Below are 72,089 nucleotides of genomic sequence, written 5' to 3' on the forward strand. Positions count from 1 at the left end.
ACTCCTTTCCTTCCCTACCAGACCAGTCAGTGCAGACTGCACTTCCTAAGGCAACTTTGTATTATGAAAAGTCTGTATCTGCTATTTTTAATGCTTGATCTAATGAACACAGCAGGAAACAGTTACATTTTTAGGTTCTTCAAAAGCGGAATATTCCCAGGTCTCTGAGCTGTTCTGGGCTTCTTTCATCCCTGCCTGCACCTGCTGAAAAAAACTCTTCACACTCGTGAAGTCCACTTTCTAAATCAATACTTACTCAGCAGAAGCCAGACTTTACCTTTGTGGTTTATCTGCATTTTTTGTCTTTTAGACCAGTGCTTGCTCATATGGCAGGCCTTCAGCTTGGATAAGTAACAGCGATTCCCTACTGCTTTCCAGGATTACATTTATCTGGCTCTTCTCCCCTCACTTACTTCAAATATCTTTTTTTCAATGTGTGAAGCAAGAGGAAGGATTTGAAGGCTGGTGGAGGAGAAACAAGGAAGAAAAGGCATGGCCCAGGTGTGCAGCAAGGAGTTAGGTAGTCACTGGTGTTGATACTACCCAAGGAGTAAGTGGTGCCCCATGGAATACCTGGCCCCAGTCTGCCACACTGTTCTGCAGTCTCTCCACAACCTGAAGTGGTCATGTACTGAGACGAATGAATCTTGAGTCTGGCTCAATTTGGGACATTTCTAAGCCTCTAAGTAAAATTCTCATGGACTGTGAAGAGTCAGAACAGATGAAAAATACAATCTTCCCTTACAAAAGTCAAGGGCACAGTTGCCATGAGGATCTGTGGTGTGCATGGCTTCCCTGACGTGTAAATGTGCTGTGAAATGGAGCACTCTTCCGAGCTGCCATGCAGTAAGCAGTGCATGTTCCTCCCCAGCACCATTGCTAAGGAAGGTTTTAAAGCCTCTTCCATATATTGGTGGATGATTTTTCCTCAGTCAGAAGTGAAAAGCATGCAGCTCAAAATTAGTCACGTTTTTGTTTTGTGTGATCAGTGAAGTATTGCTGCCTGCATTGTTGTGGCGCCTTTCATTTAACTGCAGCTGCAATCATTATGTTAACAAATCAGCTCTCTGCTCTCATTGAATTTGCTCTCTACAGCCCTATAGTTCAGGGAAGGGTGTACAGAAATACGTGTAACACTTAAAAGCAAGAAGCCATTTAGAACAGAAACAACAATAGAAAAAAAAAATCTCCAAAGCCAGCAAAGCTCTGTATTAAATTATCAGTGATAGATCAAAGGACAGCTGCAAAGCTTTGAGTAATGGAGCTTTGCAACTTTCTCTGACATTCAGACCAAGATTTGATTTAAAAACTGAGGTGTCTGATCCCTGCTAATGGCACCTTTGAAAAACTCCAGCTGCATTAACTCTAGTCCAGGGGAATAAAGCCCTCTTCTTTTTCCTAAAACCAAGGGAGGTCAGCATGACCATTTACATGGAAAATTCAAAATACTCAATCTTAGCATTGCTGAGTATTGCAGAAGGAATGAAACACAATTTCTTCTCTGCTACAACAATGAAAAATAGGTAAAAAAACAGAGAAAAAATTACAATTATCTCAGATGTCTCATCTCTTTACCATCCAGTGGTGGTGGTGGTGGGGCTGTTCCCTTTCAGATACAACAGCACAAATACTCATAACAGTCAAAGAGAGTGGTGTCAAATTGGCAGTTTTCATTTTAAGAAGAAAATTCAGACCACTTACTGGATTCAAAGTGCTGGAAGGAGCCTGCTCTACCCTTTGTGACCAGAGGAAGAGTTAGGAAATCCTGATGTCAAGGACAGTATAGCAGTTGTTTCCCTCTAAGCCTGAGGGGGGGGCAATATATTGAGTAGGAGAAACTTCAAATTAAGGGTCAGTGGGCATATTCTCCACCTAGAAAAGGAATTAGGTATTACCAGGAAAAAAGGAGTCCATTTTGAACCATGCCTACAGTTCTTTCAGAAAAAGTATACAACACAAACTTGACAGAGGCCTTTAACTTGCTAATTTTAGCTCCTCATTTTCCCTGCATCAAAAACCAGAAGAGATCCTTGGGCTGATGGAATTTGGTACATTCCATTAATTTCAGCAGAGTTGTGGTAGTTCATGCCAGAGGAAGACCTGTGCTCAGGACTAATAAATGCTGTTCACATTGCTGTAGGATCTGAATGTTGAAGCTTCCTCCTGCCCCATCAGATGCTGAACACTGTAGAATTTAGAAAATTGTACCAGCATCCTTCCTGAGATCCTGGCTTCTGCTTGAGAACTGATAGATAGCCCCTGGCATCAAGTACCTTCATTGCTGTGCTCACAAGACTACCTGTCAGTGAACATTTCAGCTGGGACTTTTTAATTTATATTCTAGATGTTCTGTTTCTAGAAAAATTGCAGCCATTATGATCACAGAATCAGAGAATATTTGAGGTTGGGAAGGCTGGTATTATTAATCATTAGAAGCAGTTTCTCTCTTGCACACAGACAGGACCAGATACTGAAGTAAACTTTAAGTCACTGAACTAATTCCTTTCCTAAAAGCCTTCCCCCCCCCCCGCCCTTAGATACCTGCAAGATGTGCAGAAAGGAAACTTTAAAATAATACTATATTTTAGACCACATAGGTTTATAGAATAATCCACAGTACATTATATTCTGCAAGTATAAATTTCAATCTATTATATACATGTGACTATGGCATAGGTTTATATAAAACAAAACCCATTTTCCTCTTTTTGCATACACATACTTAAATAAGGACTATATGCATGTATATACTTACATGAAGCATGCCTGCAACATCAGTTAGCTGAGTAAATAGACTTTTTGGGGGGGGCCTCTACTTCATTACTTTAAGTAGATAATTCAGACCTATGGAGTATGCACTGAGAGAAAAAACCCCTTTTATTACTGAAGTCTCTAAATCAAAATCTGTAGTCTTTCTTTTATACTTTGTACTCTTGCTGGAGTGTGTTCCTGTCAGTTATGTGTAACTCTGCATGACAATAGGATAAAGCAGGGTAAAATATTTTCTACTGCTTGGGCAATCACCAGCTGAAATATTTGGTTTTTTTGATTACTGAGGTAGACTTTGGCTAATGTGAGATTAACAGATAAAATAAAGCTTTTCTGTATCTGAATAGTAGGGATTTTGCTACTTTTGTCACTTTCATTTCAAAAGAAATAAGGATATTTATTCTAAAACATAACCTGTTCTTACCTCATAGGCTTTAAAATCATTTTAGGAAGGGGGAAAAGGAATTTAATTTATTTAGGCAGCAAAGCATTTTTAGAGAAATATTCAGCAAAGTAGACAGACATACTATAGTATCTGAGTTCACAGTGTATTCAGGAGAAAAGTTTTGCCGTGTCAAGTTTCACAGTTTTCACAGGATCACAGATTATGCTGAGTCGGAAAGGACCCCCAAGGATCATCGAGTCCAGGTCTTAACCCTGCACAGAACCATCCCCAAGAGTCACACCAAGTGCCTCAGAGTATCATCCAAATGCCCCTTGAACTCAGTCAGGCTTGGTGCTGTGATCACTTCCCTGGGGAGTCTGTTCCAGTATCCAGCCACCCTCTGGGGAAGAACCTTTTTCTGATATCCAGCCTAAACCTCCCCTGACACAACTTCAAGCCATGCTCTTGGGTCCTGTCACCCCAGAGAAGAGATCAGTGTCTGCCCCTCCTCTTCCCCTCACGAGGAAGTTGTAGACTGCGATGAATTTTAGCGAAGTTTGGAAGGGTTTAGCTTTCAAAATATGACAGATTCATCACAGAATAAACTGATCTGTCAAGGGAAAAAAGTTAGGTAAATCTTTGAATAAAGCTAAAAGAATAAAGCTTTAGTTTTTGCTTGAAACTTAAAATAAACAATCAAAGTATTTCTCATTGCCTGGATATTTTATACTTGTTTCTCATTTAAAGAAACCTATAATCTTAAAAAGAAGCAGACAGATCAGACAGATAAACTGTTCCAAGGGAACTAAATACCAAGGGCTATTTATTAGATATGGAGTACAAGTCTCATATGGCTGTATGCATAGAGATCCAATTGTAATGAAACTCATTTCTGATATGCTCTCTTGCTGATAAACTGTAATTGGGGGGTGACTGAGTATGAGGAGACTGTCATTCTTTTCTACCCAGTCTGACCTAACAGCCCTGGTCACTTCCTGCCAGAGACTGGAATAGGCTTTCTCAATCACCAGCAAAATACATTTAGCTTGCTGAGAAAAAGCACTTGAACAGTATCTTGAAACACTTCTCATTTATTAAGCAAAATGGAATGCAGCACACGAGGGAAGCATTTGAAAAGTGGACCAGCATTTTAAACAGGATTCAGCAGCAGATCATCAGCTAATCAGTGCTGCATATTTCATTATTTTTCCAATCTCCTGTGTTAATGCTGTCGCAAAGTCCTCCGACACCATTGATGGATCCTTCACTACCACTTCTCCCACTGTCAAGGCATACCAAGCAGCTCTGCACAGGCTTCTTCTATCATGCAAATAAAGATAAATGAAATAAGCAGTAAAAGTGCAGGTTTTGTGTGGGTTTGCTCCTGGCTTTTGCTTTGGTTTAAAGGCTGATGGAGAATTTCAGCTTTGAGTCACCAACTGAGACCTGCTCTGGTTTCAGGAAGGCCTCTGCAGAAGATCCCAGTGCCTGAGGTTGGTCCTGGACACGTTACAGGCCCACTCTCCATAGGCTCTTGATCTCGAGGTGTGACTGTCAGTGCTTAACTTTCTTTTCATGTTTCATGGCTGTGCCTTCACTCCCATGTCATAACATGAGAATAATACTTTTGTCCTTTGGAAGAGAAATGTGACTGAAAATATTTTACAGTGTTTTAAACCCTTTTGGAAAGTACACGGAAATTTCCTATGACATCCAGTTCAACATGAAAAACAACATGGTGAAGACAGCAGAGACAAGTGGCATTAGGGGCTCAGGACACACAGCAGTGTGCACTGGCACTACCACAAAAGGTAATTGTGGGGACCTTTGTCTACAGCTCTGGAGAATGCACCTGACATCAAGATCTCCCATGCTATTTTTCAGTTTCCAAGACCTAATACAGCAGTTTAATTTTTGCTGTCCAAAGAATCTGTTTCTCCACATAGACATGGTTGGATTACACAAAGTCTCCTGCTTCCTCTTCACTCTCCTTTGTTTTTTTGAGCACATTCTAATACCTGGTAAACTCATGACACTATTTCTCTTTACTTCACATAGCTTTGCACCAAACCTTTCATGAGCTCTTAACTGCTTCACTCATTCCTTTCTTACGGTTGGGACTTCCTGCCCTGTAAAACACCCTGCTGTTCCATCAAAAACACTTGTGAAAATCTGTCTGTTTTGTAAAGAAACACATTATCATTAAACACTGTACTTTTTTGCTCTGCCCTATTATTAGGGAGACTGTATTATGCAAGGTTTATCCTTAAATTGAAGGGAAAAGCTTATTGAATTTACCTTCTCTACCTACAGCAAAGCCTTGTGTACTTATGATGCCCATAAATAACATAATACAGTTTTCTTTAGCAGTACTGTATAGTGACTTATTGGAAAAGTAATTACACAAACACAGTGAGAGGAGCTGTGGAAATTTATTCACATTTTTAAGCATAGCAGATAACACTTGAGCTTCCATTAGCTGCAGGAGCACAAAGAATTTAGAAATTCAGTGTTGTATGTGTTGTTCGCTTAGACTTGATGCTGAGGCATAAAAACATGAATTTTGAAGAGGGGGTATTTGATTAGAGCTGGAGGGATGATCAATATGTTTAATCAACTTGCTCAATTCTAATAAACATCAAGTCGAAGTGTACAATGATGTGTAAATTTTATTCAAAGATATAAGCAAGCTTGAAGAGATGAACCTAGATTCCCTTGTTATTGATATATGTGGAGTTAGGATTAAGAATGCATTTAGATACCTCAAAAGAAAACAGAATAAATATGTACTGACACTGAAGAGCATATCATCTGTTTACAGCTGAAGATCTATAGTATGCATGGAGGGGGGGAGTCAGAGAAGACAAAAAGGGCACTGGGAGCCTGTCTCCTAATTTGTGTTTTAGAAATTAGACAGATCAAACTATTTCCTTGAAATAGCTGATAGGGAGAACATTTACAGTTTGACAACATTGTCTTGCATTGAAGATTTGATAAGAAATTTTGTTCTCTTAAAATTGCAAGCTTGTTTTCTTATACTTGCTAAGATGTGCATGTTAAAAACAAACCATAGTTCAAACATGACCATTAAGTCAAGAATAGAAATATATATCTGTCATTCAAAGTTATTTGTGTATGCATATGACTGTTTGGCTCTTCAAGTCAGCCTGATTGTCCCTGTGCTGCTCTTCAAATAATTAACACTTGATAATGCTGTCTTCTGTGTGTGAATAATTTAGATAAGGAAACATGCAGGGGCAGCAAAATCAGAAGTAATTAAAATGCTTATTTTCACTATCAGTAGCTCCATGGGAGATCAAGCTGCAGGTTGACCTCATCACCTCTGAAGTTTTAACTAATTTCAGCAGAAAACATGTATACTTACCCACTTTGAAATATCGTTATATGAAAACACTCAAGGCTTTATCACGCACACACAAAATGCAGGACAAAAAATCCAAAACCAACAAAAAAACTCTCAAACCCCAAACAAACAAACACCCCCCCCCATCAATACTTTGTTTGGACAAAAAATACTTTCTTTGGAGCTAAAAAAAGGGATAAAAACAATGTAGCTGTCATGTAACTACACCAATATGTGAAGAAAGAAAACTGTGGAAAGAGGAATAAAGAGAAAGGCTGTGGGTACTTGGTAACTGCAGAAAGTGCTGAGAATTATGTGCATAAAACTAAGACTACCTCCCAAAGCAGCACAGCTATCGAAAACACAATACCAATTAAACAAAATTGCCTGTACAAGCAACAAAGCAAGATTAAAAGCACAGCTCCTCTCTAGACAAGAAAATGAATAAACATATATCTCGGGAGGCCAGGTGTGTGGATAAAACCTAGTCTGTCCTCAAGACACACTTCAGAACTATTCAGCTCCAACCTTAAGCCTTTTTCTGAGCAGCTCCTCTCTTGTCCTGATGATCTTTTTTTCCAAGGAAATCCTTTATATGTTCTAATCCAAGAAGTTAATCTTACTTATTGTTCTGGCAATGAATTGTGAGCATTGTGTTTTCATAAAAAGGATGTGAGGTGCCTTGCTGTTTAAGACTTTTATCTTGTTTGGCATTAAGGAATTAAGTGCTGTTCCAATCCAACTGCTTCTTGGTGGCTGACTGCCCTTTGCTGTGGTGGAACAATAGATCAAGACAGTCACACATCTACAGTTGAATTTTTTCAACCAAACAGTTTTAGTTTATGAAAAAATGATACTGCTGTTATTTAATGCCTTGTATCCCTTCATTTAAAACATATTCTACAGCTGCCAGAACTGTGGTCTAAAACAGATTACCAACAGCAAAAATATTTTGAGTTCTTCCCACTTTTCTTGCTATAGAAACCTGACTTTGAGGTGGAGCTTTTTGGTACATGGAAAATGCCAGGAAAACAAGCCATTTTTAGCCAGTGATTTTCCATTTGGTTCTATAATTTATTTTTTAGCTTTTAATTTCACACACTACTATAGAGAAAGTCACCATTAAAACTTAGGTTAACCTAAATGTTAGTTATGTTACTACTGTACTACTTAACTGAAACTAGTATTTGGCTTGTACATATTTCCTGCTGTTGAATCTTGTTATCAAAGGAGCCTCTGGCCCATCATTCATGAGTCATGCTCATGTTTCTGCATAACCAGGAATGCAGTGCAACAAACTACAGGCAGTTTCTGAGATTTATGTTGTATTTTCCTTGCTATAGCCAGCATAAGCTAGATCCACAAGCCTGTTACTCTAATATTATGTGTGATGCTTTAACCAGACTGGTGGGTTTTCTATACCACTCCTGAGAGGAAGGGAATGATAGGAAAAGTGGTGGCTCCAAAATTGATACATGTATTAGTAGAATTGTATAAAATACATATATATATATTTCTTCACAAACATGTTTCATAATATATGGGGGTTTTTGTACGTACAGCATACCTTACTGTACGTAAGAAGTTTTTTTGGTTGGAAGAGTATGATGGAAGGTTCTCTGCACATTAACTGTCATTTCAGAATGATGCTAGAAAGCAATCCCTTAAATCTCCAATGATATTTTTCTGACAGACTTATAATCTCTACAAATGGTTGGTATAAGCAGTGAACAAATCTGTCAGGAATTCTGGCTCTCACAGCTCTAAATTGAAGAAGCATGCAAAGTGCTGCAGGAAACAAGGAAACTGCAAATAGCTTGTTAATTGCAACCAAAAAAATACAGACCGTAGGAATGCACAAGTGTCTGCCAGAGCTTAACACTGCCTGTGCCTAAGAAGGTTAGACAATTTTGTCACTAGAAGTACCTCGCTGTCTTATGAAAATTGAAAGTCACTGCAGAAGGAATGGAGGACCTGTGCAAAAACCAGCAACACATGCTGCTGACCTTTGAGCCCTGATAAATTCTCTTGGTCCTACTATTTGAAGGGGCAGTGACAGCACGTTGCTGTGGGTGGAAGCTGTATTGGCTATAAGAGCTTCTCTGCACCCAAGGCTCTACAGTGTGCCATGCTCCTTGCCTCCCACATGTTAGACCCTGTCGTGATCCCTGGCAGGATGTCAGTGAAGCAAGGGAACTGCACTACACTGTATTAAAGGTCTGAGAAATGCAGATTTCCTGGCACAGGACCGAGTAATCAAGACAAAACCAAATACAGTAGGTCTGACAGGCTCACAGTAATCTGCCCAGATGTCACAAGAAATCTGTCCATTTAATACCTCTGTGTAAGGTTCAAAATTTAGAGAAACCTGGAGTATATTTTTATTCCAATATGAGGGTTCTAAGGCATTTTTAATTTTTTTTTTTTTTTTAAGTTGATAGGACAAAACTTAATGTCCTTTTGAAGCTCCATATAAGCTCAAAGAAGGAGCAGGCTCTAATGCCTGGGACCTGAGGGTTCCAGTATGTGCTAACAGCCCTGATGGAAGCCTTGCCTGAACCTCTACCATATAGCTTGCTCCATCTCCTGGGGTATGTGAGTCCCATTTGGGCTCAGCCTGGGCTCAGTCTGTGCCTGAGCTGGGTTAGGGATGTCCCATCTCCAGCTCTCTCTGGCATGGGTCTTGGATATGCTTGTGGTTAGTGTGTTTCCTGGGTGGATCCCAGGTATATACTGTAGCTCGTCTCCGGTCCTGCCTTTGGTCATGTTGGCAGGATGGACTTTGGACCCATGTTGTAGCTTTGCTTTCAGTTTTATGTGTGGTATCATCTCTTTTGCTCCTGACTGAGCTCCCTGTTGTGTCTGGGACTGTTGAAGGACCCTGTCACTAAACCTAGCTCTGCATGATGTGCACAGCCTCTGTGGGACTATGCCCCATGGATGAAGGTGCGTGTTATGCAGGGGTTGCCGTAGGCTCCTTGCTTGCCTGCAGCAGCCGTTGCTGTTCCTCAACATGCAGCTTCAAAGCTTTGTGTACAGTGTAAGTGCTGCACACACAGCAATGCTGCTGTTTCCACATACATCTAGTCTGATAGCATACACAAATTATATTTTGGCTATCCAAAAGCCAGGTAGAAATGTAAGCCAGCCATTTGAGTGCCCGTAACCAATCATTGTATACAACATTCAGTAGTTTACAGGAGATTTGCCAATGTTCTTGAGACTTGAACAGTGGAGGCCAGGACTGTTGTCTCTGCTGGACATGGAAGATGGAATACTTCCTTTCAGTAGCGATATTTTTCTCCTTGCAGTGTTTCATCCTGTTGTCAGTTCTGTGTTGGAACACTGCAAGGCCTGGTGTACTGGCTGTAGTTCCCACAATACCCAGGCTCTACCTCGATATTTGCAATTAGCAGGCATTATTATAATCAGGTGAGCTGTTTGAACTAAAAAGCTTCTTATAAACAGAGTGAGCTTGTCTGCTGCTTAAGTCAGTCATGGGCTCCAGACTGTGTCAGGATTTATTCATGCAAATTAAGAGATCATACCACAGCGGGTAGTAGAAAACATGACAATAGTCTCTTTAAATTTTGAGAACCAAAACTGAGCAAGGAAGAGCTATAGATGGAAACTCTAGAAAGACTTATAGGAATGAATTATCTTCTTTAACTTTGTAAGTGTTTTACCTAATTTCAGGCCGAAGTGACACTCCCTGCAGCTTCTTGGCACCCTCACGTGACAATGTTTGAGTGTTCGATATTTCAAGAACTGAAAGAGGCCTTCAAGAAATACACTGAATGTCTGGAACCTTCCCTGTACATGTGCTTTTGTGGCACAAAATTAAGTGTCTAATCATACTTTTTCCTTCTGTGAGCCTCCAACCTTGCAAATTTCAAGAGTTTCCTCTCTGCTGTCAAGAGTTTCATCTCTCTATTATAAATTTTTTTCTATTATAAAAGTATTGAAACAAAGCTCAGTTTTGAGAAACTTCTGGTTGAGTCAAAATAGTTTCCTGCAGAAGACCCTTATTTGGGCTTAGTCTGTAACCACCACTGATTGCAGTCTCCATCTCAGTGCAGCAGGGGTCTGGGCTGCCAAATTTACCCAGCTTCTTGTCATTGGTTCTTGTCTTCCTCTGTCCTCTTGCGAGTGGAGTTCCCCAAATCCTCACTGACTAGGTTATCTGCTGCAGCCCCATGGACTAGCTCCCAGACTGGTTTTGAAGGACAACTCCACCTTGGCTGGGCAAAGGCAAATAGTTGGGCTGCAGTGCCCTGCTCAGGGGTGATCCTTTGCAGGTGCATGAGACCAGACTTTGCTTGAGATCAAAGTTTGGCAACTTTTTCTGAACATCCTCAGAAACCTTTCATCCTGGACAAAAAAGTTAATAAATGCATGAAATCCACATGCTCTGTGTTTGCCTGTACTTCACCAATTTTCAGGGACTGAATCCAGCAAGTCTAGTTGTCTCCAACATGCCGAGGTGTAACACCATTAAGAACAATTTTACTTAGGTGTGTAATGACAGATCATTATTTTAAGCAGTTAGATCATTATTTTAAGCAGGGTTGGAAAATCTGGAGCAAGTGTTAGCTCTCTTGATCTTTTTATGCTGTCTCAACTCATCACTGACATTTGCATTGCAGGAATGAGGAGTGAACTGGGGAAATCCAATATATGAACATTCAGAGCTTGATTTCAAAGGATTCATGAAGAATCACTACTGACAAGGTATTATAACTTACACTATTACTTCATTCTTTTTTACCAGTGATTTTTTTCATCAGACAGACGTCTGTTTGTAAGATGGCTCATAATACTGAAGCAAGTCAACAGGAAGGGGCAAGTATTCTGCAGTAATCTGTTCCTTTTGTGGGGAGAAAATTGTCTTGGCATAGCACATTCCAAGATCCATTCTACACCCTTCCTTCCCACTTCCCTTTTGATATTGTTTGAAGGATTAATAAAGCTTCTTTTATAAAACTTCTCTTTTTAGAGGGGACTGGGGGAACAAGTCAAGCTAAAGATGATATTAAATTGTCCCTGTTAACTCTTGGAAAGATACTACCTGTGCCATAGATTGCAAGCCAGTTATTTAGGAACATTAGATCTTGAGTCCTGTAAAACTCCAACACTGGTGTCTGCAGAGTAATACAGCTGAGGAACTGTGACATGCTATGGAAATCACCGGAAATTTGTTTCTTATCTAGGTTGTTGTTTTGTACTGAAGAGTTATTCCACTATTACAAATGATGTTCTGAGAAGCAAAATTATTAATTAATGTCCTTAGAGCCAACATTTTCTTGTTTTCCTGGGAAATACAGGAATCCTTCTACAAGAGGATTTTTTTAGTTAGCAGTCACTTGCCTGATCTGGTGTTTGGGGTTACACTTGAGTAGCAACTGACTTTGCTGACCTTCAGAGGTCCTTCCTTAATGTTTCTATGATATTCTGCTATAGTGCAGTTTTAAAATAAGTTTACTACATCTCTTCAGTGGAACTCAGTCAGTCTTATTTCCTGCACCATCCCAACTGTCTCCCTCTCACATCTCATGTCACATGTTTTCATAGAATTATAGATTGGTTTGGTTGAAAGCAACCTTTAAAGGACATTTAGTTGAATAACCCTGCAATGAGCAGGGTCATCTTCAGAATCACAGAATGGGTAAAGTTGGAAGGCACCACAGTGGGTCATCTGGTCCAGACTTCCTGCTCAAGCAGGGTCATCCTACAGCACATTGCACAGGATTGCATCCAGATAGTTCTTGAATATCTCCAGTGAGGGATACTCTACAACCTCTCTGGGCAATCTGTTCCAGTGCTCAGTCACCCACACTGTAAAGAAGTTCTTCGTTATGTTCAGTGGAACTTTCTGTGCTCCAGTTTCTGCCTGCTGCCTCTTGCTCAATTGCTCAGCACCACCAAGGAGAACCTGGATCCATCCTCTTGGAACTCTCCCTTCAGATACTTATTGTCCTGGTTCTAGCCAGGACAGGGTTAATTTTTGCAGTAGCTAGGAGAGGGCATGACTGGGACACAGAGGTTATTCTGTACCACCTCACATCATTGCCAGAGGCAGGGGAAAGGGACTCTCGCTTCCAAGGAGAAGGTTCTTTCTGGTTGAGAAAACATCATGGGGGAAGCCATCTGGCATTGTTTGTTGCTGGGGGCTTTCCATATTAAATGTTTCTTTCTCTTATACCTTCTGTTATTAATATTTTTGCTGTTACTGTTTGTTTTCTTATCTCATTGCTGTTTCCAGTAAGTTGTTTTTACCTCAACCTGTGATCTTTGCCTTTGTGCCTCCAGTTGGAGGAGAAGCAGTGCATGGTTTTTGCAGGAGTACTAAATTGAAGAATACCATTCCTAAACCACAACACTTATATAGAGTGAAAAGGTCCCTTCTCAGCTGTCTCTTCTTGAGGCTGAACATGATCCCTCATCCTTTTCTCATAAGAGAGATGTCCAGTCCCCTAGTCATCTTTGTTGCCCTCTGCTGAACTTGCTCAAGGAGCTTCATGTCTCTCTTGTCCTGAGGAGGCCAGAATTGGACACAGCACTCCAGATGCAGCCTCACTAGAGCTGAGTAGATGGGCAGGATCACCTCCCTTGACCTACTGGCAATGCTCTTCTAATGCAGTCCAAGGTACCATTGGCCTTCACAGAATCATAGAATCACAGAATCATTTGAAAAGAATGCTAAGATAATGAAGTCCAAACTTTGATCAATCACCACCTTGTCAACTAGACCACAGCACTAAGTGCTATGTCCAGTTGTTTCAAGAACACCTCCAGAGATGGTGCCTCCAACACTTGTGCTCGGCAGCCCATTCCAATGCTTAACAGCCCATGAATAAATACTACCTGATGTCCAACCTGAACCTCACCTGACACAGCTTGAGGCCATTTCCTCTAGTCCCGTCCCTAGTTGCCTGTGAGAAGAGGTCAACCCCCACCTGGCGACAACCTCCTTTTAAGTAGTTCTAGAGAGCGATTAGGTCTCCTCTCAGCCACCTTTTCTCTAGGATAAAAACCCCAGATCCCTCAGCTGCTTCTTGTAGGATTTACCCTCTAGGTCCTTCAGCTTTGTCGCATTTCTCTGAACTTGCTCCAGCACCTCAATGTCTTTAATAAGTGAGGGGCCCAGAACTGAACACAGGAGGTGCAGCCTCACCAGTGCCAAGTACAGTGGGACAATCACTGCTCTGGTCCTGCTGACCACACTATTGTTGATCCAAACCAGGAGACCATTTGCCTTCTTGGTCACCTGGGCACACTGCTGGCTAATGTTCAGCTGCTGTCGACCATCACCCCCAGGTCCTTTTCTGACAGGCAGCTTTCCAGCCACTCTGCCCCAGCCTTTAGTGCTGCCTGGTGTTAATTGTGACTCAAGAGCAGGACCCAGTGCTTGGCCTTGTTGAACTTCATACAACTGACCTCCACCCATGGATCCTGCCCGTCCAGATCCCTCTGCAGAGCCATCCTCCACTCCAGCAGATCAGCACTCTCCTCCCCTAACTTAGCATCATCTGCAAACTTTCTGAAGGTACACTCAATCCTCTTACCCAGATCATCAGCAAATATATTAAAGAGGACTGGCCTCACTAGTTGCTGCAAGAGCACACTGCTGACTCATGGACAGCTTGCTGTACACCAGGTTATTCTCTGCAGAGCTATCAGGTTGGTCAGAGCCTGGTCCAGCCTGACCTTGAATGCTTCCAGAGATGTGGTATCTATCACCTCTCTGAGAAAACTTTTTCAGTCTTTCTCTACCCTCATAAATAAAAAATGTCTTCCTTGTATCTAGTCTGCCCCCTTTTACTTTAAAACCATTAGCCCTTGTCCTATCACAATAGGCCAAGATAAAAAGTTTATCTTCCCACATCTGTCTTATAAGCCCCCTTTAAGCAATAAGGTCTCCCTGGAGCCTTCTCTTTGCCAAGCTGAACAACTCCAACTGCCTCATTCTGTCCTCATAGGAGAGGAGTTTCATCCCTCTGATCATTTTTGTGGTTGTCCTCTGGACCCTCTTCCATAGGTCCACGTGTTTCCTATGCTGAGGAACCAAGACCTGGACACAGCACTACAGATGGGGTCTCAACAGAGCTGAAGTAAGGGGCAGAATCACCTCCCTCTACCTGCTGGCCTTCTTTTGATGCAGCTCAGGACATAGCTGGCTTTCTGGGCTGTGAACACACATTGTTGGGTCATGACCAGTACCCCAAGTCCCTCTTAGCAGGGCTGTTCTCGATCCCTTCAACCCCCAAACTATATTGTTACCAGGGGTTGCACTGACTCAGGTGCAACACCTTGCAGTTGGCCTTGTTGGACCTCCTGAGGTACACGTCCCCATTTCTCAGGCTTGTCTTGGTCCTTCTGAATGGCATCCCATCCTTCAGGTCTGTTAACCACAATGCTCAGCTTGGTGTCATCTTCAGACTTGCTGAGGGTGCACTTGATCCCACTGACTATTAAACAGTACTGGTCCCAGTATGGACCCCCTGAGGGACCCCATATGTCACTGATCTCCATCTGGACATTGAGCCATTGATGACTACTCTCTGGATGTGACCATCCAACCAATTTCTCATCCACCAAACAGTCCACTCATCAAATCCAAGTCTCCAATTTAAAGAGAAGGATGCTGTGGGGGGCTATGTCAAAGGCTTTACAGAAGTCAAGATAAGTGACATCTGTAACCCTTGCCTTGTCCACTGCAGTAGTCACTCCATTATAGAAGGCCACTAGAATGGTCAGGCAGGACTTGCCTTTGGCGAAGCTGTGCTGGCTGTCACCAGTCACTTCCCTGTCCTCCATGTATCTTAGCACGGCTTCTACGAGGATCTGTTTCATGATCTTCCCAGGCACAGGGGGGAGTGAGGCTGACAGGCTTGCAGCTCCGAGGGTCCTCCATTGTACCCTTTTTAAAGATGGGTACAGTATTTCCCCTTTTCCAGTCACTAGGAACTTCATCTGACTGCCATGACTTTTTGCTGGTATCAAGATGCTTGCTCACACATTGCACTTGGTGCGGTTTTCCAACCTCCCAGAGGTGAAATTGCATTTATCCATGATATCTTCATCTTCCCTCTCAAATAGCTCTTCTCTTTCACTTTTTTTCATCAAGCTATTGACAGACTGCTACACTCCGGATTTTAAGTCACAAGCTGCCCAGAATTTATACATTTATTTAAGACTTTTCAAAAACCTTTTGGTTCGTTTTGACCTCGAGTTTGCATCTAGAGAAAATGCTGCTATGCTTTCTCTAAGAGAATTTCTTTTAATTTGGTGAGAGAAATAAGACATTTTGGCAAAAGAGTTTTACATATAACAGGTAACATATAACCGAAGAAAGGCATTTTACTAAAATATCCAGCACAGAGACCTATTCCACAAAAAATACCCACCACAAACAATCAATATACCAGCTTTAGTAAAACACAATTCATTGGTTTTAAGTTACCCACAAGAGAAGTAAAAGAGTAAAAGAAGAAAACAGATTAAGAGAGTAAAGAAAGAAGAGAGAAAAAAGGAGAGAGAGGACAGAAAAAAAGTTACTGACAAGATTTGCTTGTTCACATGGTGCTGACTGGAAGACAGGAGAGGAAGAGACAGCTCACGTGGAGCCTCATGCATTTATATAAATTGGTTTTGCCTCCCAGGCAGGATATCTGGTCATTGACCACTCAGTGTCTTCCTGGCCAGAGTGAGGTGTGCTATAGCCAGCCAGAGTCTCCAGGGGGTGTGATGTGGGTGGGCTACCAGGCAAGTCTACCTTGACTGACAGCTCAGCTACATGGCCGTCAGCTCTGTCTTGTGCTCTGCGTGGGTGCAGCCTCTTGGCTGCAGGCCTTCTGGTCTGCCACGAGCTCCCAGGGGTCCCGGCCCTGTTTGCTGCGGGCCATGTGCTCTCCGCAGGCCTTAACCCAGCTCTTCTCCCCCCCAGCCCCCAGTTTCCCCCTTCCCCTCGCAGTGAATTGGCTCTGACCCATATCAATATATAATTCAGTGTGATTCAAATCCAGTATCTCACACAGACATCAGTTGTCTTTTTTTCTCAGCCTTTGCTCTAGCAGATCTATTGGTCCAGACTCATTTAGTCTTATCTGCATGCTGATGGCCTTTCAAAGTACCTTTCCTAGTTTGAGTTAATCTTCACATTCATGACAATACTGTTGGCAGAATTCAAGAAGTGCTGCAGCTCAATTCTTCTACAATGGCACCAATGATTCTATCATTAAATACTTCCTATTATATCCTAAAAGAGCATTTACCTTGTTTTGTGGTTGTGTTTCACTGATGGCATTAGCTAACATGCCTTGTAAATTCTAAATGATCTTCTGTGACATTATAGAAGTTGTTCTAGGCATTTCTTACATTTACATTATTTTGTACCTTGTATGAATTCATTTAATCAGCCTGAATTATCCCTGATCTTAAGGTCATGTAGTAATTTCTACATGATATTTCAATCTTCCGGCATTGATAATGATTTCTACTATTATACCATGTGTACTTTTCATCAACATATCTATACACTCAGATGAGTTCTATAATGACCTTATATTTTCTAGTTGTTTTCACTCATTTTCTACTGAGTATTTTTTGCAAACACTTTGCTGGACACTTTTTTCACCTAATTTCCAGCACGCACCTTTCTGCCTTCTATTTGCAAATAAATTATCTTTATGTTCCTCTGCTGGTTGCTACCAGCTATTCAAATATGTCCTCCAGACAATTTCCAATGAAGGAAATAGTGCTAATAAGGAGGAAAAGTTGAGAAAGCAAGAAGCAGCCTTTCCTTCCCATTCTTCCACTCAAAAAACAGCCAAGCAAGAAGTACTAAAGTGTCAGAGTCAGTTTTGTGGTCATGCACTCATTTATGCTCAGAGTCCTGTTTGGGAACCGAAACGAAAAAATGATACTAGTGAGCTGCTGTTCTGTTTTCCTGCTTGTTTGCTATGTCCTCCAACACTCATCCTAAGCTGTATGATTCACAGGCTTCTTGAGATATGAACGTCTTTACTGTTAGTGTCTGTGTTTCTGTATTTTTTTTAGCATAGTCTTGAGAACTCTCTTCTGAAGATCCCCACCTCCCAATTTTTAAAAAATATTTTCCTTAGAGCAGGTTGCAGCATTTGCAGTAGCTGCAGAGTGCTTGAAGCAGGAAATCTGATTTGATTCTGGTATGTAGCCTGAAGGTGATCTTCCAGAGTCAGCATGTCAAAACGTTGTGTAGGGAGGTCCTCTCTTCCTTGGGGCCTAACTGTGGTTAAGTGATGAAGAGATGAATGTAATTTAATATATATCTATGCATCAAAATGTATCAATTGCCTTTTACAGATGGAAATTAATTGCATGACACAAGCTAGAAACAAGAGAGTTTTTTCTCTGTTTATTGGTGGGGGACCTTCTAGCAGCATAGTAGCATTGACAAACAGTACACTAAATCAGAATCCTGGGACGTGTCATGTGGCAATCAATGTACTTACATGAAACCTTTCATTCTATATGGGAAAATTCACATTATAAATTTAAAAAAGTTTAGTCTGTCTCCCTTAAGGATAAAATATATCTTCTTTATTAGAATGGAATCTTTTGCTGCAGGGATAGTTGAGGAAACTGATGCTAACCTTCTTGATTTTGGTTATGTTGAAAGGAAATATCACTGGCTTTGGTGGAGCTGTCACTGAGCTATATAAAGGTAATGACATGAAAGTCAGTCCTTCTGTAAGTTTCAAACTTGGGCTATCATGTTAAATAGTTCGATGAAAGAACATGGGTTCTATTAGACTTCTGCAGGGAATAACTCTGTGAAACATGCCTAGTACTACTTGAAATATTGTGGGGGTCAGCTCTGCCTGCTGTCCTGGAAGGAGCAGGGAGCAGGGAGCCCTGAGTCCAGGGCAAGACAGACAAGGTTGTCCAGGAACTTTTCTGCTCCTTACAAACCTTGACCGGTCTCACTGCACCCTTGCTGAGCTTTTGTCACTTTGGAAGCAATGCTCACTGCTTCCCCATCAGCAGAATGGCACAGGGAACTTACAAGGAACTTGTAAATAGTCCAAGTGAAGCATGGCTACCATGCAGCCAAACCAGCAGCTTCTTCTTGAAGGAGAAAAGAGGGTGCTTGCTCCCACTGCACTGGCCTGTGAAAGAAATACGCTGCTTTTCGTAAAGGGACACATCAGTTCGATGCCAGCTTTCATACCTGTAGTGTATTACTCACTGATTGCTGATACAACCCAGGGTCTCTAATTGCACAACTGATTTTTCTTCTTTCCACACCCCCGCCCCCCCCAGTCTGTTATATAGACTGGAAGCTGCTGACCTTCACCATGTTGAGCAGTACTTGTTATTTATCAACAGAACTGAATTTTCTTTGAACTTCTTGCAGGATTCAACTCTTAAAAAATTGATAAATAGGGATCTGATGTGGAGGAGCTAGACCAGCCAGACGACTTGCAGGAAGATGTGGAGTACTGTGGGGAATCATAAAAGGGCATGACAGATGGGCCACTTCCCACTACTTCGTCTGAGGAGTCTAACCCTGATTTGTAAAACAGAAGGTCTGAATACTCCTGCCCAGGTACCTGCTGAATAAGATTTTCTTAAGGACTAAAGTGTGATGTTGTATTGTTAAATGTTTAGAAGCCTGAATCCTATGGAGATGTCTAAATGGTGGGCTGCTGCTATGCCACATCCACTGTTGCTGGAGAATTCTTGTGTATATTCTTCCATTTCCTTAACTCAAGACACAGAAGAGTGATGTAACTGTCATGATTTGTTTTAAAGAGTAGGATTATCCTAAGATGAGAGTAATTACAACTTTTCCCTTCAGCTACTCATGTGAAAGCAATTTGGATAAAGCTTGGAAAAAAAAGAAAGCAGTATAGAACAGAAGGAACAGAAGAAGGTTATGTACATATTCACTAAACAGTTCAAATAAAAATTTCAAAGAGGTTAATGCATCTAGTCAAAGTCAGTCTTCTATCTTCCATATTTTCTTCCGCTGCTGATGATTAGAATATAGGGTGAATTCAGAATTCGGGTGAGATGAACTTTATTATACTGTGTAACTAAACATGGCTTAATGGATAAAACTGCTTTGGGAAACCAATGTGTATTTGGATGGATAATTCATACACTATAAAACTATTCATCTGTCTAACAGAATCTACAGTTAAAAAGATTCAGGACCTCATCCTACTTGTATTAAATCAATTATAAAGCTGTCCTGAACTTCAGTGGGAGCAGAATCAGGGCATAAGTCATGTGTATTGCAGCCTAAAATGGAAGATTTTTAAAACTAGGAATGAGGCAGCACAAGGCAGGCAACTGGCAGCTCACAGTCTGTGGACTGGGCCATTAAACATGTTGCTCTGCATCATTCCCATCCAAAAGTGACTGACTTTGTGCTGGAAAGCAGAGTTTGCAATATGCTCCGTGACCAGCCTTTCTAATGGCTGAGATTTGTTCTAGGAAGTGATGAATAATGAGTTTATGCCCTTTCCTTTAAGGGGTCACTCAGCTTTTAGGTAAAATGTGAAACAGGTTAAAAGAGTGACTTTCAGACTTTAAATCTAGATGTCTATACTTTGTAAAGGAATTTTTAAAAGTATATGTCTCAGACACAGAATTACTGTGAAATTGGTTACCTATATGCAGTTAAAAGAGCTGACAGACACTTCCTGCATAAATATCCAAGCACCTCTGTCAGGGATGCAGAGAGGTGCACAGGAGTGTGTGTTTGTTAGAGATGGGAACCCTGGCATATGGCCCTTCATACTTGCTTCGAAATGCCTGCAGACTTGTCCATCTCCATGAGGCTGAAAAACAAGTCTGCAAACTGGTTGTTATTTGATTCTCTTGTTTTATCTGTGAGCCATTCCTCAGGAAAAAGACAGAAGAAGATGACTTTTATACACCTGGAATAAAAACTCCTGTGTATAGCAACTCTTCCTCTCCATTTCTCTAATTGTTTTATTTAAAACCCTCCCTGGACCAAGAATGTTTTTTAAACATCTCACATACCCTATCAAAATTAATTTCTCTGAGGTTCAGGGCACTGTCTGTGTAGGACAATGGAAAAAGTGCCAGCAGAAATAAATGTACAATCTTGACTTTCAGACAGCTGAAGGCAAAAAAATCCCAATGGATTTTGTTTAAAAAATATTTTCAAAAAATAATGAGAAATAGGAAAAGTGCACCAAAAGACACAGAGTGCCAAGTAATTTAATAGGTTTTTGCAAGCTTAGTTTACAGTAAATATCACTTGCATGCTAAAAACTGCTCAGAGGGATTGGTTACTTTAATCTTGATGTACGAGAGAAAGCCTCTGTGTTTTAAAAGAGTAAATGGTCCAAGAGTTTACATCTCTCACCAAAGTGAACAGAGAAGGCAAAGTAAGGTGGTTTTCCTTATAAACAATTTAGAACTAGAGGGGCAGTTAAAAGAATAAATAGGAGCCGTTGAAAATGTAATCTAAAACTTAAGCAGCCCTTCCACGAAAGGGTTTTTAAAAACCTTTTCACTAAGCTAGTGCTAAGAGGAAAAGTCAATTACAGTAATGGTGTAAAAGAGCAGATTGTCAAAGAATAAGTTTCTAGCAAAGAAATGATCAAAATTTGTAAATTTTTCAGGCAGATCCCAAGGACACATCATAATGGCTTGAAGCAAATGAATCATCTCTCAGCTGTAGTATTGGGTGGTATTTGAAAGCTCCATCTCTGAAATCCAGGAAAAAACCCCACAGTGAAATAGACTCCTGCAGAACACTTCTTCTGGAAAAGTCCCTGCAAAGCAAGCACAGAAGTTCAATGTAATACATTAGGAAAATAAGACAACTTTTTGGCCAGTTTTGGAGGATTTTCTGGGAGAAAGAAAAAGCTTTCGAGAAAGCTCAGTACTACACTGTGCAAAAGACCCAGCTTATTTTGTTCCATGAGAATCTCGGGAGATGGAAACAATTCAGATCTTACCATCTGTGTTTTGTTTTGTGACAGGGATTCCTTATGACAGGAGGACAAGATTTGACAAAAAATCCTGGGTCCAAGACCTCTCTCCTCCTTGGCCTGGGCCCAGGGGAGGAGTTCTAGACCGAATGTAGGGGAGGGGGCACTGTGGATCCTGCTTCCTCACATGAAGCTTTTGTCTGTCCTTAAATCCCTTGTTCTATTGTTAATGCTGTAAAATGAGAACAAAATCTGAGCTTCAATGCTTACTGCAATGGAAATGGGTAGGCAATAGCATTTACAAATATAGATGAACAATGTCAACATGCATGATTTTGAATTGGCCTCAATTTGTCTTAATATTTGACTGTCCCACAGTACTACTGAGAAATAGCAACATGTATCCACTTTAAAAATACTTTCTGTATTATGTAACTATCCCGTTTTTTCAGTGTGAATAAGTGTCTTAAATTTCTTCTGTAAATTCTGTGTCTTGTTGCAGTTGCAGGTCAAGAAGAATTAATCTCCTACATACAGATCACAGCTCTCAATTCAGGTCTATAATAGAAATGTTTATAGGTATAATGTATAGCATGTTTTCCTTAGCAACCTGAAAAATTTAAATCCACATACTAAATACTTCTATGTCTCTCCAAATGCTTATTAGTTTTGTGTTGTTTACTAGGTCAGCTTCCATAATTCCTGTCATTTTCTTGGTAGGATTGCAGGTTATTAAAATTTCTTCCTGCTTAGTGATGTTTGGAATCTTTTCTTTATTGCAAAAGCAGTTTTAACACTTGTTATTTCACTTAGAAGGGACTTAAAAGTCCAACAGTGATTTTACATTTTATTACATATTTTAATAGAATATGTCATGTAAATGTAAGATAATCAACAGAGACCAATGAAGTACAACAGAGCCTAAAGGCACAGATCACAGTGCATATTAACCAAGAAAGAAAACAAAGCCCTTATGACAAGTGTGCTTTACAGAAAGATGGAAAACCTGATTACAGTCTTTCTTCTTTCTGTAGAATAATAATATCCCTGAATCTGAAAAAGATGTGAAACTAATGCAAGACCACAATCACATCAAAAGGACAGTTCAATATGCACCGATAATAAAACCAAAAACAAGTCAGAGAAAGTCATATAAAGTGATTATCACATCTAGCAGATTATTTCATTTCTGTTCATTATCTACTTTCCTGTGCAAAAAGCATCAACTCAAACATTTTAATAATAATAAAAAGAGATGCTGTAATTCTGCAGAACACTTCCAGTGAAGATGGACAATAGTTTAAGCTTATGTCTGCTGAAACTATTATGTTCCCCAGTAAATAAATACATAATTTTACCTCAAGAGAATATTTTCTTTTGCAGGCTGTTATTTTGGAGATCAGAAGAAGAAAAACATACATATCTAAAATTATATGAATGGGCTAGAAAGTACTGCTGTTAAATCCCATGCAGAGCCTCATTCATTGCCATGTCCCATAGCACCCTCTTGTTGAGAAAGGAGATGGCAGATGAGGGCTTGGAGGTATTTTGCTTTAAGTCACATATGCTGTGTTCTATGTGAATGGTCACTGTGGGCATCCAGTTCCTTTCCCTGGGCTTAGAAAAACCACTCCAAAATGATACCATAGAGCCCCAAATTTTCCAAAATGTGCTCCATAGGCTCAGGATAGGGAGGGGTGAGTGAAAACATTTTGGAATGAAGGGAAAACTGGCCAGGAGGAAGAGAAATTTTAGTCCCTCATTGTAAATTAGCTGTTGGTGTTAAAGATTTCAGGACATACTTTTCAGGTCTAAAAGACAATAAAAAATATTTCTACTTACATTTGCTCAGGCAAAGTCGTGGTCCTTTATGTTACAATATAAGGTTCTTTTGGTAGGCTCCTAATTACTGTGAGGCTTGGCCTATCTTTGGTTTTATGACTGCATGACCCATTTGTATTGTCATAATCATGCAAAGAATTTTGAAATGAACAATTGTCACTTGCTTTCTTTTCTATTTCTGGACTACGAATCTAGGGCCAAGACAGTAAATTTACATATAATGTTGTGATGGTTTCACTCTAGGCCTTCCTGGAGACCAGCTTGTAACCAGGAAGGAACTAGGAAAGTGATCACAGAAGTATTCCATGCTATTCCTTTACGTAACTTGAGGTATAAATAAAGCCAGCAGGAGGGACCTCGCTCTCTGGTTTGAGAACATGGGTCCCTGTCTCGGTCTGAGAACTGGTGGGTCCCTGTCTCGGTCTGGCTTATCTGGAGTTGAGGCCTACAGTGACTGCTGTTATCTGCCATGCGTGAGGGGAGAGCGCTGGGCCGTGTCCAGCCATCCTGCTTGTTCAAAGGGAAGTGGTGAGATTTTGCTAATTTACCTTCAGTTGGCTGGTTGACTTGCTCGGTCTTTTTCCCTTTTTGTTTTTCCCTTCTCCCTCCCCCTCTTCCCTTTTGGGGAGCTGTTTGGGATTTCTGGAGTTGTGGTGTATAGTATTCTCATTGTATATATCTGTCTCATATGTAAAATATATATATATTTTTGCTATAGCTTTGGCTGCTTAAGTCATTTTTTTTTTCTCTTCCCTCTCTGGGAAGCAGGTCCTTGTTGTCGAGTTTCGGGGACTTGGCAGGAAGCCAGCTTGAAACTTGAACAAATGTACAATGCAAGGGAATGTAATGAAATTTATGCAAGGAGAATGCCAATCAGCTCAACAGTCACCAACTTTCCACCCATCAATGAACCTTAGATGTAATAGAGAAGCTGTAATGTCCTCTTTTGGAATGAGAAAACCTGCTTATTTGTGGGAGGAAGATTCAGCACACTAATATCACCCTTCTGCATTTTCAGACTTGTGTAGTCTTTAGAGAAATCTTTGCTCCACAACTTGCCTCGATTTCCTGCTAAAATATTGTACTGTAGGATGTGCTAATTATGTGTTTCTACAGGCTAGTTGGAAGTTAGTTATCGTACTCAAATGGCAAGATACTACTGAAAATATTTTCAAGAGTTTGCACAGGCCAGGCTGGCAGGATGCTGCTCTGTGATGCCTGACTATGCTCTCTGTAGGCCAACATCCACGTGAGGTAACAAGCTGCATAACACTGCACACAGTTCTGAAGGAGTGTGCCTTTAAATACATTCCCTGAAAGGGCCAAACAAGCACCTTTTGAATAGCAATTGCAAATGAGAAAATTTTTCGGAGGAGAAAGAACCCCTTCTGTCATGGAAAGCTTCCATTTGCCTCCTAATAAGAAATCCAGTTTATGGTCGGTGTGCCCCCTCACTCAGTATCCTTTTCTTTGTACTGTCTTAACGACTTACCATGGGTTTCCTGGTCAATCAGTCAGTTCCCGTGCCCCCTTCCCCCCTCCCCCCCCCCAAATTCCCCTGAGCTACTTGTTAAACTGTGGCCTTACAGTAAGGAATTCCAAACTGAAGGACTTTATTTTCTCTGCAGGATGTGACCCTGTGCGTGAATAGGCACTATTTCTACTGCTGGAAGAGCCTACAGTATTTCAGCTCATGACAGCAAGTACTTAGTGAGCCTGGTCCTTTGGAGTTCTAAATGTGGTTCCTTGAATTGCCCTACAAATTAGAGGTCTCTAGTTTTCTCCTGCAGCGTAGCAGATGTTAAGTGAGCTCACAGAGCTGCTCTTTGTGACATGAACCAAGGAGAAGAAGGGATATTACTGGGGAGTACCAGGCAGATAAACCAGAAGGCAGAAGTCAACTCCCACTGAGTGCTCTTCTAAGCCAGGATAACATGAAGTTTTCCAGCACTTAAGGGAAGGTACGGACTCTGTTACTTGCTTGCCTTTTTTTGGTAATGGCTACAGGTGGAGGGGCTGCTGCCATGCTACACAGTTCTCATCAATGTAGGCAGACTGAGATTGCTTTCTGTCATCTTTTTTCAAGGCAAGTTGTTAATACTTTTTACTCTTATTAAGCTCTAATACCATAGTGCTGAACAAGATAGCAGGAGACTTTTTTCACAAAATGCTTGTTTCCTGTCAGTTATTAGGTCCTTTGCAGGCAAATGTTGCCATTACTTATAGAAATCCCTCACACAACCCAAAATTTGATCTAAATTGTAAATGAAGAAAAAAAAAAGGTGAGGGGGAGGGAAGTACCCTCATACATAAATCATTCTCGTTAACAAAGTTTTATTCCTGTGAATATTGGTCATTCTTTTGTTATGGATGTGAATGTTTTTCTCTCTTGTGGAGAAGCCAAACTGCTGAAGCTATACAGAGTCCTGACTGTAAAATATAGTCTTTCTGGTTTGCTTTATTTTCTCTGTCTGTGAATCAATATACCTGCATTGATTAATAATGTTCTTATATGTCTCACACAACTCTCTCTGTAAAGAGTAGTTCCACTGAATTATGTCTTATAGTGTATATTAATTTGCTTATCTCTGTATACTATCTTATAGTTAGCTCCTTTGTAGCTTGTCTTACAAATGTTAAATGGATGATTTTTCAAGCAGTTGCTTTTACCTCTCCTCTCTCCACTACCACACTCATATTTACAATGTAATAAAGTAATGGCATAAATATTGAGGAATTATTTTTACTGAGGGTTTTTTCTGTTTACTTAGCATTTTAAAATGGCTTGCCCACCTGCCTTCAGTTTATACATAGTCATTTTGGCTGATTATTTCATATACTGTACTACATTTAGAAAAAAAACTTGCCTGTAACCATAGTAACTGTTTGATTAGGCACAGTTGAGCACATGGGTTCATTTTAATATAGCTGGAAAAAATAGACAAATGATCTTGAAAGCTCCTGAAATCATTTGGGTTATTATTGGCTTTTATTTTAGGTTCAACAGAGAAAGAATTGCTCATAGCCTCTCTTTCTTGCTTTCAATGTGGTTTTTTTCTCCTTCTTATTTCAACTTAGTAGATGTGGGCTGTAAAGCATTTATGTAAAAGTATTTGGCAGCTTGTCTTCCTGAAGATAAAAAGCTACGTATGATAAGATTTGCCAAACCAGGAGCAACAGTGCAACATTCTTGTCTTCTCTATTATACCAGAGAGAATGTGGCCCCCTCTAACCCAATTTCCCTTATACCGTGTTATAGCTTGGCCCAAAATCTTTGCAAGCCAGGTGGAATTGGGCTGTAATAACTTGAAGAAGGGCAAAGAGGGCCAGAGGAAGAAGTATTGATCCCACTCAGCTGTCGCTTTACCTTCATGGAGACTTTGAAGGGTATTTCCTCATGTCCAGATGTGAAAAGTATTTTCTGGGACAGGTATATCCAGAAAGCAGTCCTGAAAGGATTTCCTTTGCAGATGTTTCTGTGTTGTTGATGCTGTGGTAACTCAGCCATCATAATGATCAGAGAGAGAACAGAAAGTACCTACTTCCTTCTGAGATGATTGATTCAGCATGCAACCATTAACTGATGTAATCTCATTCTGATCTGAAGTCCATAAAAAACTGTGGAAGAGAGAGGAAACTGAATTGCAAAGATAATTTTTGTTGCAGAAGAATAAGAGGCATCTCCTGGTAACATCCTCAGTAGTGTGCATGACCAGCACTCTAGCACTCAACCAGGACAAAGTTCAGGAATTCATGGTACAGCTCACAGCCACTTTTTTTTTTCTGTGTGTCAGAGGCCACAGTGCGAGCTAATCCACATCCAACTAACCATAGCCTGCCAGCTGGGCAACAAAGAAATCTGAAGTGCACCTGGCTGGTGGTGAGCCCATAGCGTGAGACTGGATATCATCAGAGAAATAAGGCTTGAGTTCCCATGGGTTTCTCCTCAGTAATTATGTGATAAAATGTTGGTATCATTACCCTAATTAGCTGCAAAACATTTTGAACATTTGTGAATATTTCTTGCTCACAAATTGACAAAGCATGTATAGTGATGTGACTGCTTCTGCAGATGATTTTATAGCACGTTTTACAAATGTCCTGGTTTGTTGAGATTTTTGTCTGTCAGAGCATTATTTATTAAACAGTCTTTTCAGTATTCAGATGAATCCAGTTATTACTCCAAGAGTTAATAACAATATCTGTGCCTTGCCATTTATTGCAAAGGACAGTGCTCCATATCAACCTCTGTAATGCCTAATATTGAGCTTTTCATATCAGTAGAGAAAAATGCACTTCCCTGCAGAAAGATGGTGTCTCGAGACAGCCCAAGGCTACTTTGCCTCATGTTCTGATTATCAGTGACCAGCTGCAGCCTCTAATCAGTAGTTCAGAATTTCTACTGTCCCATTATCTGTGCTGCCTGTAAGGGCCTGGCTGCCTGAGAAGTCCTTCCTCTGCCTCTTGCCTTTGGAATACTTCAAATAGTTGTTGTCTTGAAAAGGGTTGGGAAGAAATCAACAACCCTTAACTCAGTTGTGCCTGTGTTATAGGTTAGAAATCCGAGGGGGGGAATTTTTCTTCCCCCTGCCCCCACTGTAGAAAAGACGGAGTTTGAATGGAAAGGGAGGGCAATTAGCTTTACAAAAGAACCTAGCTGGCTGGACTGCCTTCCTAATGGATGGCCCATCAGAGGCTGGGGGGAGAGGGGAGGAGTTTTGGAGGTGTTGCTGGCTTTCCTCACAAGGGAATTTGTGAGGAACCCAGATTGCTGGGTTCTCTCTCTGGAATGGGGACAGGGTTTGCGTGTGGGCTTTTGGAGAAAAAGCCTGGATGACAGGTTTTCTGGCTTTCGTCCTGGTGAGGCCTGACCACTGGCCTTGGCTGGCTTTGCATGCTGCCTCGTGACTGCAGCTGGAACCTACTGTGTTTTCATCGGAGAGCTCTGTGCTCACGGGGAGAAAAAAGGAGGAGCCTTGAGACACCGTCATCTGAGAACAACAGTGAGTCCTGTGGGGGTGGACTGCTTTTTCTTCTGCCCTTCTTCCATTGGGGGAAGGGTCCCCGTTTTTCTTTTCAGCTTCTCCTGCGATCCAAGACCACCCCCCAGATCTGCTCCCGGTGTAGTGACCGCCAGAGCCCGACAGCGCCCCCTGCAGGTCACCACAGAGAACTGCAGGCTCTGCACCTCCAGTGACCCAACAGCGCCCCCGCCAACCGTGATTAGAACTGCACTAAAGGACAGAGAAGTATTCAGACTTTTTTTCTTTTTCCTTTGTTTGAAGGGGACTTTTGGGTGCAGGACTATGGTCTCTTTGGTTTTTTTTTTTTTCTGTTACTGTTCTTGCCAACATGCATACATCTTTTAATAAAGGGTTGTTATTTCTTCTTTTTTTCCACACTTCCTTGATTAGAGCCCTCTTAATTTTGGATTTACAATTGCTGAGAGAGAGGAGTTTGGTTTGTCTCATAACTCATCCTCTTTAGCAAACATTCCAGTCTCATCAAACTGAGACAGACTGCTTTTCTTCTGCTGAGTGAAAAGTGATTGATTTGCTTCATCTTCCACTCAAAGGCAGCCACAACTTTTTTTATTCATACTGTACAAAAGTAAAAGCAGAATGAAAAATATATAAGAGGAAAATCTGAGGGTAGATGTTAATCTGCATAGTTCATTGCTCAAATTGGCTACTGCTTTAATGAGGTGTGGGGTCCTCCATGGGCTGCAGGGAGACAGCCTGCCTCACCATGGTCTTCACCATGGGCTGCAAAGGTGCTCTGGCACCTGGAGCACCTCTTTCCCCTCCTTCTTCACTGGCCTTGGTGTGTGCAGTTCTCACTCTCACACATTTCTTACTCCTCTCCTCTCGTCTGCAATTGCTTCTGCACAATAACATTTTCCCCTTCTTAAATATGTTATCCCAGAGGTGCTACCACTGTTGTTGATGGGGTTGGCCTTGGCCAGCAGCAGGTCTGTCTTCGAGCCAGCTGGCACGGGCTCTGCTGGTGCGGTGGTGCATCCTCTGCCCCTCAGGCCGCACTGTGATCTGAGAAATGCTCATTAGGCCTCTACGCTGATGGACAGCACCTGGCTAAGCCCCTTTTGAACTTCTCAGAAACAGTGTCTGTTACTGGGAACTAGTGCTGTCTAATGAGCTCCTGTTTTTTAATGAACAGCCCTGTAAAGTTATTTTTCTTGCCTGAATAACAACCCAAGAGGAATTATACTTTTTTCATCAAACTTACAAAGAAAGTTATTGACCTGAATTGCAGCCAGGATGGAAAATTACCATGACTAAAGCTCACTCTCTTGTGACCCTATAAACAGCAGTCCAAAGTGAGACCCTTTGAGCTCTCCTGGACTGCAGCAGGCTGTGACCAGCAATCTGCTTCTCAGAGCTAGAGAACTCAGAGGATCACTGAGTGATGATGACGGATCCTGGAGTGATACCCCCAACTCCTCAAGGCTCAACCCTTCCCCTGTTGCAGAATTTGAGCTTATTTTAATGCTGCGTGAAGGGTTTTTTATTATCCTTTAATTGAACGGTTGAGTAGAACATTATTATTAGAAATATACAGAAGAACAACTAGAGATAATTTTTGTCTGGATCTAAAAAGACAGGAAAATGTCTTTACTGGTTGGAGTATGGCTTAATCAGTTTATTATTATAGTTTATCAGAGACTGACATTGTCCATAAAACTAACAGCAACTTGTTGTACTTGTTTTTAATATTCTAGCACTGTCTGTCTCTATAATGGTACGTATTTTAAAAAAAGGGAGGTTAAATCTGTTAATATGGTTCTAGGTATTAGGGCAGAAAATAATAAAAAAATAAAACTTATTAGCAGAGCTAAAGAAAAGCGTATTTTTTTATTCTAAAAACAACCAAAAGGGACTGTAAAAAATCAGATGCAAGTATTGTGAGATTATATTAGTTTTCATAGGACTCTAAAGAGTCAATATATAATTTTGTAGGAAGTGAAACTTTCCAAAACAAGACAGTGTAATTTTGTTAGAGATGATTGGACTATTCATAATTATGTATAGTGAATCAGTTACTGGAATATTTTTGGAATTGTCTTAAATTGTTTGTAAATAGAGTGCAACCGGAGAAAGTTTCAAGCATACTAATTTTAGGCTAAGATTTTTCTTGTGTGGTGTTCCTATGACTTTCAGCGCTATATTTTTATGGCCATAGCTGTTGATGGCTAGTGTTTTAAGCAGGCTGTGCTCCTGCTGCGGGACAACAGGCCATGTACTAGGGAGCTCAGATCATAAACATGTAGTGAGACCAGAGGTGCAAACTGTTCATTGTTTTCATGATGTCTGTGATGCTTCCATTTTCTGCTGGCACAGTGGTGACTGAACCAGAGAAATACTCTTCAACATAGTGACCCTTCCTTTTTGCATACACCTAAGTGCACTGTAGTCTTCTGTCATTCTCTTGCACTTTCTGTTCAATAAGCAGAGATACGTGTGTTGTTTCTGTCCCTTCTTACCTTCATCTCTTCTAAACTGGTTAGGTTAGGTTGTCCATGCTCTCCTGAACAGGGTCTGAGGATGCTGCTAGTAATGACCTAGGGGTATATCAGAGGCCATCCACTGCTCAGAGACTAATTATCAGCATGGCCTTTCTCATTTCAGAAAGGCTGGGTTAAGGCCTTACTGCATAGGATACATAGGGCAAGTGACGCCCAGGTCCATCTCCCTGTTTTTGCCACGGGGTGAGAGACTGGCCACGACAACCATCCTTGCATCAGCCTGATTGCTCTGTGGGGCCCCATGTAGCTTTGAGTGGTGCAGAACTTTCTTTAACTGCAACAGAAAACATTCCTTTTGCCTCCTTGCTTTTAGCAGCCTGATGTATTCTGTGGATTGGGCTGAGACAAGGATGTATTAGCACAGTTCTTAGTATGCTCCAAAGAAACTGTTCCAATCCCACTCCCAGCAAAGAGCAGCAGTTAAGTGAAAGCATACATTTTATGTGTCGGTCTTAGTGTCTAGTTTCTTGTGTTATTCAGCCATCTCTGCAGGTTGTAAAATACAAGCGGTACAGACAGAGGGTAAAAATGCATCTGCAAGACAGTTTCGTTTCCTTGTTTACCCACAGTCTTCATAACTCCATTTTAATACCTTCAGTTCTCATTGGTTTTAGTCTTTGGAAAGATATTGTGAGAATAAATACTGTGGAATATTTGGAAACTAAAATTCATGGTGAAAATATTAATGCCTGAAAGACATTATTATTTACTTCTGATTTTTTTTTTAATAGTCATCATATTGATATGAGTGATGCTGTGATTTTTAAGAGGGGGGAAAGAATCCCATAGGAATTCAACAATAATTTATTAGTCATTACTAATATGCTTTTCATTACATCACTGCTTTTCAAAAGTTACCACTTAGGGGTTTGGGTAGGCTTCTTGGGATTTGTCTTGTTTAATTGCAGTGGAAACCACTCTTTCAACACCCTACTGAAAAATTTGTTTATTCAACATGACTAATTCTTTTGTTTACAGGGGTCACTGAAAGAGGCCTTTGGGAAGAGATATCAGATATTAATAAATGTTTATATTGAAAACTTATTTACCAGGCATGAGTTTTATGAATGCGTAAGATCAATATAGATAGCTGGTTGTCTCAGTCTATACTAATAAACCTTGGTGGCCAAAATGCTGCCTCCAACTTCTCCTGCTCACCTCAGGTGGGCTGACAGCAGCCCACAGAGGATGGTACAGCATGGGTAACAAATATCTGCTGGCAGTCCTGACTCCTCCACCTGCAGGATCATCTGCTGAGCCTCAAGAGAAATGAAATTAAACTTGGCTGGAATCAGCTGCTAATACTTACTGCCTTTGGCTCTTCTCTTGTTTCTCTTGAAAATTCAGTAGTTTTTAATCCTGTGACCTATGGAGCCCATCAGAGGAAGCATCCCTGGAGCAGAGCTAATGAGACAGGGAAAAGCAATTAAAGAATGTGTCTGTTGGCATTGCCTATGTGAGCTGCTGGCACTTGCTAAGTGGCGGCTTCCAGTTGACAGGAAAACTTTAAGGTGTCACCAATAGATGTTGGAAACATGCTGTAAATCACTGGCAAAGCCCTCCCAGGTCACAGTGTGCTGTGTCACGTTCTCTTTCTGATGAGCCAGAACATTATTTTTTTTGTATTCTACAAAGTTTTTTCTGCTCTAAGAGAAAACTCCTGACAGTGCTTGGAGTCACAATGTGGAGCCAGCTACCAGCTTGCTGTGAGCTTAGGGTGTTTCCAGACTTGGAACTGGTTTCCTCTTTTGCTTCTCCTCTATATGGGCATACCTTTATGGTCAAGGTGACACCAAAAACTGTCTATTTAGACACTCTGTATGAGTGGATTGGATCCCATTTAATTCAGTGTATAGGTCTTCATTCCACTTTATGCTGTAACAGCTGGTAACATAAAACTATGTTTCTGGTGCTATATGTATTTTATGAATATTTAATAATGAAAGTAATCCCTTTTCATTAGCAAGAATAAGGGAAATAGTGTGTGAACACATAAAAAATGATCTTCTTTTTGAGAAGTAGCTTTTCTAAGTGCCAATTTAAATTTCATCTACTTTGTAAAGTACTGCTCAAAGGCAGCAGATTCAACAGTTTAATATTACATGTATAATAAAGTGGAGAGTATCTTCTTGTTGAACTGGGATAGCTATGCATCTAATAACTTTAAAAAATCATGGTTTGATATGATTACAGACTGGATCACAAGGAATGCAGGATTTAAGATCATGAGACTGTGAGTATTTGCTTGGATCATGACAGTGCATATTTGTTTCAGAAGTCTTATATTCAAAACATGGAGAAACAGTCCTTGGCAATTCCCATCAGTGTCAGGTTTGAGGCTGCCTCTGTAATAAAATTCTGCTGTTTGACCTTCTTTGTGTTTGACCTTCTTTCCCTAGAAAGAAGGGAACTTTCTCTTTCAGATAACTTCCTCTGAAACATGTCTCTTTTTCCTGCAAATGCATATCTCCAGAAAAGAACTGACCAAGCTTTTGTATTTTGTCATCAGAAAAGATATTACCCTGCCTCAGAAATTCCTACTTGGTTGAATTGTAGTTAGGATAAGCTGTGAATGCTCCATTTTAGCAGGAACTGACTAGGTTAGGGCCTATGAGACAGCAGTGCAGCTGAACTGGGGCAGAGTAAAATGTCTGTTTGTAGTTCTTAAACTTTCCTAAAGAAATCTGACAATGTGAAAAGGCTGGCTTTCTCTGTCTCATAAAATTATTTTTTTTTTACAATCAAAGGGTGGCACAGACACTTTAAGATGAAACATGTCTCCTTTCCAACAATGTCTCATGCTGTCTCTTAAGGAAGAAAAACCATCACCCTTATTGCATATTTATAATGCAATATTTCCAATGGTGCGACTAGGAAAAGTTATTTTCTTCTCATCGAAACACATACATTAGCAGCATGTATATTATAAATTGGTACCTTTTATACACTTCAATTAAGTATGCTAAATAACAAGTGATGAACACTTAAATTTTATGTAAAAAGTTTTAAGAGAATGACATGAGTTCTAGTACACAGACTTTGGCCAGGGACTCCATGTGTGCTGGTGCAGATCTGATTTATTATGCTTGACCTTTCAACTAATTATGTTCAGATGAATGAGTGTAATGGTTTAGGAATGGTATTCCCAAATTTAATGTTCCCATTGAAACACTCCAAATCATGTGCTGCTTTCTTACTCCCTCTCCCATGGCAGCAGGATGGAGAGGAGAATTGGAGGGTCAAAAGATAATGAAGACAAGTTGAGATAAGAACAATTTACTAAAAAGAGCAATGGCGTAAGAAATGAAGGGTAACAGCAACAATATTAATAAAAGAGTGTACAAGAGAGGCAAATCACTCACACGTGAAGGCTCACCATGCAGAGCCTGGCACTACCCCAACTGTTTATCCAACATTAGCCCGACTGGAAGGGACCCCTTCTCTTCCCACCCCCTGTGTATGGTGTGTGGTGGTATAGAACAACCTCAGGGTCCTGACCGTGTGCATCCTGGCTACTGCAAAAATTATCTCTGTCATGCCTGGAACCAGGACAATTGAATATCACAAGCATCTTGCTCATAAGTACTTTAGGAATCTAGGAACTGGTAAACATTATGTTATATTTAGTGGAGTACCTTCATTTATGGAAGTAGAGCTCTTCAGTCTTTGCTAATTCAATCAAGAATCACGCTCAGTTATACACTTCCTCACAAATAAGTTTGGTTCTTTCTAAACTCTTCATATCTTATTCTTCCCTATAACAATTCTGATCAGAGAAAAAAAAATGTGACAGCCAGGATGAAGCAAGTGCTTCTAGAACCTTCACAAACTTCTTTAGGTTCTTAAGTCTAGGTTTTTTTCAGTTCTGTGACTGTTCTTAAATTTTAGTTTTGGGTCCAAGGCCCCACATGAAGGACAGGTAATTTTTTTCTTCTGTGTATTGAGATACATTTTTATTGTATCTCGACCTAGGTTTTAGTTAAAGTACTATCTTGTACAAAGTTTGCTGAGATTTTTGCACAGACAATATATAGGAAGAGAACATGCTCTGTTACGTAAATGTGCACACACTCAAAAGAGGCAGACTAGCTTCAACAAAGATATGTTTGCAGGAGCACTGTCCAAAGCTTTTGCTTAATAAGAGATTTATTAGCAAAAAATACTGATTCCAAGGAGTAAAGAAAGATCAGATTTTAAATGGCAGAAATTTTAGGCATTATGTAAGAATTTCAGTTTAATTTATACAGGGAAGTTAAAATTGTTAAGGATTTTTGTCAGGTGTGATCACCTAGCTCGTGACTTGTTGAGCCAATTTTTCTCTGATTAACTGTGAGATCAGGAATTTGTGGGGGGCTTTTAAACTCTGCTCTGAACAGAATCTGCTAAGCAATGAGGAAGATTGCCTTTCTGCTACTGCAAGTGTTGAAAAGAGATGATGCTGGTGTGTCAATTAATAGGACAAATTGAATAGTGAAGAAAAGAAATCCTTCCCACCAAGTACTTAGCTTAGTTTCAGGTATCCTGAGTTCCTTCATATGGGACTTCGCTTTTACTCAAAGCTGCAAGCAAAACTATCTCATTGCAACTTCTGGATTGAGCCACAGCTAACTCCCAGACAGATTCAGAATTCAGCTGAGATGTCTCTCAACACAAAGAATCTGGATGCATCTGAGGAGCCAAGACTACCTTGGCTGGATTTGGATCTCAATGTGCTCTGCACAACTTTTCCAACAGCAGTTCTGGCACCTGTGCCACATTTGGAAACAGCAGGCCAACAGTGGGTCTTAAAGCATCTGCAAGTCTTTGCATTTCTCAGACATCCTGTGTTGAGTCTTTTGAGGCGGTAGGGGAAGAAGCATTACTTTTCTGAAATATGTTCCAGCAGATGTATTGGCGAATAATGCTAGTTGTACAGCTGGCATTTTGGAGCTACAGGGAGAACGCATAAAGCCTCTTTGCTTTCCAACCACCTGCCTAAAAGCACTTTTACAAGATTTTTTTTTTTCACCCTGGTCTTATTATGTGCATTATGCAGACCCCAGCCTGCGTTTGATGCATTCTGACAGAACAAAAATTATCAATGCCAAAAATAAATAATGGAAAGTTCTTCTGTGGAGTTGACTCACAATAGTGTCATACCCTTTTCTGTGAGCCTGCCCCTTTTGAACGCAAATCCTGGTGGTTGTTTTTTTTTTTGGTGCTGTTGTTGTGGTTCATGTACGTGCATACATACAGACACATTGCAAAGAATGGTTCTGGAGTAACCTTCAAATACTAGCAGCCATGTTTCATATTAACACCCTTGCAGTGGGAGGCAGAAGTGACTTATATGTTAAGACAAACAAAATGCTGTGAACTAAGAGAACTTTTTCCAGAAAGCTTAAAAGGGAATAATGTGATTCTTGCTCCTCCCCACCCCAGTGTGGGATGTTCCTCCAAAACATTCCTCTCAGAATGGTCTGTGTGCTTTTGGACGGAGGAGAGTGTTGACTGACTCAGTGGTGAGTGTGTTGTCCCTTTCTCCCCAAGCTGACATCTGGGGCTCTTTTCTTACACTTCAGGAAAGTGAAAGGCAAGGGACAAATGGAGAAGCAGCAGTAGCATCCAGCTCAGATGAGCACATTGCTAAAATCTGGACAGTTTTGGTCCGGTAGTGCCAAAACTGAAGGCATCTGTTCTGAAGGGAATCCCACAGAGGAGATGCAGACCAAAGAGGAGGGGTAATGATGTGGAAGGAAGAAAATTGATTGAACTAGAGGGAAGACAGAGCATGAGCAGCAGAATTCACATCTTGTAGGAGAATCAGTGAAGGGGAACAACAGGAAGGAGTATGAATGTGTCAGCAAAAGAGAGAGGTGTATACTTCCATTTTAACTTGTTCCAATCTCCAATCTCGATCACTGGTGATTTTCTGCGCCTAGACGCCAAAAGTTGATTGTTTTGTCATATTATAATTATCTATTTTATCTCATTCATGCCTGAAGTAATTTGTTTGTATTTGCCAAAACATTTGCTGCAGCCCCAACTCTAGGATGTTCACACAAGATAGGCTTTAAAGTTATTATTTAAGTCCTTAGTCAAATAATAGTACAATACTCTGAGAACTTTAGCCATGGATGGTGCTGAGGAAATATTTCACAATGAATAATTTATCTGTCAGACAAATGTAATGTTCCCAGCAAGTTCATGAACAGATCATGACATTATTTTTTATTTAAAATTATTCATTATTATGTTTTCCAGCAAGTGGTCCTCTGCATCTGGTACATTACCAGTTTCTGCCAGTAATTCTGATATTTGTTTTTTGGCTCCGTTGTGAGTTTCATAAAGTACTTACTGCTTTTTCTACTCTCAGTCAGTTGGGTGCTTTAGTTACTTCCTTGAAAAACACTGTATTGCAAACCTGTCTACATGATATGGCCAGCTGAAAGGAATCTTAGATAGGTATGTCTGCAAAGAGGAAATGAAAGAAAAACCCACAATAGAAGTGCTGAGAGTACTTCCTAAAATACTAGGTAAGCATGATTTTTAAAATAGATCCTGTTTCAATAATGCTCCGTGTAAGAAATATCTGTAGCTCCTGGTCTTTTCAAAATGAGGAGCATTTTTGAAGCAGATCATTATTTATTAAGACAGATAACCTCTGTTTCCAGAAACTGACTTGATAGGCTCTAAGTAATGCTATGCAAGTCTGTCTTTCTTAAGGGAAATATATTCAGAGTTAAAGATTTATTTCAAGGAGTTTACCCAGGAGGATGGTTTGTATTCTAAGAATAATATTCTATTTCACTGACTACAATAGTAGTAATCTGTTAACCTCTGAGGCAGCACAGCAGTGGGGCCTCATAAATAAAGCTGCAAAAATTGATGAAAACATAAAAAAAAAAAAAATAAAACCCTACAGACATTACTGAATAACTTGTTCAGGAAATGGAAAGCTCTTTTCAAGGTATGTGAAGAGGCTGATAATGAAGTTTGAGGTTTTTATATAAATACAGAATAAACCCATGCATTGAAAATGAATTGGTGAAAGCTATAAACCAACATACCCTAAATGATGCCTGGGACTATACTTTAGTAATCTATGGCAGCTTTGGTCTGCCTTTGTTAGAGAATCTGTCAGATTACTTAGCAAGACCGAAGTGTGCACTTTTGCATTGGCTTCTTGTCGCTTTAACATTATCTCACTCTCTTTTTGGACAGTGCTGTAATGAACTGTATCTTCCATCACGTAAATCCATTGGCTGTGATATTATTATACAACTGTTTGAGCTTGTTTCAGATTTTAATCACAGCTGCTAAGCTTCAAGTGCTAGGTTACCTAGAAATTACCCGTCTGCTTTAGTTTACCTGGTTGCACCAGGTGCCAAAGAATGGAGTTTGACTGTGGCTAGAGGGGCTTTGCTTCACACCACTGTGGAGGTACAGCCAAGGAAATTCTTGTGTCTCGTGAGTGTGAGAGTCCTCTGGGTACTTCTGCACCCAGGTAAGTTGTGCAATAAAAGCACGTCCCTTGAAGTCAATGTTTCTTTCAGAGGATTTGTTCTACCTCACTGATGGAAACTGAGCCCTCCAAGATGATGCCACAAGGAGAGTCTTGTGTTTGATTGTGGTGGTGAGAATCTACCAGCTGTTTTCCACGTCAGCTGCTGTGTCCAGCTAGAAACAAGCTCTGTGAGCTGAGGAAAATCCCAGTCAAGTGGTGATAGCATCAACAGACACATTCATATTCAGAATGTAAAGGAAGCTATTTAAAATGAGAAGGACTTAAGCCTCATGATGGATGATAGTCATGTTTGGCACATGGAGACCAAATTGTTTTCTCAACTGGTTTCTAACAAAGATTTTAATAAAGTAGAATTAGGAGAGGGCTCTAGCCAATTACTGTCTTTTCTAGCCACATTACAGACATGAAAGATTATAATTTGTAAAGTCTTCCGTAGAGAACATTTCCAAAGTATGTCAGACAGTTTTAGTAGTGTTTGGATTACATGAATTGAAATTTAATACGTAAGAGAAAAAATTTTTAAAATAATTTTGGTTTTGGTTTTGTTTTAATTTATTCCTTTTCAAAACAACTGGGTCTGGGATGTTGCATCTCTTGGCATGTCCTTCGAAAAAAGTTTTATTCCTGAATCCCCCTCCCCCAAATTTTTGGAAGAACCCCTCTAAATTCTCATGCAAAAGGTTGTCTACCTGCTTCTTTGTGCTTCAGAACATGTGTTTATGGGCTAGCTGTATTAAAAAACAATTCCAGAGCAAGTGTGTCTATAAGAAATATGAAGAAACAATGACTAGTAGACTAGGGCAGTAGGTCATAGTTCAAAGCATCCAGATCTGTCACTGTGTCTGATTTTGATCTAAGGAGGTGGGAGGAGATACTCTTAGAAAAGGGAAAAAAAGAAAAGGCAGTTCCCAGGTGGGTTGGATTTTAAAGCAGAAAAGAACAGTGCTGAGTACAAAATGTTCATAAATGGGGTAGAGCAGAAATGACACAGGACAGCAAAAGAAAATAGTAGTTCTAATTTGGGGGAGGAACACTTGCCATTAGGCAGTTCAATTGTGATTTCTTACAAAACTGCTGAGCTCTGGTCTGTTTGAAAGCCCAGCATGGGTCAACCACAAGCATGTTAGGATGGGACTGGTATTTCATCACTGGTATGACATGGGACACAACTGTACACAAAAGGCAATAACCCTGTAGTCTTTGGGAATTTAGAGCTGATTCCACTCTCTGAATGAGGAATATTATGTGTGTATGCAACTGGACATACAAGTGCACTCCAGGATTGGCCTAGTTTGGACATACAACTGCAATCCAGTATTGGCCTAGTTGTAGCCTTATAGCCTGGTAAATGTGGAATTACTATCACTAGTAAAGAGACAGCAGGTTAAGCTGACCCAACAAGGTCACAGAACTTGTCAGGTTTTGTCTGAACTTGGACTGATTGGAGCTTTGCTTGAGCCTGTTTAGTTATTGCTGCAGTTGTTTTTTTTTCTAATAGTTGGGTGGCTAGTGCTTAATTTTTTACTTTTGCTTTTAATCATGTGATATACCATAGATTTTATATAGTTAGTAACAAAAAAGTGTTCTGTGTAGAACGAAATATTTGCCGTAGAATACCTTGTGTTGGAAAAAACCTTTAAAAGTCATTGTGTCTAATCCCCCTGAAACAGACAGGGACATCTTCAACTATATAAGTTTGCTCAGAGCCCTGTCCAACCTGACTTTAAATGTTTCCAGGGATGAGCCATTTGCCACCTCTCTGAGCAACTTGTTCCAGTGTTTCACCACCCCACTGTGAAAAGCTGCATCCTTATATTTAGACTAAATCTACCTCTTTTAGCTTAAAATCTTTACCCCTTATTCTGCCACAACAGGCCCTGTTAAAATGTTTGTACCAGCTGTTCTCTGAACAAGGAAAAGTAAAAAAAAGCTGATCTCTGAAAGAAGGGGCAGGCAACTCAGGAAGAGTACAAGTATGTTGCTAGATCATGTAGAGAGAAAATTTGAAAGGCAGATTCTCAGCTAGAACTCAATCTGTTCACTGCTCTGAAAGACAATAAAGAGCATTTTCATAGAAACATTAACAACAAAAGGAGAGCCAAGGAAAATCTCCATCGTTTATTGGATACAGGGAGAAACACTGTCACCAACGATGAGGAAAAGGCTGAGGTAATTCATTCCTTCATTGCATCAGTCTTTGACGGTAAGATTGGATATCCTCAGGGCAACCAGTTCCCTAGAGCTGGTAGACAGGGATGGGGAGCAGAATAGACTGCCTGTAATTCAGAAGGAAGTAATTAGTGATATGCTGTGTCACTCAGACACTCACAAGTCTATTGGGCCTAGTGGGATTCATCCAAGGGTACTGAGGGAGGTAGCAGAAGAGCTCGCCAAGCCACTCTCCATCATTGATCATCATCCCTGATAAACCAGGGAGGACCCAAGTGACTAGAAGTTAGCCAGTGATCACATCCACAAGAAGGGTCAGAAGGAGAATCCAGAGAAGTACAGACCTATCAGCCTGACCTTGTTGGAAAGGTCATGGAACAGATCATCTTGAGTGTGGTCACGTGGCATATACAGGACAACTAAGGGATCAGACCCAGCAAGCACAGGTTTGCAAAAGGCATGTTCTGCCTGCCTGACAGCCCTGATCTCCATTTATGACCAGATGACCTGCCTAGTGGGTGGAGGGAAAGGCTGTGGATGTAGTCTTCCTGGACTTCAGCAAAGCCTTTGATGCTGTCTCCCACCATATTATCCTGGAGAAACTGCCTGCTCATGTCTTGGAGAGGTGCACTGTTCACTGAATTAAGAACTGGCTGGGTCTAGAGAGCAGTCCAGTTGGTGGCCAGTCACTGGGGCTCAGTTTTGGGACCAGTCCTATTTCATCTTTATTGATGATCTGGATGAGAGGATTGAGTGCACCCTCAGTAAGCTTGCAGACAACACTAATTTGGGTGGGAGTGTTGATCTGCTGGAGGGCAAGAAGGCTCTGAAGAGGATCTGGACAGGCTGGATCAGTAGGTTAAGGCCAACAGTATGAGGTTCAACAAGGCCAAGTGCCAGGTCCTGCACTTACATCACAACAACACCAGGGTTGGAGCAGAGTGGCTGTAAAACTGCCCAGTAGAAAAGGACCTGGGGGAGCTGGTCAGCAGTGGCTGAACATGAGCCAGCAGTGTGTCCAGGTGGCCAAGAAGGTCAATGGCATTCTGGATTATATCAGAAACAGTGTGACCAGCAGGAACAGGGCTCTGATTGTCCTCCTGTACTTGGCACTGGTGAGGCTGAACGTGTGCAACTGTGTCCAGTTTTGGGCCCCTCACTTCCTGAAAGACATCATGATGTTGGAGCAAGTCCAGAGAAGAGCAAAGGAGCTGGTGAAGGGTCTAGAGAGTAAGAAATAGCTGAGAGAGCTGGAGGTATTTATCCTGGAGAAAAGGAGGCTGAGAGGAGACTTAGTCACTCTCTACAACTACCTGAAAGGAGGTTATAGCCAGGTGGGGGTTGGCCTCTTCTCCAAGGCAACTAGTGACAGGATGAGAGGACGCAGCCTCAAGATGTGCCAGGGGAGGTTGAAGTTGGACGTCAGGTAGTATTTCTTCATGCAAAGGGTTGTCAGGTGTTGGAATGGGCTGCCCAGGGAGATGTTGGAGCCACCATTGCTGTAATTGTTCAAGAAATTACTGGACTTGGCACTTAGTGCTACAGTTTTGTTGACATGGTGGTATTCAATCAAAGGTTGAACTCCATCTTGAAGATCTTTTCCAACCTAAATGACTCAATGATTCTGTGATTCTTATGGGACTCTCTTAAGTACTGAAAGTCCTCAGTAAGGTCTCCCTAGAGCCTTCTCTTCTCAGGTTGAACAATTCCATGTCTATAGCATGTTAATAATACATAGAGGAGAACAGGTATGGTGTATAGCAAATGCCTTGCAAGTGGGGGCACAGTGAACACAGGCTGTGTGTGTGGGATGAAATGATGGAATGATAACCAAAGAAGCACAGCAGGGGAGTGGCAAGTTCAGGCTTCTCTTTTCTTTTTCTGCAATAATTAATCTATAATAATAATTCTTTCACTCAATTATTCAGCTGCTAAGGTTTAAATTACATGAACAATACATTTTTTCTTTGGCATTTCGTTTTTGCCTATGACAATAATTTTAGTGTAGTAAAGTATCTGTACCTAAACTTGAGCAGAACTTAACTGTGCCACTGGATTTAAGCCATTTAATTGAGATCCCCACTTATGGCTCACTTAAATTACAACCTTACTACTTTCTCAGCAGGGCCAAGTCCAGGCTTGCTAACTCTGCACCACTTTGCTCCTTCCCTCGCAGGATTTTCAGGCTGCTGTGACTTGTGCCATTGCAGAGGTATAGGGTGGGAAGCAGGGGTCAAGAGGGTTCTGGGGTGACGTGGTGAGCTAATAGCAGACACAAGCCTTCTTGGGCTCCTTGTAGACCTGGAGGATGAGGTTTTAACCTTTCCTACCCCAAAAGTGCAGAACTCCTTTTTTGGTCTGCATATGGCTAATTCTAAATTGGGGGGAGGGAGAGGGGCGGGATGGGAGAGAGGCAGGGTCATTGGAACTTGAACATCTCACCAGTTCTCCAGGTCACAGTTTGCCAGAAGTTCCTGATACCTGTCCATGAGGCAGGGACTGACAGTTATTTTGCAGAAGGTGTGCTGTTGTTGAACAGCTGTAGCACCAGGTGAAGGGGCTAGAGGAAGAGGTGAACAGACTTCGTAGTATTCGAGCAAATGAGCAAGAGACACTACAGTCTTAAGACTCTCGGGAGTCTTGAACCTCCATTGTAGTGGAGAAGCAAGAGCACTCAGAATCCTGCAAGGTAATTGGTCCCAGGACTGTTAGTCAAGGGTCTGTTAAAGATGAAGGCTGGAAGCTGGTCACTGCACATATCAGGAGGAAGGTTCTTCCTCCTCGGAATTTGACGGGTAGAACTGGTGCCTTCTACAACAGGTATGAGCCTCTGGAACTAGAGAGCCAGACAACTGATAACATGGGTAAAGGTCCTTTTGGGACAGTGTGGCCTCCTAAAACACCACCACCTGTACCCCCATCAAGACCTCCTCTGTCAAGAGAAAAAGAAGGATAGTTGTAGTAGGAGACTCCCTTCAAAGAGGAATGGAGGGCCTGATATGCAGACAGGACGCAACTGACAGGGAAGTCTGCTGTCTCACAGTGGCTCAGGTAAGGGACATTCATGGAAAACTCACCAATCTACTGAGGCCTTCTGACTACTGTCTGCTATCGATTGTTCAAAATGACAGCAGCAAAATAACAAAGAGAAGTCTGAAGGCAATCAAAAGAGTCTTCAGGGCCCTGGGATGATTGGAAGAGGGATCAGGCGAAGAGGTAGTGTTTTCTTGAATCCTTCCAGTAACAAGAAATAATATTGATAGAAATAGGCAGATCCATTAGGTCGATGAGTGGCTCCGAGATTAGTGTCATTGGAAAAATCTGGGGGTTTTGACCATGTAATGATCTACTCAACATACAATCTAATGGCATCTGATGGGATGCACCTCTCTCAGAGGGGAAAAAGAGTTCCAGCACAGAAGCTAGTGGGGCTCCTTGACAGAATTTTAAACTAGCTTGGAGGGGGGAAAGGGACTAAAACAGGCTTGTCATTGATGAGCAATTGGATGGTGTGCCAAAACTTGGGTAAACCGGCATCAAGGGGATCCCTCAATCTGCTTCAGAAGGTATTGGCTACAAAGTATTACACCTGAAATGATTCTACACTAATTCACCCAGCATGAGGAACAAAGCTCAGATCTTTGGCCCAGTCCCAGAGATCTGACATCAGTGACCTAAGTGACACCTGGTGGGATGAGACCTGTGACTGGAGTGCCCTAGGCAAATAACTGAGAGCATCACACATCTGGTACAACCTGGGCCAGAAGATTCTAAAAAGCTAGATCACAACTTTATGGAACAAGTCCTAAGGGAGCCAACTTGGAAAGATGCCCTCCTTGATCTGCTGTTTGTCGACAGAGTGAATCTCGTGAGCAAAGGAGAGACTGGTGGCTGTCTTGCCCACAGTGACCATGAAGTGACTGAGTTTAAAATCTCTGTTGACAGAAGGAAAAATGCCAGCAAAATCTCAGTGCTGGTCACTTTTCAAACATCACCTCCTCAGGGCACAGGAGCAGGCAATTCCCAAATGTCAGAAGTTAAGCAGATGAGGCAGAAGGCTGGCTTGGCAGAGCAGGGACCTTATCTTGGAAATAAAGCAAAAACGGAAGATGTAGAAGCAAGGTCAGGTGACATAGAAGGAATACAGAGGTGCTGCTTGCCATGGTAGAGAGAAAATTTGTGTGGCCAAAGCTCAGCTGAAGTTGAAGCTGGCCAGAAATGTAGGGGACAATAAGGAGTTTTCTCAAATATATTAACAGCAATAGGTGGTATAGAAACACCATTGGCCCATTACAGGATGAAGATGGTCATCTCACAAACAGGGACAGAGGCAAAGCAGAGGTGTTTAATGCTTTATGTGCCTCTGTCTTCAACATGGATGATGGACTAAGGGGGTCTCAGTGCCCTGAGCTGGAGGACCACGACTGTGAGAATGATCAACTCCCAATCAACCCTGAAATTGCGCAGGATCTGCTGCTCCAGCTGGATCCCTACAAATCTATGGGGCCTGATGGGATTCATCCAAGAATCCTCAGAGCTGGCTGATGTCATAGCAAAACCTCTCTCAGTGATTTTTGAGTGGAGAGGTCCCAGCTGACAGGAAGCTGGCAAATGTTGTCCTGATTTTTGAAAAGGGCAAGAAGAATAACTCTGGCAGCTACAGGCCCATCAGTCTCATTTTAGTGTCTGGCAAAGTTATTGAAAAATGCCTGAAAGACAACACCGTCATTGGTCACAGCCAGCATGGCTTCATGAGAGGAAAGCCCTACTTATCGAACCTTTTATGACAAGGTAACCCAGCTAATTGACCAAGGGAAGGAAGTTGTGTAATCTTTTTCTATTTCAGTAAAGCTTTTGATACTGTCTCTTACAGGATCCTTCTGGACAAGATGTCCAGCTCACAGCTGGATAAACACATCATATGGTAGGTGAGCAATTGGCTCATGGGTCGAGCACAGACCCATGTAATAGTGAATGGGGTGACATCAGACTGGTGACCTGTCACTGGTGGGGTTCCAGAGGGCTCCATCTTGGGCCCTGTGCTCTTCAACATCTTCATAAATGACTTGGACACAGGACTGGAAGGGATACTAAGCAAGTCTGCAGACGACACAAAACTCAGAGGTGCTGTTGACTCCCTTGAAGGCAGGGAGACCCTGCAGAGAGACCTTGATAAATTAGAGGGTAGGGAAATCACCAACCATATGAAGTTCAACAATGGGAAATTCTGGATTCTGCACCTGGGATGAGGTAACCCTAGATGTTCATACATACTGGGGAATGAGATGCTGGAAAGGGACTGTGGTGGGGACCTGGTGCTCTGGAAAGGGACTCGGAGGTCCTGGTTGATGGCAAGTTGAATATGATTCAGTGGTGCCCTGGTAGCCAGGAGGGCCAGTTGTGTCCTGGTGATCATCAGGCAAAGCATCACCAACCTGTCAAGGGAGGAGATGGTTCTGCTCTGCTCTGCACTGTTGCGGCTTCACCTTGAATATTGTGTGCAGTTCTGCCTTTCAACCCGCAAGAGACCTTGACTGTTCACCTTCTGCATGTGGGAAGGACACATGCTTCTCCTGACCTCTGCAAATAACACATTTATGTTCCTGGCTATGAAAACAGATTTTATTTACCACTATCTTTTACTGTCTTTAGGATGTTCAGATAGATGGCAAATTTATTTATCACACATAAACCCCCTAGCATCAACAGCTATGCAGGTAAGTGATTTGAACAAATCTGAACCCTTGAAATACCTGTACCTCATAAGTCAACCTGCAGGTGAAACCTTGGCTTATCAGAAGAAATGAGCTTTGCCATCACTTTAAACACCTGACAGCCCTCTTTTTGGGAGACAAACAGCCAGTCTGGAGTCCTAGGAGCACAGCAATATCCCGCTTGGCCTGGTCCTCTCTTCTTCTTTGCGTGGCTCCCCACAAAATGAAGGTCCTAGCCAGTCTCTCAGATTTGCCCAGATAGCACATGTTCTGTCTGGGGGATCCTGGATATGCGTCTAATCTATATTGCTTATATGGGAAAAGATTTTTTCTCTTTGCTTTCACTGCCACTTTTACCTGGGCCAGCAAGATTGATCTGGCACAGGAAACCAAGACCCCACCTGGCAAAGAACAAATAATTTCCAGGGCCCGATTTTCAGCAGTAAATGCTTAGTGCTGCCTGAAGGCAGGTGTTTCTACAGTGCCTCAAAAAGGGCAAGGAAAAAATTAAGATAACTTGCTTTCATAATTTTACCCTATCATGGTTCAGCACATTTGATCAGGGATTAGACTGCCTCGCAGTCTCTACTGTTACCATTTCTGAGTTAGTAGTTTCACTTCCATGGGCACTGTGCAATTGCTTGTAAAGTAATTACAGTAGTGGGTATGTTTTTATGGCTTCCATTTTTACATCTGGACTATGGACAGACTGACAGCACTAAAAAGTCCCAGTGGTATTCCAGCATTTACATGTGATCAGCAGGCTGGGTTACAGATGGAGTCAGGTTTGGCCTCATGGACAGCTCTAGTTTCCTTAGAACAGGCACAGCTTCTCACCTAGAGCCCACATTCAGCTTTACAGTTCGATATTTATTCTGGCTGTGTTTTTGAGCAACCATTCTGGAACAAGAACTTGTTCTGTTGTTACACAAACAAAGAAGACAATTCTGATTCTATTGCACTCCAAAAGTTGAAATAGCAGATGAGATAACAGATGAAGACCAGATAGTTGTGAGTACAAGGATGCAAAGAAACAATGTAGGCTTCACGATAAACAGCCTAATCATTAAAGGGCTTTTGTGAGGAAATAATGGAAAAGAGCATATGTGTGTGAAGAAGGTTAATGAGTTAATTTTAACATCTGTTTATAGAAGCTTCTCCTACATACGTGCAGAAGTGTTGGAGAAAACACAAAGGACTCCTGAAAGCACAGAATAGACACATAGAAGTCTCAGGTTAAGGCTGATATTTTTGGCCCTGGAGTAGAAATGAGGAGAGAGATGACCTTGTGTTATCAAAGAGGAGAAAGTTAGGAGATTAACTAACTGAAAAAGGACTTGAACACAAAGCAGAAACACAATTAATTTGACAAAAAAAAAAAAAAAAAAGAAGATAAGGGAGAGATGCAAAGACATGAAAAGTAAAGTCAAGGCAACTGACCATCACAACAGTGTCCAGAGTAGACATGAGAAAAGTAAAGGTGCAACTGTCTGGGTCAGAGAAAAGTTGTTGCAGTACTGTAAAGACAATTAGTATCAGCTATCACCTTGCATCAGTTATATCTCCAGGGGTTGGGAGAAAAGGCATATGCAGAAATAAAACACAAGGCTTCTAGACCTTTGGGAAAGGAGAGTGGCATGGAGGGAGGTCTGAGTCAAGGAAGATACAGTTTATGGACCTGATGACAAGCAGAAATGCAAGCATTGTCCTGAAGCATCAGCCTGGATTGAAAAGATATTAAAGGCTGTCCCTTGGCCACATGCTGTTTAAACTGGCAGCCAGGTATCCATGAAAAGTGTCAGAGAGGATTTCAACCTGCCCCGAAGGGAATGGATAAGGAGAAGAGAGGTAGTTCTGTGAGCTGTGCTTGAGATAAGAGTATTTCTGAGATAAGCACAAGGTAGAGAAAGGTGGCAGGGGCAGATCTTTCACAGGAAGCTGAAAAGAGATGAAGAAGACCCTCTTAATAACATGTCACAGGGAAGACTGTGAAGGTGGGAGGAGAACCAGAAGAGGACAGAATTTTGGGTGCTAAAGAAAAATAGGAGCTCGGAGGATCTTGCTATTGTTGCAAGCAGATGACAACTCAAGGTCAATGAAGACAGAGCATTTGTGGAAAAATAATTCATCAGAGCTCTTCTATTGTCATCTGTTATACCTGAGTACAGGGGAAAAAAGACTTTGCAGCAAGCCTGAAGCTATCACATTATATTCCTCAATATGTTAAAATTAACACTGAGACCATGTGCTTTATAGGTATATTACAAATTTGTGAGCAATTAAGTAGTAACCTATTATTTTTGAAGTAGAAGTAACTTACTGACTTCCTTACAAATAATGATTTCCATCTCTGTCTTTGTAAGACATATTCCAACTTTACGCAGCATTTTATGTGGGGTTATAATTTTTGTTTCTGACTCTGCAATGATCTTATACATTCCCTATTCATCACAGAACGGTAATTAAAACAAATGATCTGCCCTGAAAAGGTTTATAACTAATTTTTAAATACTCAGAACTTAATTAAGAAATTTAGAGGATTAAAGGATTAAAATAAAGTTTTATGGAGTGGCTGGAGGGTACAATTCTAAGAGTAAATCATGTTAAGCTTTTCTAACGTTAAGGCCAGGAGGGAAAAAAGTGTGGTAAAAATGGAGAAGGAAAACTAAATAAAAATAAAATGGCAGGTAAAATAGAAGTTACACCTGTTTATTTAACTTCTAATTTTTGTTCTTTATTGGCAGACTATAATTGCCTACTTAGGCATGGCTTGCTTGTGATAGTAGTATTTTCAATGAGTTGCACACATATAGTTTGTCCTAGAAATCAGTAAGATAATGCTGCCTGAATTACCCTAGCACTGAAAAAGGTTTTCATAAACTTTTGCAGTTAAAAGTCATGGTTATATTATGATTAAGTAGTGAGGTACATATGCAAGGCTGTTTAGGAAGAACATGCTAGGAGTTATGGTTTTTGTTTAGAGTGTTCTTCAAGATGAATCTGTGGCTCTAATACATCAATGGCAAACCTGACACTGATTCACGAGGAACAAGAATTCATCCTCCAAATGTATTTATTGTCTGAAATGTTTAACTTCATATGTATGCTAAATGCCCATAACTGCTTAACATACAGTTTTCTACTGCTGCTTTTAGAAAACTGACCTTCTGCTAGCCTTTAAAGTTTAGCTCAGGGTTTGGCACTCTGTATTTATTTCTTAAAATTCCTGAAAATATGTATTGTAGAAGTAGAGACTTCACTGAAGACGTCAGTCAAGGAAGCATATTGAGTAGCAGTTTTTCTTATTGAAACCAGTTAGAATACTACAAAATTTGATTCAACAAATTTGGCTTATTCAGAAACTTAGCATTGTTATCACCTTGCTCCACTGCTGATCACTTGGGCTGACCTGCTCAACTCTAGAAAGGCAAAACTTTCATTATCACAAGGATTCACCTTGAAAACAATCATCCTTCAGTCCCTCAAGAGAGCACCACATTGTATTTTACAATATAATAAGCCAGCAGTTAGTTAACTACTGGGGTTTTTTTTGTATCTTTAAAAGAAATGAGACTTCCAAGCCTCACTTCCTCGCACTGAAGAAATATGATATGCTGTATTTTTTTCCATAGAAATTTTCTTCAACTGAAATCAGTGCCAAGGCTCTTAAAGATGCTAACACAATGCTTTTGAAACCATGGTGCAAGATTTTATGTCATGCTGCTCCTTTACAACAATTACATCTATTTTGCCTGAGTTGCTTCTTCCTCCAGTGAAAATCCCACACATCAGGTCTTAAGCGATATGATTCAAATTGGTCATACCATTAAATGACACTGAAGTTTGCAGGTAAACCTGATACAACTGGCAGCTGGTTCTGGCCTTTGTTTTTTTGCAACACAGCTCTATATGAGTTAAAAGGCAATTTTTAGAGCTTAAAAACGATACTGTCAGATAAAGGCCAAGCAGTTTTCATATATTCACACCACTGCTCTCAGAAGGGTTTTGAGATGGGGAACTCATTGTGAACTGCTTTACTGAAAGCCTGTGAAAAAATAGCAGCAAGCAAAACAACAGCAGGGCTATTGGAGCAAGACTTGTCACACAACCCCCTCAGCTGTATGACCATGGCTGCCTCCTCATGTTGTTGCTGAACCTGAGAAAAGTTCTAACTGCTAAAGCAGTAATATGGTTTGAATACATAACATGCTACTTTGGAGAAGCTTGTAGGAATTGTCAGACATAACAGATGATCCTTGTGGTAGGTAAATAGTCTAAATTAATAAAGCTTTGTGAGCATTCACTCTTTTGGTAAGCAATATTTGGGAATATCAAAAATTCATGCCTGTAATATTCTTCTAGCTGAAAAGGTTTCTGTGGGTTTGGTTTTAAAAGTTAGATTAAAATTAGTTTGTTTAGATTGGAATTACAGTTCTTCAAAGTCAAATGCTTCCTTTAGAATTAGAAGAAATAAGATGTTTTAGCTGTGGCATACAACACTTGAAATGGTCTCTATTTATTCTGTCATCATTACAGGCCTGTAATTTCCATTAGTTTCAATAAGATTGATGTGTCTCTATCAAAGGAAATAATTTCTTTATAGTGTTGCCTTAAATAACTTGGAAAATAAGATTAGAAGAGATATCTGATGCCTCCTTAGAAATCAATGTCAGGCCTCGATAAATTTCTAAGAATGCTTGCTGAGCATGAAATAGAAATGGCTCTGTTACATCTAGGAGAAGCACTGTGATTCTTGAAAAGAACTAATTTTTTGAATGGATTTTTCATGTGGACTTAGGGTTCCTTGAGTCCTGACTCCAACTTTTTTGTGACAGAGTTTATGTGCTGTCTGGGATCAAAACTGTAGGCAATCCAGGAGATTCCTGGAATGCATGGAGGATAACTTCTTGAGCCAGGTGATAGACAGCTCTACTAGAGGAAATGTGATACTAGATTTGATGGTCACCAATGTAAACAAGCTAATTGGAGATGTCAGGATTGGAGGTAGCTAAGGTTGCAGTAATCATTGATTGGTGGAATCTGTAGTCCAGAGGAATATAGGTCAGGTAAGAAGTAAAGTCAGGCTCCTGAACCTTAGGAAGGCAAACTTCAAGCTTTTCAGTCCCTGTGAGACTGCCCTTGGGGACAAGGGAGTGGAATAGAGTTGGCAGATCTTTAAGGAAGTCTTCCATAGAGTACAGGAGCTGGCAAACCCCAGGAGCAAGAAATCAGGCAAGGAGGGCAAGAGACTGGTATGGCTGACTACATATCTGCTGGTCAAAGTAAAGTGAAAGAAGCAAATGCACAGGCAGTGGAAACAAGAACAGGTAACCTGGGAAGAATATAGAGGATAAGTACAGTTTTGTAGGGAGAGGGTGAGGAAGGCCAAGGCAAAACTGGAACTGAACCTGGCAAAGGACACAAAGAATAACAGGAAGGGATTCTACAGGTATGTTAATCAGAAAAGGAAAGTCAAAGAAAGTGTACCCTCTCTGAAAAACAAGACTGATGAATAGGTAAGAACAAATGAGGAGAAAGTCAAGGTACTTAACTTTTTTGCTTCAGTCTTCAATGGCAACCTCTCTTCCCACACTTCTCAAATGGAGGGACAGCAGGATGGGGATTGGGAGAGCAAAGTCTCTCCCACTGTAAGAGAAGATCAGGTTTATGACCACCTGAGGAACCTGAATGTGCCTAGGTCTATGGGACCTGAGGAGATGCATCCCAGATTCCTGAAGGAATTGACTGATGTGGTTGCCAAGCCACCCTCCATGATATTCAAATAGTTGCAGCAGTCAGGTGAAGTCCCAGATGACTGCAAAAAGGGAAACAGCACCCATCTTTAAAAAGGAGAGAAAAGAGGATCCTGGAAACTACTGATCTGTCAACCTCATCTCTGTGCCTGGGAAGTTCATGGAACAGATCCTCCTGAAAGCTGTGGTAAAGCAGATGGAGGACATGGATGTGATTTGACAGCCAGCATGACTCCACTAAGGGGAAATTCTGTCTGACCAACATAGTGGCCTTTTATAATAGAGTAACTACATCAGTGGATAAGGGAAGAGCTACAGATGTAATATATCTGGACTTCTGTAAAACCTTCGACATGGTCCCCCACAACATCCTTCTCTCCAAATTGGATTTGATGGATTTGATGCATGTACTGTTAGGCGGATTAGGAATTGATTGGATGGTCACATGCAGAGGATAGCAGTCAACAGCACAGAGTCCAAATGTTCATCAGTGACAAGTGGTCCATATCTGGACTAGTGTCATTTAATATCTTCGTTAATGACATAGAGGGATTTAGTGCCCCTGCAGCAACATTGTAGATAACCCCAAGCTGTGTGATTGACACACCTGAATGACCAGATGCCATCTAGAGGGACCTGGACAAGCTTGAGAAGGGGTGCATGAGAATCTCATGCAGTTTAACAAGACCACATGCAAGGTGCTGTACCTGGGCTGAAGCAACCACCGGTATCAATACAGGTTGGGAGATGAACAGATCAAGAGCAGCCCTGCCAAAAAGGACTTGGGGTGCTGGTAGTGAGAGGCTGGACATGACCCAGCAATGTGCATTTGCACACCAGAAAGCCAATTGTATCCTGGGCTGCAGGTCGAGGGAGGGGATTCTACCCCTCTGCTGTGCTCTGGTGAGACCCCACCTGGAATGATGCATTCAGCTCTGGGCTTCCTCAGCACAGGAAAGACTGTTGGAGCGAGTCCAGAGGAGGCCACCAAGATGATGAGAAGAGGAAACAAGGGAACACCTCTCCTAAGCGGAAAGGCTGAGAGAATTGCAATTGTTCATCCTGGAAAAGAGAAGGTTTCAGCATGACCTAATTGCAGCCTTCCAGTACCTCAAGGGAACTTACAGGAAAGATGGGGCAAGACTATTTACAAGAGCATGTAGTGACAGGACCAGGGAAAATGGGTTCATATTTAAAGAGAATAAGTTTAGATTAGATATTAGGAAAAAATTCATTCATGTGGGCATAATGAGGCACTGGAACAGATTGCCCAGGGAAATTGTGGTTGCCCCATCCCTGGGGGTGTTCAGGGTCAGGTTGGATAAGGCTCTGAGTAATCTGGTCTAGTGGAAGGTGTCACTGTCCATGGCAGGAGGGTTGGAACTAGGTGACCTGCAAGGTCCCCTTCCAACCCAAATAATTTTATGATTCTATGGTTCTCCCCCATCCAAATGAGCAAGGAGATTTAAAGACTCATTTTTAATTCCAATGTATTTATTCAGTTATTGGATTTAATTGGAAATAACTATGATAGTTTATTTATGAATCTGGGAAGTGTATGGACATCTATGGCTTTTTAGTACCCCTTAATATGAGATCAGAAGGTTTTTTTCCAAAACACAAAATAAGCAGAATCCAAACTGTAATGGATCCTTGGTCAGACATTCTTCACTTTTATGTGTAGTGAAAACTCTTGGACACCCAGGAATTTCTGGACCAGCATCTGCAGTCAAGAACACTACAGTTGACTTCCTGAAAAATTGTCTACAAAAAGATTTGGTTGAAGCTGGAGGTACTGGCACAAGTTGTGCTGTATGCTGAGGCTCTGGTTGTAAATCTGATTAAAGTGCTGGGTTGCTAAATTCATCATTCTGAAGAAGAAAAGAATGTTTTTATACTCTACATGATGCATGTTTAGAGAGTGGCTCTCTGTAATATTACTTTGGATATGGTAATTTCTGAGTTTAGTTGTATCTTGGAGGACTTTACATCATGGTCATGAAAAAGTCTGTTCATATAATGACACACTGGAGAGAACAAGGGAAGCCAGAATCTGACTGTTTCATAGAATCAATATACCATAGATAGAATTAATAATGTTTTGTCAGGGCTGTGATTACTTATGAACCCTTCTCCTTATTTGGCCTGGAAACAGCATTCTGGGTGCATTTATGCTGGCGATGCTATTTTTAAAAATCGCACCTCTGTTTTGACTTATCAGGTTTTCTAATGGTAAAAATTAATCCTACAAGCTAAAGACTTAGGGACCTGGATCATTTATCTAAATGTTTTCAGATCAGAAATATTTCAATGGAATTATTTATGTATTTCAGTGAAAAGCTGACACAAGAGGGAAGGAAGAAGAAGTGAATTGCATCAAAAAATATCTTCTGCTTTTGAAACTCAGAAAAGTGTGTATAATTTTAATTAGTACTTCAAAATTCCTGATTTGATGCAGTGAAATCTGCCTTTACATTTTGGAAAACATTTAGGATATCCTTGTAGACAACTTTGTATTAAGTAAGGCATACTCACCAAAATAACTTTGTGCTCATTAAAATTTAAATGAAAGTGAATACTGAACATTTTCAAAGCCTTGAATCTTGGTGAATTTGTGATCTTTCATTAGGGCACTGTTACCTCTATCTTCTGATTTACATGTAAGTAATAAGACAATCAGTATCTGCCCCAAAGCGTTATAGCCCTAAATTCTGCAGTGGTCATCAAACACAGTCTGATCTGGGGCTTTACACCCGTATGATGCAGGCAAATCAAAGGAGTCAACAAAGGAAAGTGCAGGTCCTGCACCTAGGGAGGAATAACCCCCTGCACCAGTACAGACTGCAGCCTGACCTCCTGGGAAGCAGCTATTTTGGGAAGGACCAGGTGGTCCTGGTGGACAACAAGCTGTCCATGGACCAGCAGTGTGTCCTTGTGGCCAAGAAGGCCAATGGTATCCTGGGATGCATTAGGAAGAGCATTGCCAGAACATCAAGGGAGGTGACCCTGCCCCTCTACTCAGCCCAGGTAAGGATTTGCCTGGAGTGCTGTGTCCAGTTCTGGGCTCCTCAGGACAAGAGAGACATGGAGCTCCTGGAGAAAGTCCAACAGAGAGGACAAAAAAGGTAATTTAAGGGACACGAGCATCTCTCTAATGAGGAAAGACTGAGGGAGCTGGGCCTGTTCAACCTTGAGATAATTGACAGGGGACCTCATCAATGTCTGTAAGTATGTGAAGGAAGGATGTCAAGAGGATGGAGCCAGGCCTCACCTGGTAATGTCTAGCAGTAGGACAAGAGGCAATGGGTACAAACTGAAACACAGGAAGTTCCTCCTGAACATGAGGAAGAACTTCATCACTGTTGAGAGCACTGGAATAGGTTGTGCAGAGATGTTGTGAACTCTACTTCTGTGGAGATATTAAAAAGTCACCTGGACACGTTCCTGACTACTGTGCTGTAAGGGACCCTGCTTGAGCAGTAAGGTAGGACTGAATGACTTCCAGTGGTCCCTTCCAATGTCACCAATCTGTGATTCTGTAAGTAAGCCATCCTGGTGCTGAAGTGCTATGCTAACTGGGAGGACCTCAAAGAGTAGCACCAGCTTCAGCCAACACCTCACAGGAAAAGTCCTATTTTTAAGCTAAATCAAGACATGACACAAATGACCTTTTTCTTTTTTTTTTTTTTTTTTGTCTGAAACCTTTTTCTCTATTACAATCTTTGTGCAAAAATATCGTTTTCTGTTAAATTCTGCAATGTTGAAGTTATACAAACTCTTAAATGGAGGGCTTGAGAAATCAAACCTAGAGCTTCTGCAAGTCTGACCATGGTTACATCATGACATAATAGTCTGATATAATAGCAAATTTTCTTTAACTCAAAGCAAAACTACTCCTGATTGCCATCTAGTGAACCAGACCAGTAGACTCTTATCTTATTGCCACTCTGATTATTTCCTGTTATAAGAACCTAAAGGGATAAAATGCATCTTCCCCTTTCTATGCAGCCAAAAAAAGCAAGGCAGATGAACCTTAGACTTCTCATGAAGGGTTGAGGAACACAGGAGAGAAGAATCAGAACCAGACCCTCTGCATTACTTATGAACAAAATCACGGAGAAGGACAAACATCAACAAACACCTAATTCAGTAGATATATGTGGTGTGGAACATATTTCCCTTTGTTCAGAACTGTATTTAAGGAGAACCGGCTGAAACATTTTCATTTTTTGTGGACACTATTGACTTTAAATGGGTAACTGCCTTTTTATAGTTGAAAGCTCTATGACCCCTGACAATTACTTTATTTTTGTTTTGCAATATACCCTTAAGAAAAGTAGATTTTTTTTCCCAGAAATTTTCAGATCAGTCTCACACCTTCACAACTCCTTTGCTGATTTTGCATACAGTCAGTCATTTCCTTTCACCACTGGTGTAAGACATTGCACAGTCTAGGAAAGATTATTTCCTCTTATGCATCCATCTCCAGGGTTCCTAATCCATTCATTGAATCATATTGTGAGTTCAGAATAATAAAGATTTAAATGCATTTTAAAGTCTTGTTTCTGTGTGATATGGAGATGAGCCTATCATTATTGCATAGGTTAAGTCACATTAGTCACAAGCAAGGGGTACAAACAGCTTTTTCAAAGTCATGGTTCTTAGTTTCTGAAGTAGGAGAAGACAATCCACATGCTATGACTTTTATGCTTAGTTATCAGGTCATCCTGAAGCCCTGTGCTCCAAGGTAACTCACCAGAAATAACAGATGGTATTTTAAAATCTTGAATAATTTTGTAGCACTTTCTTTTTTACCTCTCCAAAGAGATTAAGCAAAAAATATGCAAACAGTTATAGCTTTAGGCAAAGCAACTTCTCTCCCACAAAACCCGAGCTGATTTTTGAAGCTATTTTCCAGCTTTCATTTGACATTCCATGGTATTTTGTTACTCGAAATTCCCCTGTATGCTTGCTATGGTGTTTCTGTCCGTATTTGTTGTTGTCTTGAGACTGAAATAGTCATGGGGCTACTCAATTTGAATAATGGTTTCAAGGAGGGAAGCTGTGATTCGCCTTATACGATGGTCTTAGTTTATAGGAGAATAGAATTAAGATAGGTAAACTTTAGTAATCTGTTACTTTTAACCATAAATGATGAAGCAGCAAGTAGCATTTAAAGAAGTGGAACCCTAGCCTTTTTTGAGAAAGAGGATTAAATTCTGTTTTTCTGCAAGTCCACGCTAACAGTGTCAGTTGCGGTAAAGTTTTCCTGACTCATGAAAGGTAAAGTTCTGCTCACAGCGCTGCAAAACTGTTCTCTCAGTAACACGAATGGATCCAAAATCCACTTGACACCAAAACTAAGTCACCTCAATATCTTAAGGAGAGTGAAAAGCATAAGCAGGCAGAAACTGAAATGCAGAATGGTTAGGAATAGAATAATAAAAAAGTTGTCAAACTTGAAAATATATGGGCTTGGCCACATATAAGCATTGAAAAAAACAGGTGGATGTCAAACTGTTATTACCTGTCAAACAGGTAATAACACTATGACCCGGGTCCTTACCAGAGATCCATATAGATTCTTGCTGCTGTTCCTGCCACCAAAGGGAGAGAAACAGAGTGAGTCTCTGTCAGTGTGTGTATTTGAGAAGGACAGCTTTGCCAGTAGCTCTGGGCATCTACAAGGTGACTGTTCAGCTGTTTCTGAAGATAGCTGACTCCTTCATAAAGCAATTTGAATGGCTGCAATCCATCCTGCTTCTGGATGAGCCTGAAACTCAGGTAGTTTTCAGGACAGAAATAGGAAGAAACAGGCATTTGATGAATCCCTAAAAATAAATAAAAAAGTATCTTCAGCTTTGGTTAGAAGCAGGGTTAGAGAGGCAAAGAGGAATTAGTTTTAACAGCTTATGCTGGAGGCCAGCAAAAAGTACATGTAACTAGCAAATGCCTTTGGGATGAGGCTGTCACTGAAATTACTTGTGAACACTTCCAGAGACTGATTTAGATTATCTTCTGGCTAAAGATTTCAGACCTGCCATGTTACTCACACTTGTATAAAGTTTCAGCCTCATGTACATGCCTCTGGGCACGAACTAAGTGATTTCTGGTCTATTCTTTGGTCAGATGGAGAGGGGACTCAGAAAAAGGTGCCTTGAGAAGAGATCAGGGTTGATGTGCCCCAGCTCAATGAGCCCCCAGCTCATTGCTAGTTTAAATGTCTTTATGAGAAAGGAGAGGATTAGATAGGCAAGGTAAGGCCTCTCTTAGCCACTTACAGAGTCACAAACGTAATGGCTGTTATTTGTGCCTTCTGAATTTTCAACTACTAGCAGCCACTCTATGACATCAATTTGTTGTACAGGGGAAAAGCTGGTTACTCCATTTTTAAGTGCAGCTTCACAGCCCAAGGAGAAGAAAAAAACTGACTGTGCCTTCCAGCAAAATAGGAGAAAGGGCTTCTCTTTAAACATGTGAACAAACAGGAAGCCAAATGTGAACAAGGAAAAGCAGAGGGAAAGGACCTGACTGTTACTCAACTTCTTCTGCTTGAAAGCTGTTCAGCAGGTGTAAGCAGCTGTTCTCTTATCCTCTCTTATCCTATTCTCATCAGGGCAGGTAGAGCCATTTTTCACAATCTCAAAATGAAAATGTATTTTTCTCCCTGACTGGTGTTTTACTTGCAGTGATGGTAACTTTGATGCAGCTAGCACCTTCTTTCCCTCACAGTACTAGGAAAATATCTGCTCTGGCCCTAATGATTCATTCATACCCACTGCTGAGAGGAATCCTGATTTCTGTTGTAAGTTGGTAATGTGTATGTGTGTGTGTGTGCTAAATTCTACCGGGGTATAAGATGATATGATTTTACTTGATATAGTAAGAAAAATTAGCAAAGACTGGGAATTGATTCCTGTCAGAGTAGTTTGGGTAATGTTCCTTCTTCTCCACATTATTGTAAGTGCTCTTAGTTTATAATATAAATAGAAGACCTTTATGTTAAAAAATTAAAGTGCTTCCTTTGATGAAGGGAGTGCTGCAACTTACTCATTGTAAACCTCAATGTTTCTGTCGTAACTATGCTTTTGAAAGGTTTTAAGGCAATTAAGATTCTTTTATTCATAATAATGTTATGACCTGTAGTTCAAAAGCAGTTGCCTACTCTAAATGCAGTAGAGAATCACAGAAATCATTCTTGCAAATGAAATAAAGTCAGATTCTGTTTCCAAGATTTGCTCAATTGACAGCTGAGGCCCTCAAGACCTTTCAGGATTAAACGCTTTGTCAGGCTGGGTTGGATAATTTCCCCTTCTGTTTTAATGTAAATGAAAGTATGAGAATCACAGAGTTTAGCAATGAAATGAACTGTCAGTTTTCCAGATTTTTGCTTCTTGCTCCCTGATTTTCCTCTTGCAAGAGTGACAGCTTTCCTCACATCCTCTCCAACTTTTCTGCTGCAGCTCTCCTTTGTTCTCTCTGCATCCCCAGCTTCACGTCTTCTTCAGTACCTTGAAGGGTCCCTTTACTTTACACAGATCATTAATCTTCTTAAATCTCCAGTGAACATAATATCATGGAGACTTTACTTCTCTCTGTCAAATTTGAATTAAGTTGGACAACAGACTAAAAAGCTGTTGGGGAAGACTGGCAAATATAAGCCTCCTTTTCTTAGGACACCAAGCTAGAAAGTAGCAATATATTAAAGACAGAAAGCTGGTCTAGATCTGAAGCCATAGTAAATTATTATGAACATTGCAAGTAAATCAGTAGAGATTTATACTTCAGAACTGGTTCCAGTAAATGGAAACATAATTTTATATAGCCAAACGTGTTTGAAGGCAAATCAAGGCAGAATCAGAGAGAATGTTGGTTATATTTAATGGGGGACAAACCACTTTGTAAGGTACATTGTTGCATGTCATCTACAATATGGTTAGTACTTTTCTCTTCTTAAAGGTAGGACTTCAGATTAATACTAGACTTTAGGATATCCTTTGTAAAAGAAGGTTAAACACATAGAAGTTGGACATACAACTTTTCTAGAATGAAAGGGACGCTAAGAGCAATCTAACTAGGCATGAAAGTGGAACTATAATAACAAAATAACGCGGTGGTTTGTATTACAGGAAGAGTGCCAAAGGGCATTCTGGAACTCGAAGTTCCTGACACACTATTGCACATGCTCCATGGAGTACTTGGATGTGATTGGTTGAAGATCCTGTGTTATGGTTCAAACTGCATATATAAGGTGGTGTTTTTCCTAATAAATTTGATTCAGTTGCTTGAAACCACAAGTGATGGGGTCCATGCCCTCAATGCTGCAAATGGTGCCCTGCATCAGGGACATTAAAAGAGATATCAGGGACCAGTAGGACAATAGATGTCTACCAGCAACATCCATGGCTGAACTGAAGAGAAGAAGGAGTTCCTAAAAAGAATTGCATGCACAGTACCTGGAATCAGTAGGAAGGAATCCTATGAGAAGAGAATCAAGTTATAAAGAAAAAGAAAAAATAAGTTAATTCAGCATTTGGATTCTAAGTAAGCAGCCAGGATGGGGAAAAATAACTCATACAAATTAGAAAAGCATGCTGAAGCCCTAAGCCTATTACTCAGAAAGCATTCAAGAGAAATCAAGGAAACTGAGCTAGTCGAATTATTAAAATGGATTAATAAAGCTGTATGGGGATTCCTGCTGGCTGGGACCTTGAGTGTGACTGCTTGGCAAAAAATTGGAAAGACTTTAGGAGAAAGAGCAACGCTAGGAGACATGGAAGTATTTAGAAATTTAACTACATGGACAGAAGTCATGGATGCCTTAATGATCGCACAAAAGAAAGCCAACCTCTCTGCGTAAAGAGACCCTAAACCCTCCTGTTCCCCCCACAAACCCTGATAGACACAGAAATCTCCTAGAAATCAGGCACAGAAATGGGGGGGGGGGAGGGGGGGCGCCGGGAATGTGGGAGGAAAAAATATGGGAAAGAGAAGGTATATTTTCGGAGTTGGTCTTACACTCCTGCAGCCAAGGACTGGAGGGGGATGTCGTAGGGGATACCTACGTGCCAGGTTTTTGCAGGTGCATGGGACCTGGAGAGTGAATGCATGATTTAAACCGCGAGATCATTACTGGGGGAGGTTCTTAGATTCCCGTCGCGAGATGGGGGAAGGCATGCAGGGTGGCTCTTGCCATGGAGCTGCTGTGGAGCTGCGACCACGTGGTGATCGTGTGGTCGGATGGGGGCAGCCATTTTCTCCTGGCCACACAGCGGGAGAGGACTCTTCTCTTCCAGTCCAGCAGCCATTTTCTCATATGCCCTTATCAGAGACTGAATGTATCAGTACCGTGGGGGATGAGATAATGGAGAATGCAGGAGAGGGGTCAGTCACAGTCCCTCAGAATGAGAACAGAGGTGCAAGTGTTTCCATAAGCAGATGGGAAAGGTGCTGGGAGGTGAGGTGCTGTTCAAGGCACGAACCCCACTCAAACACGAACAAGTGCCAGAGCAGAATTACCATTTATTCAAACTGCCTAGGTTTAAATACCACGCCTGAACATGTCATGTGACCCTCTAACCAATGACAATCAAATATTGTCTGAGAACCCGGGAGACCACAACTCCCATGGTTCATTGCTGCATTCTTCCTGCCACGGGGAGGAGGCATTACATGAGGGTGATTGGGAAATGATAAGTGCATGTCCTGTAATTTATTGACCATGACAAAACCCTCAGTTCCAAAGCTTGCTGTATGAAGTGACAAAGGAACTGAGGCAAATAGTCAAAGAAAGCGATGTCTCCTCGCCCCATATGTTTTCTTACTTGGAAACCTTGAGTAGCATGTATGTGTTTACGCCCCACGCTTGGAAAACGCTGTTAAAAATGGTACTAACTACAACCCAATACAGTGTTTGGCTTACGGACTTATGGAGAATTGTGTAGCTTATGCAAATGATCAGACCGGTTTGCAGGAGTGACTTGTACTCCTCTAGCGGGAGAAGGGGCTTACACAGCACCTGGATCCCAGCTTGACTATCTGTGGGAGATTTATGAGGTTGTTGCAAAACTGGTGTGGAGAGCAGTGCAGAGGCTTCAGCAGGAACAGAGGCGGATTCGGGGTAGGGCAGCAGCAGTGGCAGCAGGCCCGGCGTGGCGGTCAGGGAGAGAGGGCGTGTGAAAAGGCAGGTAAGCGAGGGAAGGGGAGGCAAGGCGTGGGCCTCACCCCTGCTCTCCCACCCGCATGGGCGGCTGCCTGCGGATGGCGTTGGAGCAGCTCCAAGTCTAGTACAGAATGGGACTCACCCCCACCGGTGCCACACCCCACATGAGCTGGAATTCCCAAGAGCACAGCTCCCAGTGCATTCCATGCCCTACAGACCAGACTGGTGGCCAGCAATACCCACAGCCTGCAGACCCAGCCATCAGCACCCTTAAAGGAGCAGCATCTGCCAACAGCCTACTCTAAGGACATCAGAACCAAAAGCATCCACCTTCCCTGCCAGCATGGCTGCTGTGTAGCCACCTGTGCAGAACTCAACTGTGAAGACTCCCACAGCCTTGCAAAGCCTCAACACCTGCAAAAGCAACATCTCTGCTCAAGAAAACTTCCTTCAATGGACCTTTCTGTAACACAGTTATATTACCATAACACACTAAGAAAAATATTACAAAAAAAAAGAAGGGGGGGAAGAGAATGTGGGTCTCTTCTATGTGTTAAACCTACATTAACTTTTCTTCAAAACAGGAACAATCACCAGATACAACAATTGATGAAAATGAACCAAAAGAGGCACACAAATAATGACCACTACTAAACCTAAACTGTGGTTGAAATACAGAGACATAATAAAAAGCTTAGGTAAAAGGTTCTAAGTGAACCTGCTCATTACAAGTCCTGAACAGATAAAGGTTGCACTGTTTATAGAGTTATGAAAGTTGCTCTGTTGGTAAAGTTATTTAATATGACCAGTTTTAAAAAAGACCTTACCACATTAGGCCTTGATTACAGAGATGGTTAAGATAAGTTTAAGAAAAAGGGTTTAAAAATTGTTTTGTCATTTGTTATAATTATAATAAAGAAAGGGGAGCTGTGGTGGTTTGTATTACAGGAAGAGTGCCAAAGGGCATTCTGAAACTCGTAGTTCCTGACACACTATTGCACATGCTCCATGGAGTACTTGGATGTGATTGGTTGAAGATCCTGTGTTATGGTTCAAACTGCATATATAAGGTGGTGTTTTTCCTAATAAATTTGATTCAGTTGCTTGAAACCACAAGTGATGGGGTCTGTGCCCTCAATGCTACAAAATAATATCTAAATAGTAGTAACTTCTTATTCAGAAGTTCTGCTCCCTATGGGCCAAATCCTGATATGATGATATATTCATAAAATACAGCCCTAAAAGGCAAATTTTGAAAGGACTATGATTAACCTCTTCTGAATGCTTCCATAATGCTTGCATAAGTTATCAAATTTTACTCGGTAATTCCTGCAGAGAATGTTATTATTTTCTATGCTAGGTATTTGAAAACTTAAGCTTTGATAATCGGTGTTTGAGCATATCTTTCAGAAGGACATTCAGTTTAAAGCTCATGACTAACAAACCACTTCCCTTGTGTTCCAATGACTTGTTGCAGTCACCATTAAGGAATTGGGTTATATTTGCAATTTATTTTTATTTCAAACTTCATTTCTAGTCGTGCATTTTTAGGACATATTTTCCTGTCAGTTTAAAAAGTTCCCTAAAGTTGGGCACCTGTGCAGTTACTTGGAAACTGTTCAAACTGTCTTCTAGTTTTTAGGCACTGGTTTCAGCAAGAAGATAGTTTGATAGTTTAGGTGCTTTGAGCTGTGCTTAACTGAAAACAGAAAAGAGTAAACCAATCCAGACTCTTGGCTTCTCAGAGTTCCACACAGCCAAATTTTGCAGTTATCCTTACACATTATGTTGTATGTGAAATACAAAAGAAAAAGGCCCAGCTTAAAATTCAAAGAAAACTCTGAATTTTATGCTGATGACTACAGTTTCCATTTGAAGGTCTACTTTGATATAAGAATGTACAACGGCGTGTTCGCAAGTAATGTCTTATTCTTATAGCATTAACAAATGGGAAATTTCCTGACAGCATTTCACTTAAGCAATAGAATTTAAAGCTAAGAGAATACTAGGAAGAGCTTTCTATGCATATTCAAGACTGATTTTTTTTTTATTAGTCATCTACAACATGAACCTTTCATATTCTGCTTCTGAGAGTACCAGCATACTCAACAAAGAGTAAGTACGTCAATATTTGCTGAAAGCAAATATTAACAAGAACATTGCAGTGTGAAGTTCTAGATTCAGGTAGTACTGTTTTATTACAGAATTTGATTAGGCAGTGCCCTTTAAAAAATAGAGCATATTTGTAAGGCAACAACAAAACAGAGGATAGACTGCCCACTGCATTTTCATTTTATTATACACTCAGCTAGATGTCTCATCTATAATCAAATCTAAAATGAAAATTGTGAATCCAAGGATCAGAATCACCAGGGTGATGGGATAAAGGCTGTCTGTTTGGGTTTTGTTCTTGTGGAGCTAAGGATATCATCACATAGTGCAAAGAAAGAAAAGTTATAAAACAGACCTAGTTAAGATATTTTATCCTACTTCTGATTCTAGAAGACAAAGAATTAATTTCTGTGTGACATGTAAGGGTTAGTGGTTTTGTGTCAGTCAGTCTTAGGAAACTCAAGTGCTTGTAAAAGCCATAAATAAAAATGTTGCAGATGTTTACAGAGTTTTATTTTTCCAACATACAAGAACAGATTCATTAGGTCAATCAAAATACTCTTTTCTGAGATTTTCAGATTCATCCTGACCTAGTTAGATTTCACACAGTTAATCAAAACACCTCTTTCATGCAGTGAAAGAAGTTAAACCAGAAAGTGAAAAAAAAAATATCTCTGGGAGAATAAAGCAGCAAATCTGTATAGTTCTTTTTGAAGTGCAAAGTGTGATAAAACCAGTGAGCTGCAAATCTCATCCTTTACTTCATGAAAGTGTATCTGCAGTACGTATCTTAGTTGTGGGGTTTTTTCCAGAGCAAATGTTGTGACATAGATATTTTAAAAAGTGGAGGTATAAAGTCTTTCGCAAAAAATACAGTTATACAGTAAACCATTCTTTGTATGGAAAACCTATCTTCTTCTGTGAATTGCATTGCAATTTAGAGAAAAAAGAAAAATATTAGTCAACAGAGTAATAGGTTCCTCCTCCTACTAAGATATTTAATGCAATCCTAAACTTCTTTCTTTCTGACTGGCATCAGCTCTCTGGACTTGTGCAAAGACTTTGACACTGTCCTGCATGACATTCTTGTCTCTAAATTGAAGAAACATGAATTTGATGGATGGACCACTTAGCAAATAAGTATTTGGCTGAATGCTTATACTCCAAAATCTCTGTGAAATGGGAAGGTTTTATCTGAATGCTGTCACATTTTCAGGCATTATTCCAGGTGTGCTTGTGTTGCTGGTACCACTCAGAAAGATACTGTGAATGCAACAAAACTATAAATTGCTTCCAAGACATTGCTAAAAAAATTTTAATGACAATTTCTGCATCTAAAATATGTGGCATTTCATTTGATTTCTGTTTGAAGCACACTAATATAATTGACACAATCAGACCTTGAATTATAGACATTCACAGTTAGAAGTAATATTCTTTTTAAGACAAATACTGTTGCTTCTCTATTTTGTGTGAGCTGAGGAACAATAAACATTCAGTCAGACTGTTTTCTGGGGTAGAATTTGCTGAAAAATGACTAGGTCAATAATTTTTTTTTAATTAAAAAGCTACTGTTTTCCACAACAAAGGAGATTTTTTTGTCTCTGTTTTTCTTTCTATAAGGAAGAAAATAGCAAAACCTAGTTCCTTAAATGTAAGTCCCATTTTCCTTGCACTTTCTTTTGCCATGCCTGGCTCCCATCACAGCTGTGATCTCTTCCTCAGGAAAAGCCAGCACTTGCTGAAGACAGTGTGGGGATGTGGGAAGATGTTGTCATAAGGCAGACAGTACTTAGTTGGGTGGTCATCGGCTTCTGCCAAGGGTGTGCCACTGCTTGTTTTACAGTGTTTTCTACTCTGAAATACAGATTTGGATTTTTCTTTTCCATGCAGGTACTGTTTTTCACAGAATAAATGTGAAATCAATAATTTTTGAAATGTCTCTCTACTCTCAAACTAACTTGAAAATAGGCAATTACTGCAGAAAAGAGCGAAGAGTGGATCATCTAAAGCCATGCATGAAGTGTGATTACACAAACTGAATTTATTTCGAAAGCCAGATTGAAAACTGCCAAGCTATATGCCATTGGCATTGATATTATCTTTGTTTCCCTTTTTGCAGCTTTGATAATGTTGTATCTTAGTTGATACACAACAAGGAATTTACTTTTAGAAAAATTTAATCAACCAGCCTTTACTTTTTATCCTGTAAACTACACAAGTCTTTCTGAACTTTTTAGAGCTTTTTAGTTTTCAGCTTGTAACAACATTTTCCATTGTTGTTCTTAATAAAAACTCCTCTTCGTTTCTTCTATTTTTTGTGCTAATGTTAAGATTTTTGTCCTCACGGTTCTGTTAATAAAGCAAAAAATTGAATGGATCCCTTATTTCTGTAAACAACCCCCTAAATTAGAAGATAAATTTCACTTCTCTGTATTAGTCTTTAGTTGCCTGAGACAGATGTGAGTGGTGCTAATGTATTTGGGGAAGAAGATAATAATTTCTGCAATGATATGATTTATATAACTCACAGAAGAGACGACTCTTCCTTCCTAAAAACTGTCAGTATGTTGCTGAATACAATTTTTTTTTTCCTCAGGATGTGAAAATTGTGGTTGTAAGTGCAGCCATTTTTAGAGTGTCAGATGTTACTCTTGTTTCAGGTATAAATGAAAGAAAGGAAAAATGAACAAGTCTGTCATCCATTTTGAAGTGTTTGAGGAACAAACGATCATGATGTGACCAGTGGAGAGTGAACTTTATGAGCTTTGAAGCTGCCAAGACACTTCCAAGTAGTGCAGAAGCAGAAGCAGAAATAACATTTCTCTCTTGTGGTCTCTTAACAAGCTGTGTTGGGTAAAAGTTGCTATATAATAATTGCAAGGCTTGTGGCAGTAACTTGTACATGTTAGTGGAAGCATACCTCCTAGTTCTGGCTCTTGCTTCATATAAAAAGGACTCAATTAAGCAGCTTTCCAGGGCATGCCATGGCTTGTGCTCTTAACATTGCTGGGAGACTATTTTATGACTTCCTTTGGAAAGCTATCCCAGCAAGATATGACAGAGCTGTCAAAGCCCAAACCATCCTTTCTTTAGTGCTGAACTTGGAGTTCATCAACTTGTTCTCCAAAAGACCTTAATGGCACAGGTATACTATCTTTGTTTGACTGAACAGTATTCAGAGCTGTATGCTAGTGGTTAAGATTAAGGCACATTTACAGACATTTTATTTTTAATACCAGGAAAGAAATATAATGTTTTAAAGACTTAAACTGAGTCTTTCTGGGAATTTCATTTAAATTGTCGGTGTTGAACATATGGTATGTAGAAACACCAGCTGCGATTCAAACTTTTTTTTGTTAAAGTCACTTTCAATTTCGGAAGCACCAAAATTCTCATTGTACCTGGGAAAACATCAGCAAACCAAAGCTGTAAGTACCAGTAAATGGGCTATATTGTAAAGCATTGTATTTGAAAGACTACTCTGACTCATGGTGACTTCTAGCAAGTGTATTACTAATTCAGTGCAGTAAAGTGGCATGAAGTTTTGAGACTGGATTGTCCTTAACTACTACCCTAGTGCAACATTAATACAGTGAATGCCCAAGAAAAACACAGTGGTGTTGAAAGCATAATTAAAATGGTATATATAAGCTGAAAAGCTTTTGTTTACTGTATTTGATGAAGCAGGTCTCCTCTGTCTGTGCAATATAGGAACAGAGTTCCCACGGCCACAATAGAAAGCTAGGAGGGAGTTTCTAAATGAAAGATAAAACTTTGAAAATCCTTTTAAGTTAGTAATGTGTATAAAAGAAAGTTCTTGAGTGTAAGCTTTTCTGGGTTTACTTTTACTTTTGCAAATTCTCTGTTCTGTGTTTCTTCATGCAGTGACTCGCTTTTCTCACAGAGGGAGAAACCTTTAAACTTGCTGAATTGGGTGGGCTGTGTATCAAGACTGAGGTGACAGAACGACTGGGGTGACACAGTCAGCCACTTGGAGGGTGTAATTGTACATTGATTTTCTGAGTTCTCCATTCTCTTCACTAGTAGCACCTTATTTCCTCCTTTGTCCTATTCTGAGTTCTATATCCTCAGTGGGGAGTGAGTTTAGGAGATAAATGCATTGCATATATTAAATTCAAACAGAGGGACTAATATCTACAAGCATGTTGATGGGTCTACAGGCGTGTAGATGTGTCTTGTAGGGGAGTAGGTATTTCTACAGGAATACACGTAGATTGCATGTAGAAGGAAACAAGGTAAGTTTGGATCTTCTCAGTAGAGAATAGGGAACTGTAACTGGTTGCTTTTCTTTGGAAGTAGTTTATCTGATTCGTTTCCATGGGTATTTTGCAAGCAAGGGAGAGACCTGGTGAACCCAAATGTATTTAGTCCCTCTTTAGCCTTGAATACTTTTCAAAAATGTGGACTCTTTTGTACCTCTGTACTTTGCTAGCCATTCTCAGTGAATAACTGAGCCCTAGGGTGCTAAAGATATGGATAAGTGGAGGAACTTAGCTCTCCTAAATTAAATTTCTTTCTGTAGGGTGGGATTATATGTGGATGAGGTTTTGCAGCGGAGCAGCCACTTTCAGCAAAATAGGTTATTAATCAGCTCCCCACTGCACGCAGCTTTGTCTGAGCATTGCTGCCAAACCAGCCTCTTAGCCTGAGGGAAGACTTGACGCAAGCAAGCTACCACTCTGCCAGACTGCTGTGACAGATACGTTGAATCTGCACCATGCAAACATCATTTCTTCTGATTTCTATCTCACAGAGAATAAATGGATCATACATGGGAGTAGTCCTTGCTGATATTCTGTATGGCTGACTATAATCTTTGAGGCAGGAGCTATTCACACTTGGCTCGCTGCTATCTGAAAACTGCAAAATGTCAAGCTGAAGCTGTAGAGAGACTGCATAGGGATCAGCTGCTTGCTACAGCTTTGATCTTGTATCAGCTAGTAAATGTTTGGCATGCCCACAGTAGCTAAGTATAGGGAAGTACTTCATTAAGTTAAAAGCTGTGGTACTTAGCTGCCCATGCAGTTTTGTAATTAATTAAAGAATCACTCAACTATTGTTCTAATGGTTCTGCCCTTGTCTAACAGAGTATCCTTTGCTACCATGCTTTTGCTCTGAAAATCGTCTACACTGAGGTACAGTGTGCTGGCAGGTGTGGTTAGAACTGCAAGGGCCTTAAGTCCCTGATGGTCTGTCACCTGGCCCACCCAAAGCTGGACCATGAAGGAAAGATGCTATTTCTTGCTATGCTGTCAGGAAAGATCCAATGTCAACATTCATGATACAGGTCAAGTAACAAAGTGAAGGGATGAGTGCTTTCCTTGTCTCTTCCTCGTCTCTCTTCTGAGTCCACATTTCAATTGCTATTCCCTTCCTTGCAACTTCTCTTAAAAATATCTTTATGCTTTCTTCAGCATAGTAATACTTCAGCTGCATGGAAGTACTTTTGACTGTGAGAGATGCTTTTCCTGTTGGGCAGTCACAAGTGCTGGTGGGTGCATGATGGGTGCATGGGTTGGACTGGGGAAGGTATGTTACCTGGGATTTCCAGTGGAGGTTTCAAGACATTGCCTTCCAATTACATGAGATTAAAAAAAGACACTATATCAGAAAACTTTCTGTAGTCAAAAGCAACTTTGTGAAAATGAGATTTCTAGCTTTTCTGGAAAAAAAACTCCAACAAGCCAAAATCCAACTGAAGAGAACAAAATTCCCTATGAATATGGCAGGGACCATAAAAAGCATGGAAAGAAAAGACGTTTATCCCAGTCACTTTGGGATACTGTAGGGTACATTTATTTAAGTTTATGAACTACATCACATTTCATTGATATTATTGCAGTGTACACATTGAGCTAAAGATAATCATTGCTTTTTCAGATTTCTCAAAAAAAGAGTTATAGCCTAATTTATTCCTCAATTGATTATTGACAAGGATGGAACAAAATGGTTTTGAATGACTGTATTAAAGACTTTCTATGGTGAGATCAGGTTTGTTCTCCTGCCACCCTCCCATTTTTGCAGAGATTTGCCCCAGAGGCTGCTTCGTACTTATGTGAGTTACCACATAGTGTGGTGCATCTCTAGTTATTTTCCTGGATTGTTTCTTCCTTTGAGTTTAGACTGTTGTTTTAGCATGAAATAGGAACATGTAAGCTTTCAATCTGAGCTATCACATTCAAAGTACTAATGCTCTGAGCACAGTGTAAGCCAATCAGTCAGAATATGGTAAACAACTACAGATGACTGTTGAACATAACGCTGAATCATTACAAAAGCAGTGTGAGGTAGTGACTGGTTTCTGTTGTCTCCAAAGGCAATAGTTATGAACCAAACACTATACAGAAGCACGAACCGTAGCTGTCAGTGAATATAGAAAATGTGTGTTGCTTCAAGACTTCTCACTTTTCTTCTAATACTGTCTGGACTGATGTCTGCCACCATGTGCGAGCTGATTGAGGTCAGGAAAAAGCTTCTAGGCTTCAGACTAGTGGTGTCTCTTATAACATTGGTTTTGGTGACCCTTTTCAGAAAGATGCTCTAGCCTGATTCTCATTGTGCAGATGGCTCCCAGTAGTTCTGTAAAAAGTGGCTGTCTATGGTCTGGTCCTACTGGACAAAGCCTCTCTTGTCACAGATATCAGCTGACACAATCGCTTCCAGAAACTTTTTTGTCGCTCTTTTAATCTTCCCTTTAGCCTTCCCTCCACGGCTTTCCACACAATTTTGAGAGTTTATATAAATGTCTTTCATCAAATCCTGGTTATATTGTGACAGTAAAACACACTTTACCAGAAATAGTATCACAGCACTTGTAAGGAAGTAATTTGTGATTCAGATTTTCTAGTTGTACTAGGAAACACTCTGGATCTTCGTGTGCTGCATCTTTTGAAGAGTCAGCTTCAAAGATGTTCTTGAATCAGGGACTGTTTTATGAGTGGTGGGAGTTAATGATAAGTTCATTTAAAAACATTTTATTTCTGCAACAGTACAGTGGGAATAGAGTTTCTAAGTTGGCATTAACACTCATAAGCAGGAAGACTGAGAGCCAGTCTAATCCTTGGTATCTCTTAGGCACATTTGAATGATCAAAAGGGATTTGCAGAAATTATAGTTTCTTTTTGTCATGCAAATCATGTAAATTAAATGAATTAGGAATCAGAGCAACTCAAGTTGCTAGGATTGCGTCTGTGGACTTTAGATCAGGTATTTAGAGGGACATCAGGACATGTGCCTTTACCAAAACTAGTGCTATTATCAGGAGAAGCAAGTCCCTGATCATTGATTCAGACTACTCTGGACCAGAATGTGGTCCCTGTATGCCTCTAAGTGACTGTTTGCAGCCAGAGACTTATTTCATTGGCACCTGCTTACCAGTGAAGCATGAAATAGATATTCACTTCCAGTCAGAGACAAGAAGATATTGTTCTATCATCAGTGAGGACCCAAGATAATGTTTCTACTCTGTGAGCACCATGTCCTTTCATGATGCTTAACTACAACCACTGTGACACGGGACATTTAAACACTGCATAATAATTTAATTTCTAATGCCTGTAGAGCTGAAGAAAACCCCCAGTTAACCAAACTGTAGTGATTTCACTTGTCTGGCCTCCCTTGGGGCTGGAAATGGTTAATCCCAAGTAAGTTTCTGATGCAGGGACCAATGGAGAGCTGTGTTTCACCCCTGTGAAATTAGCATATTACCAAAGCCGGAGGGGAAGTTGTTGGCAGAGAGAATCAAAGCTATGAGGTGAGAGAGAGGAGAGAGACCAGTGGGCCCCCTCGTGG

The 72,089-nt window shown here is 40.7% G+C and overlaps 1 long non-coding RNA gene across 1 annotated transcript; it reads left to right on the forward strand.

The window, feature by feature from the left end:
• Positions 1 to 11,163: 11,163 nt before the first annotated feature.
• On the forward strand, positions 11,164 to 21,269 carry LOC127471441 (uncharacterized). The gene is made up of 4 exons (XR_007904650.1): positions 11,164 to 11,249; positions 18,178 to 18,222; positions 18,916 to 19,107; positions 21,161 to 21,269. It is a non-coding gene; the product is annotated as an uncharacterized LOC127471441 (long non-coding RNA).
• The last annotated feature ends 50,820 nt before the right edge of the window (positions 21,270 to 72,089 follow it).

Source organism: Manacus candei, unplaced genomic scaffold (assembly GCF_025592945.1).
Source record: "Manacus candei isolate 608988 ecotype Guabito, Panama unplaced genomic scaffold, ASM2559294v1 h1tg000024l, whole genome shotgun sequence".
NCBI lineage: Eukaryota > Metazoa > Chordata > Aves > Passeriformes > Pipridae > Manacus > Manacus candei.